Source organism: Miniopterus schreibersii (genome assembly GCF_964146895.1).
Source record: "Miniopterus schreibersii genome assembly, chromosome: 9".
In the NCBI taxonomy this organism is placed as follows: domain Eukaryota; kingdom Metazoa; phylum Chordata; class Mammalia; order Chiroptera; family Miniopteridae; genus Miniopterus; species Miniopterus schreibersii.
In genome coordinates, this window is record NC_138118.1 from 41689 (window position 1) to 102636 (window position 60948).

Below are 60948 nucleotides of genomic sequence, written 5' to 3' on the forward strand. Positions count from 1 at the left end.
ACTGGCTCCTTCTCCATCATGCTGGGGTGATTCCTTGCGGTTACTTCCCACTTTGCTACTCAATTTACTATTGTCTGCAGATTTTCATTATGTGCCTTCCTTTCCCTGGCCTGACGCACAGGGTGAGGGCTGAGCCAGTTATGGCAAGAATTTCAGATCCAAGAGTCCTCAGGGCAGGGCGTTCCCATATCTGAGCTGAGCTGGTGCCCCCCCCCCATGTCCCCACCCCACAAGGGACCCTGAGCCGGGTTGGGGGTCACGGTCAGTCACAGGGCCCTGGCTTGGATGAGCAGCTTACACTTCTGAGAATATTTACACTTAGAAAGGGAATGTATCCCAGTAAGTGGAGCTGGAGGCAGTGCAGCAACAAGCTGGGAGGGTTTTATATGGGATGTTTGTGACTTTTCATTTCAGTTACTGTACATTCCAACTTCCCAGTTTCCATTGGAGGCTTTAAACAATATATTCATAACTTGAATCCCATCTCCGATCTTCTCTATTGGTGAGATAATCCGCATGCTCCCCTTTAGGTCTTTAAGCTTAATTTTCATTCTTTTTCTTTCTTTGAATATGTTAGAACAGCTGACAGAAAATGTTGACCAGTAAATCCATCATGTGGCTCCCTGGGGAGTTTCCATTGGTTGCTTTTCCCCAGCATATGGCCCAGATATCCTTGTTTCTTTGCATTTCTTGTCATTTTTTTCTTGAAAGTGGACATTTAAAATAATATAAATAGGGATCAGATTCGTAGCCTCCCAGAGTTCTCTGGTTATTGCTTTTTTAGATTAGTAGAGGTTGTGGTTTGCATTCTTAGTGACTTTTCTAAACTGATTCTGTAAAATCTACTCTGTCATGTGTCCCCTGAAGTCTCTGCTCAGTTAGCTTAGTGGTCAGGTAATGAATGGACAGACTTCCTTAAATTGCTGGAACCAACAAGTCTCCCGGGCTTTGCTGAAGGACTCTGGGTGCTGGGGCACAGCCTCAACCATCACTGGCCATGGACAACTCTGCCCTGTCCTTCACTTCCTGCCTGCTCTGAGCCTCAAGGTCGACCATAGGTGAGAGCTTAGGGTCTCCTTCTGCCTTTCCTGGGCATATGCACAGTCCTGGGCATGCACATGGCTTTCAAGATTCCCAGGAAAGATAGAGCTTTACAGAGCCCGGTGGGCAGTGGGCACCGAGTTGCCCAGCTTTACCTTTTACTTTTGGTCAGCAGCCCACTGTTTACCCAGCTGTTACCCACTTCCTCAGGCAGCTGTGAAGTTAAAAAATTGTCTGTAATTGGTTTCGACAAGTGTTCCTGAGGAAAAAGATTTTCACACTGGCCAAGCTCCTAGCCAGGTCAAACACAGACTGTTTTATGAGTGGGGGTCCTGCAGAGACCTCCACACAGGTCACATAGTACAATTCTAGGGGAAGGAGGCCGTGGTGAGCTCCAGCTCTCTTCACTCATCCAGTGGCTTCAGGGCCAATGGTTTTCCCTGTGGACACAGGTTGTTAGTCTTTGAGACTATCCTGTAGCGGGAGACAGAAAATGGGGCTAAGATAAGTAAAAACCACAGAGCTGGTAGCTCTGCAGGAGATTCAGCCATTTCTCTTCCGTGGAAGTTCCTTGGTTGCTGCAAGATTTGGTGATTCTCGCAGCCCTGGTAACGTGGACTCTGACCCCTCGTGCCAGTGTTCACTTGCTTTTATGGACATGAGGGTTTTGAAGGTTCTTCCCCCACCATTTTTGCTGATTTCACTTCAAGATGTTTATTATAACAGCACATTTTAAATCACACATGAGACTAGTGAGCTTCAAACATTGGCTTATTTATACCAGAAGAAAAATTCATAATACTATGTGCTCTCTTGCATACTTTTAAACAGATTGCTAAAATTTATTATACGGATGTCATTTCCAGCACATTTTAAAGGTTGACACTGTGACACCATCCTTTTTAATGTTACCGATGAAATCTAAACACTCTAACAGTTTGAGTCCCGCCATGTCTATTTAAAAACACAGGAACGAGTCCTATTCTAACAGATGGAAAGTCCACATGGAGCCTCATTCCTCTGGATTCTTATTTACACTTCCACAGTTTTATCCTCATGTAGCATTTTATGCTGTACAATCTTTTATTGATCAATTATTGTATATAAATTGAAATTAATATTTCTCCAAAAATTTCCTGGTACCGTAAGGTTGTAAGTACCAGGAATGTACATAATAAGAATGCTCAGCTGTGAAGAACGGTCCTGACCCACAGCCTCTGTCTCTGTTCACCCCAGAGAGGGCTCAATAAGCCAGCCCACTGCTGGTGCATTTAAAATAAATTGCTACAAACACGTGTGTATAAAACTCCAGAGCAGAGCTGTACATTTAAATACAATGTGTGTTCCCTGTAAGAGCTGCTTATGGAATTTAAAATTTAGTAGCCACATTAGAAAAGTAAAATGAAAAGGTGACATTAAATTTAATATTTTTACAACCAAACGTATATAAATTCAACTCAGGTTACCATATAAAAGCTTAGCTAGCCATGATTTTTTTCTTAAAACAAGGTTTGTTGACAGGGTTCATTGCGCAGTCTCCTGTGATGGGTTAGGAGACAGCGAACAGTGGGTTAGGGAACTAGCCAGGACAGCAAAGGCTCAGTTCCCGCAGAAGTGGATGCTCTGACCTTCCGTCAACAGGGCAGAAAAATCACTTAGTCAGTGGACTTCTACAAGGTGAGCTGCTATTCACAGAACAGAGCAGGGTTTTCACTATGATCTATGACTGAACCATTTCTAAGACACGGGCATTTAGAATTGTACACCTGAAACCTGTATAGTGTTATTAACCAATGTCATCCCAATAAATTCAATAAAATAGATAGATAAATGCATAAATAAAAATAGAATTTCTTAAAAAGCAGGGTTGAATGAAGAGCTTATTTACAGGATGTGGGCAAGGTCAAAGACACAACACAAGCCTGTGAAACACCCACAGATGAGCAACAAAGAAAACCTTTAATCCACAACTCTGGCTGTGGATTAAACGGCCCCTTCCCAATTGGGGCCGTTTTGCCCTGAGAAGACTCTGATGGTGCCCAGAGGCTACTGTCATCTCCTAGGTAGCAGTCAGGGATGTGCAGGGTGCCCCCACATTTTGACAGAACAATCTTGTCAAATGACAATGTGGAGGCTGAGAGGCCTGGGGAGGGAGAAGTCCAAGTTCAACCTTTGTGAAAATCTAGCCAAGAGGGGGAAGCAGAGGGAACAAACGTTCCCTCCCACTGCTGACGTCCTGCCACTGCCTCCCACGGTGAGCCCGCCCGGACCACTAGGGACCTGGTGATGCTCCCCCAGGTCCACCAGCAGGACCCCGAGGGGGCTGAACACAGGGTGGGGCCGGGAATGGATTTGAGAAATAAATGGAGAATAACCCTCCACCCAGAGCTCAGCTGGAGTCTTTCTTTCTTTATCCGTGTATGAGAACAGTGAAATTAAAAATGAAAACTTTCCACAGTTTGTTGTTCTGGGCCGCTTGGCTCCACTCTCCTCTCTGTCGGTGTGACCAGAGCTGGTTTGATCATGGACCAGCTGCCTGTGCTGTGACCAGGGAGATCTTGCTCCCCAGTTTTCCTGGGGCCATGCCAACAGGAAGGGCCAAGGCAAATTCTAAATAGAAGTTCAGCCTGTTAAAGAACAAGTTCAGCCGAGTACATTCGAAGATCAAATTGGCTTTACTAAGTGATTTATGAACCGGCCATTCCCATCCAACAACTGGAAGGGCCTGGGAGAGGCTGTACCAGGTGGAAGGTGTTTCCAGGCTGCAAAAGGGCGGGACACGGAAGTCAAGCGTGGACTTCTGCTCGTGGGGTGAACACAGCGCCACACAGGCGATGTATCACAGGGTTGGACACCTGGAACCTAGACGGTCTTACTAGCCAACGTCATCCCGACACACTCAGTGAACATACATGAACAGTGGGCTGTTTCGGGCCAGGTCACCTCCCCCTGGGGGGCAGGGCGTCCATCCGGCGGGCTAGGGAACGACGGCCAGACCGACAGCTCCGCAGTCTCCTCCTGGGAGAGCCCGGCCCGGGGGCGCTCAGGGCGGCCCAGCGCCGGGGGCAGGCCCGCCCAGGCTCCACTCTCCCGGGGACTCTCCCCGGAGACTCGACTGCAGGCGGCGCTGGCTCAGGCTGCGCGCCGAGACCCTCTTACCTGCGCGCACGAGCCGCTCCGCCCCTGGACCTGGACCTGGACCTGGACCTGGACCTGGACCCGGACCCGGACCCGGACCCGGACCCGGACCCGGACCCGGACCTGGACCTGGACCTGGACCGAGCGCCCCTGGCGGCGAAGGAGGGCGCGCCCTGGGCCTGCCGCAGGCGGAGGGGAAGGGAGCGAAGGGAGCCGGACATTAGGAAGCCTGGTCCCCTGCAGGGCTGGGCGCAGGCCGCGGGAAGGGCGCCAGCACCGGGGACAGTCCTCCGGGGGCGCAGGCCCGGGAAGCAGGAGGCCCCGTGCGGAGGCGCTTCCGCTGTGGGCATGCGCAGCAGGAGCAAAGATGGCGCCCGCGGGGCGGAGCCTAGCTGGGAAAGGGCTCGGATTGGGTAAGGGCACAGAGCCCGGAAGACCCAGTGCCAGCCCGGGAAAGGGAGGGAAGCTGATTGGTCACTTTGAAGAAGCCCCTGGCTGTGCCCAAGCCTGAGACCATGGACGCCCAGGGCGGCGGACGCCCGCGCGGCCTCTGTCTCTGTCTCTGTCTCTGTCTGTCTCTCTGTCTGTGTCTCTCTGTCTCTGTCTCTGTCTCTGTCTGTCTCTCTGTCTCTCTGTCTCTCTCTCTCTCTGTCTCTCGGTCTCTCTCTCTCTGTCTCTGTCTGTCTGTCTCTGTCTGTGTCTCTCTGTCTCTGTCTCTCGGTCTCTCTCGGTCTCTGTCTGTCTGTCTGTCTGTCTGTCTGTCTAACATGCACTGGCACCATTCACTCGTGTTCTCTCCAGAGCAGCCATGTGGCCCTAGCGGCCACCTGGGGCCTGCGGGCAGACCAGGGGCTCCAAGTTCAGGCCTGGACACAGCACCGGCCAGAGCACAGTGGGAACACAGACTAAGCCAATGAGCACAGGGACAGGGCCGGACTGGACCAATGGCACAGAGTTTTGGACACTGGCTCCATTTCTGGGCCTGATGAAGACAAGGCTGGACTTCTTTCACAGCAGGAAGGAGCTGAGCTAGGGCAGTCCTTTGTGTTGTTTCAACACAAACCCCACCACTACCCCACAACCTCCCACACCCGTCCCCAAAATGCTTTCCCCCGACCCTGTGAAAGGGCCTCATTTCCACTGGCAAGATCCTTGGCTCAGCTGGGCCCTGGGCCAAGTGCCCTCTGAACGCTGAGCCCTTGGGGCCCGGGACATGGAGGGCTTCGGCCTCGGGGGAGAGCCAGTCCAAAGAGAAGCGTAACATGAGGAACATGATCAAACTAGTGGGCAGAGCCGGAAGGTCCTCCAACAATAAGAAACAGAATCTGTCCTGCTTTGGACCCTGGGAAACTCAGAATCACTGAATGGATTCCAAACAAAACCCAATGATATTCTGGGAAATAACTGCTCCTATGGTCAACCTGTTGCTGCAAGGGGAGAAGCAAATGTCGCAAAGCACAAAATAATGTATGAGAAGATGGGCACGTGCGATGGCTGAGGGTTCGAAGTGGAGAGAGTGCTATGCCAGGAACGGTCCTGACCTGCGGCCTCTGTCTCTGTTCACCCCAGAGAGGCCCAAGGAGCCAGCCCATTGTTTGGTGCATTTAAAATAAATTTCAACTATAAAATTTCTGTTGCTTCTGGCTTCTCAGACACACACCTGTCACCTCTCAAACACATGGCTAGTGCTTGTAAAAGTGTACACAGGAGCACAAGGCCCATTGCCACTCCCCAAGTCTAGGGGACTGTGAAGGCAATTCAGAGTTTTCAGATAGTCCCTGGATAAAAAGAATAGCCTAGTCCCAGTATAGGATATAGTGGTGGCTTAGCAAACATTCAAATATTGGGAGTCAATGATTTGAACATAATGTGAAGATTTTTTCCTTCGGACATGAGACATGGAAGGATATCTGGTTGTTATTGAGAGCAATTCACAGTATTATAAAGTCAGAGGGAAAAAAAAAAAAAAGTCAGAGGGACCTGAGGACCATTTGGTATCTGGCCTTCTATCCAGCTGGGAACCTGCAAGGATAGTGTTAATATTTCAGTCATAACAACGAAGCACCTTGGTCAGCAGAAGAAAAAGCAAAGTGAAACAGATCTCTGGTCATAGACGGTTTCAATTTTCCCTGATCCTGAGTGTGTGAGATCGTTAAGCTTTAGGGACGAACAGACCTGGGCCCCAGTTCAGTCACTAGTAATTAATTTTAGACAACTCACTCTTTTTTAAACTTCACGTCCCTATCTGTAAACTAGGAAACTCATAATGACACGGACTTCATGAAGAGGTTGTGCGGGTGAAATTCAATGAGTTAGTTGATGTGCAGGAAGTGCCCAGTATGTCCAGCACCTTCTTAATTCTTAAAAAGTGCTTCCTGCTGTCACCACCATCTTCACCAGCATCACCTTTGGGGCCTCCAGCACCCTCCCAGTTAAGCGAGATGTGGAGCATTCAGACACCAGCAGAGGGAACAATACTTTCTTAGAATGTTGTTTTTATGGGTGCGTAGTAGTATTATTTAAAATAAATTTCCTCAATTGTTTCCTTAGGATATATGCCTAGAAATCATAGTTCTGGGTTAAAGAGGCTCGATTTCTTTCCAAGGCTTTTGCTCTGGCCTCACAAATTGTTCTACAGAAAAGAAAGATTTGCACCGTGTGTTAGAGAGTTCACTCACTCTAACCAGTGCTGGATATTACTTTATTCCCAAATATTTTCCATTTTCATAGCCAAAAAAAAGAACCATTTTTTAAAATGACATTACTTCTAACATTTTCAATAGCTTTATTTTAAACTACAAAGGAGAAATAGCACAACCAAGTAAAAAACAAATTAAGGTAAACAGCGAGAATTCAGGCACTTGGAAATGGATTTTAAGCCAGTCTCTAGCTCATCACAAAAATTACAAGAAAGAATGATTCGTGTTAAGTCTAGGACTTCCAGTGCATTACCACTGTTTTTATTTAGATAAACATTTCAAAGACCAAGCTGGGCTCGATGCTTTTAAGTCTTAAACATGTTTTTTTGATTCAAGGAGATATCAATTTTACCCACTTTATCTGGTCCCATTTTAAAACATTGCATGTTAATGCTCTTGAACTTTATAGCAGCACAAACCGTATATTTTCTTTTTCAGTTTTTATTCTAAATGCCTTTCAGAGCCTTGTGTTTAATCACTGAATTTATCTAAGGAAAGAGGCATAGGTATTTCGTGCACATGTAAAGTGGTTCTAAGATCATTTCAGTCTTGGGAAAGGTCATGATGTCTGTGATTGAAGTATAATTTTTGGATGCCTGGGCAGAAATCAAGACAATTCCCAGAACCAATAAACCCCACATAACTGGAGGTGGATATCTGAACATATGTCTTCATAACCTTTAAATGAGAAAACTTTATAATATATTTTAATGCGCAAGCTTCCCTCTTATAATTTAATTGGTTCAAACCTGAAACAGAAGAATTACTCCTTGAGAATTCTCATTCCTGGGCTTTCAAGAAAATATCTTGCCTTGACAATTTTGAAATATAATTTCTCTTCACACAACATTTTCTCAGCCCAGACTCCATGTGACTGATACATCGTTTCTTCTTGGGCATTTAAAGTCTTTAGGAAATAGTCAGTCACGTGCCCAGCTGTGTGTTGGCTTCAGGAAGACGACAAAGAAATCTGAAACATGGCTCCTTCCTCGGGGAACGCATAGACGAGGAGAGGGTATGGAAAAGGTGGCAAGGTCAGGAGCAGGGCCTTGGGGAGGTCGTCCTGATCGGGGCTGGCATGCTGAGGCCCACGGCCCAAGCCTGGCCCAACTCCTGGTATAAATACAGAGCGACTGGAACAGTTACACCCACCCATTTGCTGCTGTCTGTGGTGCTTTGTGCTGTGACAGCACAGCTGAGAGGGGACAGAGACCTGTGCCTCCCAAGGCCTGAAATGTCACCATGGGGCCATTCACAGGAAAGCATGTGGACCCTGTTCTCAGTCATTGGACCACCTCCTGTTGAAGAACTGAAGACGAGCTGGACTGATTTACCTACTTGGTGTGTCTGTCATGCATGTATACGTTGATCTATCCAAGCTTGAAGGCCCCAGAATGCAAATGATGGTGAAGTTTCCTGAGAAGATGGGATTCAAGAGAAATGACTAGCATTGAGGCCTCTCTTCTCCTGGGGCAGCTATGGGACTAGCCAAGGCACTGGGCAGCTCCTGGGCTGGGGAGGGGGGTGTTGAGGTCTGGGGCCCAGTGGGAGGGGGCCCTTGAGAAGCCCCCACATTGAGCTGGGGCCGGAACAGGGCGACAGATGTGGACCCAGGTACCACCATGGTCACCACTGCCCCGCTGTGAATGAACCCAGCCCCTAAAACTAGACTGAGAGCTCCCAGCACTGGCAGAGGAAACAAACCAAAAATACAAGCTAGGAGAACAGAATGTCTTCCTAATGGTCCAATTATTTCTACAACTGATGTACACATATCCTCTAACCCGCAACCTAGGTATGTGCCCTGAGCAGAAATCGAACCCGCAACATTTTGGTGCACGGACGACGCTCCAACCAACTGAACCACCCCACCAGGGCCCTACTTTGCCACTTTTTAAGACATTGATCACTTTATCTGTAAACAATTGTCTTTTCCCAGAAGTCAAATTCAGAAATGGCCAGGGTCCAGTGGAAACTTCCTTTGCAGTTTCCTGTGTGGTGTTTGGTGCCTGTCAAGAATATCTGAAATTAAAAAAAAAAAGCATATCTGAAATGCTCGCACTGCTGACGGTCAGGACACTGGACAGGCAGACGTCCAGCCCGTCCATCCCCCACCCCGCCGGTCTCAGGGTGTAGAGAACATAGGCATCACCTGAACTACCCTCCTTAGAAGGCAGTACATAGAGCTTTCCCAGCCTCAGTAGAGTGGTTTTCTTACAAAACAACAGATTTCTAAGACAAATAAAACAGCCTGGGCACGAGCTGTAATTTCTTCGAGATATTTTGCACGGTTTTCCCCCCTTATTAAGCCCTTTCCTTTGTGTTACACTTGTGTGCCATAAGGGCTACATTTAATTCCAGGTTTACTGTGCACAAGACAGGGAACACTGGGAAGTCTTCAATAACGTGTCTGAGGGCACTAATTCCGTGTTTACACACAGTCGTGGTTTTCTCAGGAAGAGACCACCGGCACCTTTTCTTCAGCTCGTTTTCACATTTGGAAGCCTTTCTTTGTTGAACCAGTGACAGCACAATGTTCGCACAATTCCTGCTTGTGCTCTTCTACCCAGGGGCACGGCGTGGCTAGAAGAGGGTGCGCTTGCTCTGTCTGTGCACTAAGACAGAACACAAATGCTATTAACCTTGATCGCGGGGCAGACTGCATTACGAATGATCACATCATGATGCAGGCTTTTCTCATGCTCCGGGGAGAGGCTGAGCAGCCTTCTCAGCATCTGCTCCTGAGTCAGACAGCTCAAGGTTTGCGTAACAGTCTCTTGCCTGCAGACAAGATTATTCTCACAGTACTTCCAACAGGGAGCTAAAGCACTACTGAAAAACTTCTAAAACACTGCTCTTTGTGGACAGTAAAAGTATTTACATCAGGAATGCCAGCAAAACATGAAAAAGGAATAGAGCAGAGTCACATTATTTCCAAGGCCTCGTTTTCGCCTCCCCTGGACCGGGAGCCCATGCTCACTTTGCTCTACCTCCCTTCCATGCTGTTTTCTTCCAGTGCCCCCTCCTTACGTGTCTGATTGTCTTTTCTTTGAAAACTGAAGATTCTGGAAGAGCAGCAAGTTTGCAGGCAGCTGGGCTGCAGGGATCAGCAGAGCGGGGCTGGTGTTTGCACGCAGAGGACGTTTATAACCATAGCTGCTCCCGAGGGCCTGGCTTCCGGAAACAGCCCTGGCCATCCCCCCATCTTTTTCAATATCAGGGCTGCTGGCGGCCGACTGATTAATACACTGTCTGGGTCCCTCGGGCTCACCAAGTTCACTGGGTGCTTGGAGGAAGAAGCCATGTGCATGCCCAAAACCAAAGTCTGTGCTGATCTGTCCCCAACCACAGATCTCTGGAGGACAGGAGGTGTGTGGCCTGGGGGGTTGAAGATTTGGGGACCCTCTCTTCACCAGGAGTCCATCTTGCCTGGTCTCTAAGGCCTGCAGAACATTCCCTTCAATGATGCTGCAAACAAGTCTCCTGATGGGGCGCTGGCACCCTTGAATGGTGCAGGTGGGCGACCTCTAAACTCTGGGGCCGACAATACGAGATGTAGCGAGAATTACATTTCCTATGTCAGTCGGATTACAGGGTCCCAGAGCAGCAGAGACCGGGTGGTGACACCAAACTGCTAGGAGCAAGGTGGCCCAACTGCCACAAAGTGCAAGAAGGCGGGAAAGACGGCAAATCACTGGGTGTCAGAAACGGTCGGAAGACATGGAGCTGGTGGCAGAAGCTGTCCCCAGGCCACCACGATGCAGAGGAAGGGCTAGCTGGGTCGGGCTTATTATGTTTGGTAAGAAGGATAATTTGATCTTTGGAACGTTTCAATTCACTTTTGTTTTTACTATTTAATTTCTAAAAAGAAAGCAGAAGTTACAAAAATATGCTGGTGATAAAGATTTATATTTGTGTGGACAAAATACATGTCCATGGATCATGTATTACACACGGATCAGTTAATCACCCGAGTCTAAGCCCATTACTGTTGCGCTCCACGTAGCACTGACATAAATTACAGTGTGTGGCTGGACCACATGGAAACATGAAACACAGAGAGTCCAACAGGATTCAATTTTTTAGCCCTGAATACATGGGCAGAAAATAAATTCAACGTGGTCAATGAAATTCAAGTTGATTTTCTTGGGAAACGACTTGTAGCCCTGGCACTGTTGTGCCTTATACTATTTTCACAGGCAGGCAATGCAGTCAGTCATCCCCTGACCTCACTCGTAGCCATTGATGAGCATGTAGAGGCCAAAGGATGCCTTGGGCACCCTGGGACTTTCATCCATGCTGTTAAAGCAGAAATGGAGTTACTGTGTTAGGAGACTAAGACCTTCCCATAGCTTCTAGGTAATGGTGCTCTAGGTATCTCTACGGAAAGAAAACAACGAATTCCAACTCAGCTCAGGCATTGAACTGACCTGGGATCATTCATCTGACCTGCTCCCTCTGTGGAGCTAAGGTCCCCCAGGAGCACTATTCCTTCCCCAGAGCACATCCTGTTTCATTTTTGGTCTGACCTACGTTTGGTATCTCTGAACCGTAACTTCAAACCCAGGGAAGAGAATGCTGAGTTGGCTCGTGTGCTGGGAGGTGAACACAGGGTTGAGTTCACAGAAGAGAGTCCACACCCAGGTTTAATTGTTTCACAGCTTTGCTGCAACACTTTCCCCTCATTGTTTACCAATCAACGTACATCGAAAATTAATCTCTATAGCAGGCAGCTAAAGCTAGAAAATTAATCACGTCTGACTTTACATTTTACTGCCAAACCCAATCGTCTGTTTAACAAAAATGCTGTCTTTGGCAAATTAAAATATAATTTGAATTTCCAAAATCTGGTTCTTATACCAGAAGTGAGACTCAGCTAACATATAAGTGCTAATTCTTCTTATCTTATCAAAGAAAAAGACTATAATTAACACATTTATAAACTGACCATTAGAAAAGGTTTCCATTGTTCTTCTCTGTGGTGAACATTAGCTGGCTTTGCCTCTTTTCTTTTTTAAATGAGTAAATGTAGAGTATATACCGAGCCACCCACTCTAACTTTCCTTCAGATTTACTGTCTAGATAACCCATGAATATGCAAGACATAAATATCCTGTACTATGATCACGAGCATGATTTATTTTGCATGGTAAACACATGGCATGAATCCATACTGAATCTCCTGGGGAAAACGGGGTCTGGTCTTGAGTTCACGGGCAAAGCAGGCTGGAGCTCTGTGGGAACCTCACTCATGTCGGCCTGTGACTCTCATGTGACAGGAACAAAGCACAGCCAAGGACTTGGGGTCCAACAGACAGCATCTCAGAATCTTTGGGTTGGCTGCCCAGAAGTTTTCCATTTCTATTCTCTGAGAAGTTGACTGAATTGTAGGATTATGTGCAACTTTCCAATTTATCTCTGTCTGGCAGCCCGAAGTCCACGATTCCTGGAATTTGTTGAACAAAATGCTCTCAGGCCACCTCATGTCTACTGATCTACTTTAAGTCAAGTTCAAAATTGACCCTTCCCATGGGAAGAAAGGCAGGGTCCCCCAATTATTCTGTTATCCCGAATATACTCGATGATGCAAGCAGTAAGCAGCCTTCAGAGGCTCAGGATTATGCAGACCCCAAACAAACCTTTTGTTTGTCTGAATCTTTTGTTCATACTGAAAGGATCCGAACTGGTTCCCTAAAAGATGGTTTGTGCTTTGAATGAGGTTAGATAGAAATGGCTAGAGTCCCACCCAGGTCCGAGGAGAAATCAATAGTTTCCCATGTGTAACCTGGGGATATGAGTGTTACCTACCTCTCGTGGTTAGCGACGAGGCATGCTGCCCTAAGCCAAACCTGGAACAAGTGAATTGAATTTAAAACAGATAAAAGGCAGATACATGCATCTGAAATTACCTTTTAAACAAGTTGACCATCTTGAAAAAAACAAAACAAAAGGGTGATCAGTGGGTGTTTCCACGTGAAGGGAATTGCTTTAAGATTTAATATATTTCAGTGAAACTAAGAGCTGTGAGTAGAGTTTTCAGCGATATCAGTGGATATAGAATGTCTGGGTGTTTCTTAAGAATTATTTCCTATTTATTCTTCTTTCTAAAATATTTTGACTTATTGATTTTTTTAAAACATTGAAGTAACCATAGATTCATAACAAGTTGCAAATACAATAAAGAGAGGCCCTGTGTACTGTAGTTAAATATCAAAACCAGAAGAATGGGCCTCAGTACAACGTGTGAGTAACTCCAACTCATTTGTCACACGTGCAAATCCATGTAACCACCACCTCAGAACGGAACGTCGGGGACTCTCTCCACACGGGGAGTGATTGCCCATGGCACCCATGGCACCCATGGCACCCATGGCAGCCATGGCAGCCGCAACCTTGTCAAAGACCTCGTCTAAGACCTTGAGGACCGTACAGTTCAACATCAGCAACCGTAGTTCTAATCCAGCTCGTCTTTCACGAGCCCATGAGCGTCAGCAAGTGTCTGCCACTTTCCACTCATTTTTCTCATTTAAAATGGCTGTTTGCCCCTGGGTGGTGTGGCTCAGTTGGTTGAGCACCATCCTGTGCACTGAAGGGTCATCAGCTGGATTCCCAGTCAGAGCACACGCCCCGGTTTCAGGTTTGGTCCCCAGTGCTGTGCAGGTGGGAGGGAGCCTATCGATGCTTCTCTCTCTCTCTCCCTCTCCCTGTCTCTCTCTTTAAAATCTATAAATATATATATATTTTTTAAAGTGTTAAAATGGTTGGTTCCTTGTAATACATATTTAATGGATTGACATGAAAGCCCTTAGTAAGGTCGAACAGCATAAAAATGCCAGGCGTTGTGGTTTGCTGGTGACCAGAAGGCAGGAATAGAGCCCAGAACCCCCTGAACCTCACAGATCCCCATTCCTTTCTCCCAATGGAAGGGAGTCCAGGACAGCAGGAAGGCACAGCCTTTACAGAAGAATTTTAAAAATACTGCCAGTTCAATATTTTTAAAAATATTAATGTGTAACAGATGTGGCAGTGCTTTATAAAATATAAAGCTTGCAAAAATATAGAGAGGCATAATATGATTAATAATTATTTGGAGAAGTTAAAAGTGGGGAGAAAACATTGACGATGCTGTGTCTGCCCAAGTCAGCCACAGCTGAGCTCTGGGCCTGTCAGGACAATGGGGAGGTTCTGGAGGAGAACCCAAGTCCTTGCTCAACGAGCCCAGTGTTCCTAAAACTGAGCACACTGTCACATGAAGGCAGAGGCCAGAGAACCTGTGTGGCTACTTGTCAACATTTTGGGGACTTTGTGAAGATGCTCTTTCCATTACTAACTTGTTCAGGGACGTCACGTCCCCCAGGCTTGGGTCTCCAAGGACAGTGGAGAATGTTTAAGTTCAGACTCAGGAGTCAGAATGAACCTCTTTATACCTTGTTTATCACTAAAACAAAGCAGTTGTCCCTGTTACGGGGACATTCTGTTGAGACTGAGTGCAGCTCTGTCCCCAGCACTCATGTCTCATTACAAAAGCAACAGAGCCAAAAATTCTAATGCCTGAGCAAAACAGAGATGGGGCCAAGATAGCCTCCAGAGCCAAAGCTCTAGTTTCGGAAGACATAGATTTATTTCACTAAAATTAGCATCTTTCCAAATTAGATTATAATCTGTAAAGCATTTACTGTCCCAGCCTGAGAAACAGGGCCAGCTGAACTTAGGTTGCTTAGCGAGAGGTGGTCAGCATTTCTCAAAAAATTACCAAAGCTTTGTTGGGTCACTGGATTTGGACAGACCTTCCTCACATAATATACTCCTAAAAAAGAAAACTCAGAAAGGCCTCAAGCACATTTTTTAAAGTAAAAATTAATGTATGTATTTAATTTATTTTCTTTTTTATTGAATTTATTGGGGTGACTTTGGTTAATAAAATTATATAGGTTTCAAGCATACAATTTTATAATACATCATCTATATATTGTGTGTTCACCACCCCAAGTCAAGTCTCCTTCCATCACCATTTATCCCCCCTTTACCATCTTCTATCTCCACACTCTCCCTTTCCCTCTGGTAATCACCACACTGTTGTCTGAGTCTATGAGGTTTTTTCCCTTTGCCTAATCACTTCACCTTTTTCACCCAGTTCCCCTACCCCCTTCCCCTCTGACAGCTGTCAGTCTGATCTCTGTATCTATGAGTCTGTTTCTACTTTGTTTATATATTTTGTTCATTAGATTCCACATATAAATGAAATCATATGATATTTGTCTTTCTCTGACTGGCATATTTCACTTAGCATAACACTCTCCACGTCCCTCCATGAAGCCCCCAAAGGTGAGATTTCCTCCTTTTTTAAGGCTGCATAGTACTCCATGGTGTAAATGTCCCACAACTGTTTTATCCACTCATCTACTGATGGGCACTTGGGCTGCTTCCAAATCTTAGCTATTGTAAATAACACTGCTATGAACATAGGAGTGCACATATTCTTTCAAATTAGTGTTTTGGATTTCTTCAGATATATTCCCAAAAGTGGAATCACTGGGTGAAAAAGCAGCTCCATTTTTAATTTACTTGAGGAATCTCTGCACAGCTTTCCACAGTGGCTGCACCCCACCAGCAGTGTACTAGGGTTCCCCTTTCTCCACACCCTCACCAGCACATGTGGTTTGTTGATTTATTGATGGCGCACATTCTGACAGGTGTGAAGTGATACCTCATTGTGGTTTTAATTTGCATCTCTCTGATGATTAGCGATGTTGAGCATCTTTTCATATGTCTCTTGGCATCTGTATGTCCTTTTTGGAGAAGTGTCTATTCAGGTCCTCTGCCCATGTTTTAATTGGATTGTTTGTCTTCCTGGTGTTGACTTTTATAAGTTTTTTATAAATTTTGGAAATTAACGCCTTATCCAATGTATCATTAGTGAATATGTTCTCCCATACAGTGGGTTTTCTTTTCATTCTGTTGATAGTTTCCTTTGCTATGCAAAAACTCTTCAGTTTGATGTAGTCCCATTTGTTTATTTTTTCTTTTGTTTTCCTTGCCCAGAGGTATATCAGAAAAAATATTGCTATGAGAAATGTCCGAGATTTTACTGCCTATGTTTTCTTCTAGGATTTTTATAGTTTTGAGTCTAACATTTAAGTCTTTAATCCACTTTTAGTTTATTCTGTGTATGGTGTACAAAGGTGGTCTAGTTTCATATTTTTACACGTATCTGTCCAAGTTTCCAAACACCATTTATTCAACGGACTATCTTTACCCCATTGTATGTTCTCGCCTTTGTCAAACATTAATTTACCATAACACCTTAGGTTTATTTCTGGGCTATTTTGTCTCATTGATTCTCTGTTTTTATGCCAGTACCAGGCCGCTTTGATTACTATGGCCTTGTAATATGATTTCATATCTGGTATTGTGATCCCTCCAACTTTGTTCCAGTTCTGTGAAATCTGCCATTGGAACCTTAATAGGAATTGTGTTGAATCTATAGGCTGCCTTGGGGAGTGTGGACATTTTAATGATGTTAATTCTTCCTGTCCATGAGCATGGTATGTGCTCCACGTACTTGTCTTCCTTAAGCACATTCTTACTAGCATCCAGTGTGGCAGCCACGGGACCATCTAGCCATCTTTTAATTAATGGCCTCACCTTTGCTAAGTTTGAGAGGGTGCCAGGCGTGGGCCAGGAATACAAAAGAGAAGACAGGGCTCCTCCTCCCAAGCTCACAGCCTGATAGAAACAGAGAGAAGCTTCAGGAGGGAGTGTTGTCCCAGAGGGTGGTGCAGGGGGACTCAGGGACTCCTGCCCAGGGTGCAACACAACACTGAAGACTGAAGCCCGAGTTGGGCACAAATTCCCCAGAGCTTAAGCACCTCATTGTCATCTCCATCCAGTAGAAAATCCAGGAGTGACATCCACCGACATCCAGCGGTTGGCTTATTTGGTATTTTGTCTGAATTGACATTCATCTATTTTTGGAACCCATGGACAAATTTTGGAAACATTTTGGTTGGTCAAACAAATCACATCCAGGGGCCGAATTCAGAGGCTGGTGTGGGGCCCGAGGAGGCAACACAGTCTGGCCGAGCCCCAGCCCCAGGGACCTTTCTCCAAGGAGCCCATTAAACACCCCTGGGGGTGGTCAGACTGTCCTGCAGGGCCTTGAGCTCAGGTCTCGAGCTCAGCACCACCCTTAGGGTCAGGGGCCCACATCACTCAGAAACGACGCTAAGCAGCAGTTCTCAGGTGATTTGTGTCATTTCCATGTCACAGTTTGCATGCCCTGGGCCTGTCACAGCCTTAGCAGGAGGTTTCAAATCCTTGGCATGTCTCTCCTTGGAGGGAAGCTACCATGGGCCACACAGCATCGAGCTGACACCATCAGCTGGATGGAGGTCGCTGCAGCGCCGTCTGTGTTCCACCACCCATGCTCACTGTCCTCAAGCTGTCCCTGCCCAGCACCACAGGCTAACTCTAGAAAGCTCGGTGTCTGGTGAAGCTCAGCTCTTTATACATCTTGCAGAAAAATTTGAGCCTGATTTAGTCTTTTAAACTCATGAACTGCAGCCAAGTATGAAGGGTGAAGAAACAGGAGTCAGAGGTTCCTGTGGGGAAGGAACCAGAGTGGTGCTATTGGCAAGTGATGGGTACAGCCCAGAGGTAGCCAGAAGCCCAGGTGTTTCCACAGGGAAGCTGAGTAAAGACAGAGGTTGGCAGATGGGCTTGGGGTGTCCCAGGTGCAGGTGGCAGGAGGTCAGTCATTGAGATGAGGCAGGATGGGACCTCTGGCAGGGAAGCCAGAGGGGATCCTCACCATGAGACCCAGGACCCACGTCAAAGGCAGACACCCAGCTTCAACAGAGGTGAAGGTTCTGTCTCGGGAGCAAGGCTGCCAGCACCGGGCAGGGTCTGAGCGGGACTAGTCGTGAGGATCACTTGGTGCAGTTCTGAGTTAAGTAAGGAACCTTAAGTTCCTTCAATTCCCCAAGGCCAGGGTCAGCCTGCGTCCCCAGGCCCACTGAGGATGGAGGTCAAGAGCTGCCAGCTGCGTGCAAAGCACAGTGCTCAGCTCAGGACGTGCACTGGTCCTGGGTTCCAGGACGAAGACAAGTTCTCGGTTTCAGGCTTTGCTTCCTGTCTGGGGGGCTCACCACTTGTGTGTCAGACATCACATGGAGCCTGAGTGCGTCCTCTATGGTTTTGCTCTGAGTAAAATCTCCTGCTAGGTGGTGCAGCCAGCACAGCAGACTCTCTTAGGTAAATTATCATTATTTTTTTTCACTTTGTTACAGTTATTCACTTTGTTACAGGGGTGACAATGGTTAATATGAACATATAGGTTTCAGGTGCCTCTTAGGTAAATTAGATTTGAAAAGAATATGTTAAAGGAGTTTAAATCTTAATTAAAGAGTTAAATAGGGATAAGGGATGCTGTCTCCCATAGCTTGGGGGAGCCAGCAGGTGTGAGTCATCAGAGAGAAGAAACAGAACCGTGCCCCATGCAGAAACCCGTCCAGCCATCCGGGTGCCAGGATGGAAGCATCGGCACTAAAGCATTTCATAATGAGAGGTTTGAGACAGAAAACAGTATGAAGGTGAAAATAAGAACAAACAGGTTCTTATTTCTGACCTGCACAAAGGGGCAGAGATTAAATGTTACCAAATAACAAGAGGTGAGAGCACCCAGGCCCCTCCCCGCCTCACTTACCTGTTTGACCGACCCCTGCCGGGAGAAAAGCCGTAGCCACAACTACTTCCTGATGCCAGGAGAGGAACTCTTCATCCAAGCTCAGCGTGTGCTTCTCTGAGGCCTGCATCCCTTACAATGATTGGCAGAAACAGTAACCACTGCGCAGAGGAGCTGGGGTTCTCCGTGAACGTCGTTGGAATCACCTGCACACCTGTGCAAACACAGACTGCAGGGAAACGCTCTGAGTCTCCAATTCGGTGGGCCTGGGGCCTGAGAACATTAACTTCTAGCAACTTCTGGTGAAGCTGGTGATGCTCCTGTCCTGGGAACTACCCTGGGGAGGTTGTGCCACGAGGAGAGGGAGCTGGCAGGCTGCCGAGTGCACAGGACACAGTTCTATGTGGAGACCAATGTGGGCGCCCAGCTCATCAAGCGGCTTCCCGGAGAGACCATCACAGCTCGGCAGCCCCAGTGGAAGGTCAGGTATCAGTTATTCCAGCAGTTTACCGAGAAGACTTTCTTTACCAGTCAATAAAATTATATAGCTTTCAGGTGTACAGTTCTGTAATACATCATCCGTATATTGTATTGTCTGAGTTAATTTTTTATATTGTGTAAGGAGGAGATCCAACTTCAGCATCTTACAGGTTGATATCAAGTCTTCCCAACAGCATTGCTTGAAAACAATGTCCTTTCCCAGCTGAGTGGTCTTGGCATCCTGGGTGAACAGCTCATGTTTTTTAAATAATAATTTCACCATCCTCCTGTGTCGATCTGTCACATGAGTTTTAGATGAACTACTGCTGCTCGTTACCTTGATAATGGGCTATGACTGGGGTATTCAGGGTTGTCAGGTCCAGTGCAGGCAGTTTAGGGAATAATGTAATATCTATACATCGACGTGTAGATTTATATCTTTACTCCCTGTGCTGTTGGGCCCTTCTGAATTTCTCTCATTTTGCTGTATATTTTCATCAACTTCAAACTTCTGCCTTCAAACAATGCTCTATTTTGTCATGGTAAAAGTTTGACTGCAAAAGGTAAATGGACAATGTCAGTCCAGTTCCCACCCCAATAATGTTAGTCTTTTGTTATCAGGAAACTCCTTGCAAAGAGAAGTGAGCTTTGGCTCAGGCTTTTGTTTATAAGCAAGGCCTTTGGTGGACGACAGCTGTGGCCGGAGGCTGAGCTGCTAGCGTTGTGTAATGTCCGTGTATTCGGTCCATTCAATGTATATCTACTGAATGGGCGTCCCATGCTGGGAACTGTTCTGAGGGCTAAATAATGAAACGAAACAGGCAAAATTCTTGTTTGCAGGGAGAATGTGTTCCAGCGAGGAGCCAAGGTTTCACAAAAGAAAAAACTCCACTCGTCTGTGGGAAGATAAACTTGCTGCTTCCGTAGCACAGGCACTTGATTCTGCTCAGACCTGCCAAGGGTTTCAGCTTGTGCTCATTTATTTCGGTGGACAGACCCTGCAGCCAGCCCTTCTCACACCGGGAGTATGTTCCTGGCACAGCTGCCACTGAATTGACTAAAAAGAAAACAGCCAATTTTGTAATTGCTGCCCATGCACTTCTCACCCTGCAGGTTTTCTACATAAGATGTGATTGAGCAACACGTAGAGGCAAGATGTTTTTGTGATTTTGCTTCCAATTTGTTTCACAAAACTTTCTGAGAGCTAGAAAATTCAAAACCTTTCCACCAAATCCTTAAGAACTGCCGTTTCAGGAAGGCGCCCCTGTCTTAGGGCACAGCCCCTGTGGGTCATCGCTTGCTCCCGGCCACCTGCACATTCTGAGCAGCACAAACGCAGAGAAAAAACATGAACTTTGGAGCCAGGCAGGCTGGGTCTGAATTCCAGAAATGCCATTTATTTTTTCTCTCTGTAAAGTGGGGATGATAACCTCTTGTTATTGAACGAGACAGGTGATGCAGGAAAAGTGTCTGCCACAGTATCTAGCACATAGTAAGTGCTCAGTAAATACCACCCATCAGTTTTGTATTATTTAACAATGCTCACTACTCATCCTTCCTATAAACACTGGATACATCCTGGGAAGGCGACATTCTGTGGAGGGGGTTTCTAAGAAGATCTCTTTGGGAGACTATAAAGTTTGCTCTCCTCTGACACTCTTCCAAGTGGGTGTGGGGAAATTTTGTTTCTCTAACACCACATGCTTTCCAGTCACCAACATGCCCCCCCCTCATCTTTTCACCTACAGTGTCCTTCTCCGGCCCCTCACCCAACACATTTTATGTCTGAAAGGCAGCTGCAGCATGGGAACCTGTCCCTCGGCCTCCCCACTCTGGGAAGCGCTGGAGGGCCGGACGAGACGTGTCGACAGGAGGCAGGCTTGCCCTGCAATCTTCCACCTGCAGCATGCCAGGCCAGGGACGAGAGAGGTCCCGATGGCACTGACATTTCAGCATGGAGACACACAAACAAGGCAACTACAAAGCATGTTTTATTAGCGTCGTGAAGACAATACCCTGGGCGATGGGGCTGAGAGTCCCAGCATGGCCAGTGGGTTACATTGCTATAAACTTTGTTGTTTCCTCTGTAAAATGGAAATTACGTTTTCAGGCCCGCGTGCACAGCCTGGCCGACACCCAGAGCTGACTGTGATCCCAGCAGGGCTGCTTGGCCGTCTCTCCCTGCCTCTCTCTGTTGGACTCTGGCCGCTCCGCCCACTGCTTATACCACGGCGCTACCAGTCCTCATCTCGCTTTCTCTCTGCCATGATCACTGCCGTTCCTGATGACGACCGAAGCATGGAACCCTCCCCTCTCCTGTTTCATGTAAAGTCAAGCTCCTCAGAGAGCTGCAGAGTCCCCCTCGTTAAGCCCCACCTTTCCTCCTTGGAAGAACACCTGCATTTGCACCGTGGCTGGAGTGACACCCACCCCACAAGTGTGTGCTGGGACCGGGAGGCAACAGCCCTGATCTCGCTTGGCTGGCTCTCCTCATGGAGTCTCCGGGGGCAGAGAGCAGCACCAGCATGGGAGCTGGCTGTGCTCTCCCCTGCAAATGGAGACTAGGCCACAGGGATCTGGTCCTCTCGGCTGCGACAGGCTGGACGGAGGGTGAGAAGTGCAACTGCTTGCCCTTTCTGGGGCGAGACCCCAGCCACAGACGGAGCAGGGAGAGGGAGCTCCCATATTTCCGTCTGCATGTGCTCAGGATGGAGCTTCTGCCACAGGGAGCTTGGGAGCCACTGAGCCGCCGTGGCTCGAATGCCTCAGACTCGCTGCTCTTACCAAGATGTAGACTTTCTTGAATGCATGATTCTCCATTTCCTTTAGGGACTCAGGACAATTTCCAGAGGTTTTAAATGGTTTATTTTTTATAATTTTCACCAGTGAAATGGCTATTTTGCTGGGGAGATGGTCCTCTGAGCTCCATAGTCTCTTGTTCCAGAATCCCACCTGTTTTTCTGGAAGTTCACACTCCTAATCCAATAAATGTGGCACATGGCACTTGTCTCATACTGGGTTGGTCTGTTAGCTGCCGTGATAGCTGTGACAGTTACTCAACAAGCAATAAATTACTTAGAACCTCGCCTACGAATTGATGTATCAATTATGAGCCAAGATTTTTAAAAGATAATAAAGCATATTTGGTCACATTGCTTTCACCAAAATTATTATTGAGAGCAAAATATGTTTACCCAGTTTATAAAGTAAAATTAAATTATTTTTTAAAGTGTTTATTTCTATTTTATCACTATTTTAAAATGTATTTTGTGTCTTAAAATGCACATATGTATTGGTGCAACAGTACATAAAAGTTAAATAAACTAACAAGTGTAGGAAGTCCTTCTGTACGTGGCTCGAACATGCACACACCTCAGCGGCTGTAGTTGGTTACCCGCCTCCACAGCATGGAGCAGGGGCAGGTTCCTCAGTACGTCAACCATGAGTAACTCAGCACAAAGTTCGCTACCAGGTCCTCAGTCCACAGATCAGCGCATGTCACAGACATGTGACATGGATGGTATCCTGGATGGTCAACAGAGCTCACTATCCAGAGATACCAGGAACAGCTCTATAGGAACTTTTCCAAAATTTTAGGACATTTGCATTATGATTTACTTCAGAAGCTGATGTGTCCTGGGCTCTAGGAACTAAGGACTCCATAAGAACTGACAGGCTTCCTTCAGGAAATGTAAAACTTTAACAAATGGCTGAGTTCAAGGGTGACTTGGGCTCATGCTGCAGTTACCTTCTGCTGAGTAACAAAGTAGCCCAAATGTTGTCATGGAAACACAAGCACTTGGCTCCAGACTGTGGGCTCAGCTGGGAAACTCAAACAACAGGGCACACTTGGGGTCCTAGGGAGCGGGACCATCTGGTGCCTTCTTCGTTCCCAGGCTAAGGCGACTCGTCTGGAGAGGACCACTGCCACGTGGACTGGGCTTTTCACAGCCAGGCAGCTGGGTCTCCAGAGCGAGAGCCAGGCAGGAGGCGTGGCATTTTATGACCCACCCTGAGAAGTCACAGCTGTGACTCCCACTAATTCCTACTGGCCAGGAAAATCATGAGCCTGCTCAGATTAAAGGGGATGGGACACAGACCCCCAATTCCTAATGGGAGTAAAGAATTGTAGTCATACTTTAAAAATAGCCACGGCTTGTTTAATACTAATTTCCCCTGGAAATTTATTTTTGTGACTATTTCCTTCTATTAACATAGTGAAAAACAGAAGTTTTAAAATCATTTTGTCCAATGCTAATTGAGGCTCAATCAGAAATTATAATATTAAGAATTTTCCAATGACTGCAGATGTTTAGCAAGCTGGTCACAGTTTCCTTAGGAAGTAGTCACAGGACAGGTAAGCTCTGCAGGCCACCCGGAGAAGGGAGCGGAAAGTGCTGCCCTGGGGCTACATTGGAGGAGGCCCTGGGCATCAAGGTGTGCATGGGTCCTACAAGGGCAGGACAGAAGCCACGATGCCCTACTTCTAACTCTGCCCACAGCTGACTCTGGAATAAATCAAGATTCCCCTGCATTCTTGGACCAAAGTCCTGCAAATGTTAAAAACTCGAAATTCTTTTGTCTGGAAAATAAAACCATAAATCCTGCTGTGCATGTCAGCTCACCCACAGGACACTCAGAGGCATGGTGCTGGCTTGGTGAGTAGGAGCTTCTGGCTAGGATGAGGGTTTCAGGAGGATACTGCTTTTCAGGGACACCTGACAAGAGGTAGAAGAGCAAGGCCCAGGCCCCTGGTTTTATTTTTGTTTTATGTTTTGTTAACCCTAGCACAAGGATACTTTTCCTTTTTTTAAAAGATATCTTTATTGATTTGAGAGAGAGGAAGGGAGAGGGAGAGAGAGAAACATCCATGATGAGAGAGTCATGGATCGGCGGCCTCCTGCACGCCCCCTGCTGGGGATGGAGCCCGCAACCCGGGTGTGTGCCCTGACCGGGAATCGAACCTCCATCTCAGGGATCCTAGGTCGACACTCAACTGCTGAGTCACACTGACTGGGCTCAAGGATATTTTTCCATTGATTTTTAGACAGAGTGGAAGGAAGAGAGAGAGAGAAACATCCATATGAGAGAGACATATCAACTGGTTGCCTCCCGCATGCACCCTGACCAGGCCAGGGATCAAACCTCCAACCCAGGTACATGCCCTTGGCCAGGAACTGAACCTGTGACCCTTTGGTGCCTGGGCCAATGCTCTAACCACTTAGACACACCAGCCAGGGCCTGGCCCCTGGTTTTGTTAACAGGCCCAGAGAGGAAAAGTGATTTGCTGAGGATGCTCCAGATGCGGGAGGACAGCTCCAGGCCCATCCAGTCCCCTCACCTGTGAAACAGGGAATATGGAGAAGATTGGGCCCAAGTGAGGACAGTATGTGGTCACTGGGCTTAAAAGGTCATTTTCTATTGAGCAGAAGCTGTCTGAACACAGGTGGGCTGGTCAGTGAGAGAGGTTTACCAAGACCAGGTGAGCACTGTGAAGCATAACAGGTTAGCAAGGTTAGCGTCTTCTGTCCCCAAGTACTTTCCTATAATAACTTTTTTTCTTTTTTATTTACTCCTTTGGATTGAATCCTTGGAAACTGATATAAAAAAACAAAAGAAGCCCAGCCAGTGTTGCTCAGTGGTTGAGTGCCGACCCAGGAACCAAGAGGTCACAGTTGGATTCCAGGTCAGGGCACATGCCTGGGTTGTGGGCTTCACCGCCCATCGGGGGCGTGCAGGAGGCAGCCGATGGATGACTCATCACTGATGTTTCTGTTTCTCTCCCTAAAAAAATCAGTAAAACATTATATATATATATATATATATATATATATATATAATTTTTTTTTTTTTAAAGCCAAGAAGGTGACCTGAGTGGCTCTGCACATTAAACGGTGACCGCACGTGAACAGCCTGCTTGACCCTTGTGCTGGATGAAGCTTTGCCTTCAGAGGAAGGTTGGCAAGAGGACAGGGAGAGGTCAAGTTCTCAGGCAGGGGATAAGCTAGGGAGATGCCCCAAGAAGAGAGACCACATAGAGGGCCTTGAGAAGGCGGTGAGAAAGAGGGGGGACAAGAGACTTTAGGGGAGACAACCACTAGCAGGAGGAGCAGCTGACCCACTGCACGATCGCTCAGTGCTGGTCCAGCTTACCTGTTTGTCTCGTTTAGTCTGCACAATGGCCTGTGTCCATGATGTTACTGCCCTCACTGTGTGGTAGGAGCTTTCCTGCCTCCTACGGGTTAAAAAGCTTGTGCACAGTGACCCACGGGGACCAGACAGTGTTGGGATGCACCCGGGGTTACGATCTGGGTCACTGTGCTCCGCAGCCAAAGCAGTGCAGACGCAATGCTTTTCCCTACGGCCAGCTCCATAAATTACTTTCTCCCAGAGAAAAATCTCTATAAGTGACTCAATGACATCTCAAGTTACAGCCAGTGCCATCAGAAGGGCAAGGCAAAGGGTGCAAACCCATCTGCACCACTAGAAAGATATACTTAAGGGCCAGCCTTGGCATCGGATCTGTGGGTTCATTCAGTAGAGAGAATAAACCTTTGTATGTTCCCTCCAAGTTTATCCCGGGGTGTGACAATGCCAGTTTGGGAACCAGGAGCAATAAATCTCTCAGCACCAAACCCACAGGTCCCGCCACCCAAACATCTGGATATCGGCCTGAAAGACGTAAGACTTAGAGCAAGGGCTTGTACTTCTTGGACTTGGGCCACAGGAAGGCCTGTCCTGCATGTGTTTGGAGGCTGAACTGAGTTTTGGCTGCAAGAACAAATAGTAAAAATTTTTAATTTTCAAAAGGTCTTACTGTACTGTGCCCTTCGGCAAGCGTGTCGCCCCTCTGCTAAGAGGCCCAGATCCGCACAGTGGGTGTGCTGGTCCCTGGTGTCCCCAGGGCTACAAATATCCCAGTGGTGCTGAAAAAACACTGGCTGCTGCTCATGTCCCCCTGGAGCTCCTGGGGGAACCTGGAACAGGTGACACATGAGGCGGGCCAATCTCATTTCACCCCATTACAGCCCCCCCCCCCCCCGGCACACAGTGCCACCGGGCAACAACAAATTACCTTTCTGAAAATCTGCCTCCTGTGGGCGACACAGCGGAGGGGTAATTAATTATTCTATCTGCATTTTGTCTTTTCAGTTTCCTCTTCCCATTTCCCACATTCTATTTTTAATCTTCACTCAAAAACATATTTTACAAGCTGGAAGGGGAGAACACTGCATAAAGAAAATTAAAACAGGATGTGACCTGTTTGAGGAATGAAACATTTTAAAGCAATCAGCTAAAGTGCTCTCAATTATAAAATGAACATTCTCCAGGAGGAAGGCGGGCCTAGCCGATCGTCATTTTCTAAGGTTACAATGTGTCCAAGATGATGCCTTTAGCATCTGAGTTAAAGTTCAATATTTACTTCACTTATGATCGATCTAAATCCTGTCAATTGGCTGGTTGAGTTTACTAGAAGACAGCACTGACGACATTGTGGGGTCTCCTGTAATTAGGGACGTCTGTCCTTCCCTGAGGACTGCACGTTCTGTGCCGCCTGAAGCAACACTTGGTTCTCGGTGATGTCTTTTCTCAGATGTCAACCCAAGTGCTTCCCACATACTGGGTGCTGACAAATCCTTGCTGTTTGGTGAATAATCAGTTTGGCGTTAGGTTTTCTATCTCCCGTGATCATCTGAAGACAGGCTAGTGAGTGGTGGGATGATGCAAATTAACACACAGCAAACACTGCCATGTTGAAGGGGGCTCCCCGGCACCCCAGGAGATGCGGGTCCCAGACACGTTTGCCACTCCGCAGAGAGGAGACACATAAAACAGTCAGACAGCTACACACATCAGCACGTGATTGGATGTTGACACGAGTGAGACAGGCTCCAGCCATCGTCTCTGCACCGGATGGTCACTCAGAGGAGGTCCTAGCAGTGTGCCCTTTGTTGCTCCTTGTAGCTTTGATGTAGCTACACTGGGTGGAGGGATGGGAATCCAACGAGGAGGGGTACACAGAGCCCCAAATTCATCTGCTGGACACATACACACTGTGCCATGAGCACCATTTAGTTGAATCTGGAAAAGGTTATTTGTCGCACACCACAGCCTTGTCTGGCACCTGGCCGGGTCACGGTGAGCAGAAGACAAGTAGACAGAGGTGATCCTTGAAAGTGCCCCTTCTAACCTGCAGTGCTTGTATTGTTTTCTCCTGGCATCTACTTGTGGAGGAAATTTTTTAGCTGGTATTTTATTTTATTTATTTATTTTTAAAAATTTATTGATTTTAGAGAGAGGAACCTAGAGGGAGAGAGAGAGAGAAACATCAGTGATGAGAGACATCAATCAGCTGCCTCCTGCACGCCCCCTACTGGGGATCAAGCCCACAACCGGGGCATGTGCCCTGACCACGAACCGAACTGTGACCTCTTGGAGCATGGGATGACCCTCAACCACTGAGCCACACAGGGCTCTATCTGGTATTTTAAATTCAAAACTTGCCACTAATAGAGTAATTAAATATTTAGAAGATGAGTTTTGCCTCTGATGTTTCTTCTTTGACCTTCTTGAAGGGAAAACGTTGAAGTCCCTGTTGTTTTCAGAGTGAGGCTGGAGGACACGTGTCTGCTGGAACGAGATGTCCCATTTATTAGACATACTAACAAGTGTATAAATATTTGTTCCATTAAACATAACTAAAAACTACAAGACAAAGTTAAACCAAAGACTATGCATTTCTATAACTATGTATTGTTCCATTAAAAACTTAAAAAATAACTCATTTTTTATAAAATAATTGTTTAGAAACTTCAAAAATATATAGAAAAATAAAAGAAAAATGTAAAAGCCCAGATTAGAGCTCTCTGCTTCTAAGCGCACAACACTGGCCATCACAACATCAAGCTCAACTGAGAGTAAAATCCGGCGTTGACAAAGTGTCCTCAGACCTCTGTCCCCTGGCCTCCTCCCCTTTGCAGCTTGAGAACCTGGCGACCTTGGCCTTGGCTTTCTGCTCCTGCTCCACTCACTCCACGTGGCTTGGAGTCCACGGGACCTGTGCAGACTGAGCATTATTTCCAGCCAAGAGCAAACCTTTCTGCACTCCTAACTCTGGCTTTGGAACCTACGCTCTGCAATCTCGTCCTGCGTTCTGCTTGTCTCTGGATATAAATTATCCTAAATGGCTCAGCTACCGCTCCACAGCAGCTGCCTGCTCCTCGGTGACACAAGCTGCTCTAACCTCCATCAGTGAGCACGGGGATCGAGCTTGTCTCCACCCAGTCTCACCCTGCCTGCTCCTGCCTCTCCCGGTGACTTTCCAACACAGGTTCCTCCGCACTGAGCCGGAATCTCCCAGTGCTCCAGCTCTTCCCTGGCTCTTCACAGACAGTCACACGTATTTCTCTACAACAGCCAGCAAGCATTTAGAGCTATTTCTACCCAGAATGTTGAGTCCAGGGACAGGACAAGCGTCTCAGATGTGTGATGTCCTTACAGGTTAAGCCTGCCCTGGATACCTCCCTCCCCTCCCCCGACATGTACCTCCTGACCCCCACCATCTGGCGGGACAGTTCTTGGTGCTGAAGAGCTATTTCCTCAGGGTAGGAAACCTAAACTGTAATCCATCAATTGATGGAGGTTTGTGATGGACAAATTTGAGAGTTAAAAACTCCACAGGGGACCCAGTGCTGGGGGAGGAGGCACCCACTTTTGTGAGTTTTATCTCTAGGAGTGGACCAGGTTCTCACAGTGAATATCGTGGCCAGATAAACACAAAAACTAATAATAAAAGCTTATTTACCTCAGTTCCTTTCATCCACTACATCATGTCCAACTTTCAACAAACAATTACAAGGCGGGTGAGAAAACAAAACCACAGTCTGAAGAGGCGAAGCAAGTACCAGAAGCAGACGCAGATGTGGCAGAGATGTGGGGATCCTCAGAGGCAGAAATAGAACAACCAGGATTAACGTTCTCAGGGCTCTAAGGAGAAAAGCGGACAAAGTGCAGGAACACGTGGGCAATGCAGGCGGAGGCTGAGCTTCTGAGAGGGAATCAAAAGGAAGTGCTCGGGAACCAAACGCTGTCGCCAGGAGCGAGTGCCTCGGAGGGGCTCATCCCTAAACATGCTCAGGAAAGAACCCGGAGCTGAAGGAAATCTCCATGGAAACTCCCAAATGTGAAATGCAGCAAGAAAAAAAAGAACAAAAAATATAAAATATTCCAGAATTGTGGCACAATTACATACTTACACTACGTGGTTAATGGTGAGAAACCACATGCTTTCCTGCTGAGACCAGCAATAAGGCAAGATGCCCATCTCATGACTTCTGCATTGTGCTGGACGTCTTGACCAAGGCCATGTCCTCACCAAGGCCATGTCAGAGCGGGGCCAGCAGGGGAGGCCCTGGGGTGGGGTCCTCACTGTGCTGATGTCTCCTTTCAAGCCAAGGGCAACACCTCCAAGTCAGTTTGGGGAGACTTGGCCTGTGAACTCCTGGGGAGGCAGGACTGGCTCCAGCCCCTGCCTGGGAGCCTGGGGTGACCCCGCAGCTGGCTGGCTGCCCTGACTGCAGCTCCTGGAGAGGAGCTGAGCTCCCAGCAGCCGGCTGTCCTGCTTGGCAAAGCAAAGGGTGGGTTTTACTCTCCTTACACAGATGTTGGCTGCGGCTTAAAAGTCTTTCTCACAAGGGGCCCATCTGGACAGGGAAGGTGATCCCAACAGGAGGGAACCTGTGGGAGCTGCAGCACTCTGAGCGGCAACCCCTCTGCACAGATGGGGCTACAGTTGAGGATCCCCAGCAATTTTGGGTGGGGGATGGGGCCTGAGGAACTCACAAAACAGCCCCACTGTGCCAGTAAGTGGGGCTTTCTGCACTCTCTTCTGACCATGGAGGTAAAGAAGCAGAGACCCCACACCTGCTGCTATGCAGGGCTCCCCGCCAGGTTCAGGGCCCCATGCAGGACTGGGCTGGGGAAAGGAAGCCGAGAGCTTTGCTGTCCTGTGGTAAGGGCCTAGGGCTGTGGGGTCATGCTGGTTGCAGTTTAGGTCATTTAGGAGGGGCTTCGAGCCATTGGGCAGCTGTGCAGCCTGGACGTCGCTGACCCGCTGAGGCTGGGTGCTAGCGGTGTCTGTGTCCATCCAGGAAGGCAGCACAGGGCTGGGGGGTACATCCCCGGGCTGCACCTCTCATGTGTATACGTTAGAAAATGTCTGTGAAGGCTTCCACGCTGGCATTCGGCTTTATCTTCAGGATCATCTTGAGCAGACCAAGCATGTGCTAGGAATTCCACAGCCTGGGGGACCAATGTGGTCGAGGTGACAAGTGCACACGGGCCTTTGGCTCTGTGCACAGTGCGTTCGGAGAGTGTGGGGGGTGCCACAGGGCCAGGGTGCTGTGTGCCTGCAGGACCTGGGAACACAGAAGATGCTCTGGGTTTGCTTCCAGGAACCCACAGGGCACAAGGTGGGGGGCCAGGCTCCAAAGGGCACTCCCTTGGCCACCTGCTGACCCCACCCCGTCACAGTTGTGAGTGGGTAATGGACTTGAAGCTGACCATACTCGCCACCACCCCAGGCTTTCCATGGGGAGGAGGAAGTAAAGTTTGTTGAAGTCCAGCATCCAGCCTTTTAAAAAACACAAAAAGAACACAGGCAGGCGGTGAGTTTCTACAAGTTATAAATGGCCTCGTGGGGTGTGGGCACGTCCCCCCCACCCAAGCAGATTTGGTCCCCAGTATTATTCATCTAGACGGGGCAGAGGGACCAGAAGGACCTGCGTGAAACTTCCTTTTGGCAAGTACAAGGTGCCCCACCTTTTTCTGAAGCCACCTCAGTCTTCGAGCCATGAGCCCCAAGGCTCCTCTCGCTGGATCCAGAGGCTCCCGAGCTTCTGGTTTGTGGGGCAGCACAGGACTGGGGTCACTTCCACCCTTAGGGACTTGATTCTCTCCACTCAGGGCTCAGCGGCAGAAGTGGCACCTGTGCGGGCACCCCCTCCCGGGGCCCCAGAGCGCGCAGGCACAGGTGTTGAGCGTAGACGTGTGGTCAGAAGAGGTGAGGGGACCTGGAGGTCCAGGTGGGGCCCTTAAGACTAGAGCCCAGGAGAGGCCCCAGCACAGCACCGTAAGGGCCCCCCACACCTCAGCAGGGCCAGAGCAACACCAGCCCCCTCGGAGGAGCCCCTCTCCCCCCAGCCCTGAGTGCACAGGCTCCCCCTGCCCGGGAAAGTGGGGAAACTCCCGGGAGAATGGGCAGAGTCACCTTTGATTGACAAATATAAGTACCACCCATCCCGACATCAGTCAGACTTCGGAGCCCCGTAGGGAACTTTTGTCCTCCTCCTGACCTGACCTGCGCTGTGACGAGTGGACTCTCCTGCCGTCTGAGTTTGCTCTCCCCTAGGTCAAGGTTATCCTTCTGTTCTCAGGCCTCCGGCACCAGCCACATTTCCCAACTTCTCTGGTGCTCTGGGCACTTTCCTTGTTCTTGGAGCTCCTGTCCAGTTCCCTCCGATGGATGCTTCCAGCCAGCCTTGGTTCTCTCCTGACCGTCTTCCTGGCACCCCACGAGCTCCTCCTTCCCCTTCCCTGTGCCTCATTACTTCACACCTGTTTCTCCCTCTCCTGTGTCCACCTGCTGGACCACGGGCTCCCACAGTGCAGGGGCCTTGTGTCTCCTGATGTTCAGGGCAGGCGGTGACAACGCACTCCTGTCAGTCACCCAGAGCCTCACAGCCCCCACCCGAGGTGGGAGGGCAGCCGTCCTTGCATTTACAAATGGACAAATAGCTCAGGGACATCGGTTGGTTGCCGTGTCCGGGGTGGAACCGTGTGAAAGATGTTTGTCCATTGAACCCAGAGTCAGTAAGCTCCCAGGTCCCAGGCTGCCTACCCAGAGTCCAGGTCCTGGCCCTGAATCCTGTTCCCCAGACAGGTACATGGGTGATGCATGGAGACAGACAGACAGGCAGACAGGGGAGCGGGTGCTAGAAGAGATGACAGAAAGGCATTGACCTAACCCGGGTGCGGGGGGTCCCAGGGAGCAGGACTGGTGAGCAGGAGGCCATCTCCAGCCGCTGGGTTGTTCTTACTCTAACTTCTGTGTAACCTTGAGATTATTTTCAAAACATGACAACCACAGCAGTCACCTGTTCTGCTTTTCATTTCTGGCGCTTCCCACTTGCTGGACAACTAGGACTGAAGCGGCACTAATCCCTCCGGTGTCAGAAGGTGCCTCTGGAGGCAGATGGGGGGGCGACCCCGCCACCGCCCCACCCCCGCCACCCCCTCCCACCCCCCCGCACCCCACCCCACCGCACCCCCCAACCCGCCACCCCCTCCCACCCCCCCACCCCCCCGCACCCCCACCCCCCACCCCGCGGCAGGTCGGGGAGAGAACGACCTTCCGGGCTGCACGCGGCGCAGGGAGACCTGCTCCACCCAAACGAAGCCAGTTTCCTTAGTTTCCAGTCGCCCCAACAGGACCCCACCGGCCTGGGAGGCAGCCCGTGCACCCCAACCTGCCGCTCTGGGGCGTCTTCAGGTCGGCGTCTAACAGGTGAGCGCGAGCGGGCGCGCCCACCGCTTCCGCCCCGAGCGGGCTCCCTGCCCCGGAGGGGGGGGACTCCCGGTGGGGGGGGACTCCCGGTGGGGGGGGGACTCCCGGTGGGGGGGGACTCCCGGTGGGGGGGGGACCCCCGGTGGGGGGGGGACTCCCGGTGGGGGGGGGACTCCCGGTGGGGGGGGACTCCCGGTGGGGGGGGGACCCCCGGTCGCGGCCCGGCCGCCTGTCCCCTCGAGCTGGGCGGGCCCTGCGCGACCTCGGCCCGCGGGCGCCGCCCTCACCTGCTCCCCAGGCTGCTGAAGGGGCGGGGGGACCGGGGCAGCGGGGGGGGGGGGGGACCGGGGGAGCGGGGAGCGGGGGGGGGGGACCCGGGGCAGCGGGGGGGGGACCGGGGCAGCGGGGGGGGACCGGGGCAGCGGGGGGGGACCCGGGGCAGCGGGGGGGGGACCGGGGCAGCGGGGGGGGGACCGGGGGAGCGGAGAGGGGGACCCGGGGCAGCGGGGGGGGGACCGGGGCAGCGGGGGGGGGACCCGGGGCAGCGGGGGGGGGACCGGGGGAGCGGAGAGGGGGACCCGGGGCAGCGGGGGGGGGACCGGGGCAGCGGGGGGGGACCCGGGGCAGCGGGGGGGGACCCGGGGCAGCGGGGGGGGGACCGGGGGAGCGGAGAGGGGGACCCGGGGCAGCGGGGGGGGACCCGGGGCAGCGGGGGGGGACCCGGGGCAGCGGGGAGCGGAGGGGGGACCCGGGGCAGCGGAGAGGGGGACCCGGGGCAGCGGGGGGGGGGGACCGGGGGAGCGGAGAGGGGGACCCGGGGCAGCGGGGGGGGGACCGGGGGAGCGGGGGGGGGACCCGGGGCAGCGGGGGGGGGACCGGGGGAGCGGGGGGGGGGACCCGGGGCAGCGGGGGGGGGACCGGGGGAGCGGAGAGGGGGACCCGGGGCAGCGGGGGGGGGACCGGGGGAGCGGGGGGGGGACCCGGGGCAGCGGGGGGGGGACCGGGGGAGCGGGGGGGGACCGGGGCAGCGGGGGGGGGACCCGGGGCAGCGGGGGGGGGGACCGGGGGAGCGGAGAGGGGGACCCGGGGCAGCGGGGGGGGACCGGGGCAGCGGGGGGGGGACCGGGGGAGCGGGGGGGGGACCGGGGCAGCGGGGGGGGACCGGGGCAGCGGGGAGCGGGGGGGGGGACCCGGGGCAGCGGGGGGGGGACCGGGGCAGCGGGGGGGGACCGGGGCAGCGGGGGGGCCGGGGCGGGGGGCGGGGCGCGGGCGGGCGGGGACGGGGGCGGCGGCGGGGCCCCGAGCCCGAGCGCGCCCCTGCGGCGGCCGCGGAGCCGGGATGAAGGCGCCGGCGCTGCTCCCGCGCGCGCTGCTGACCTGCTGCGGCTGGCTGCTGGCCCCGGTGAGTGCGCCCCGCCCCGGGCCCCGAGGGACCGAGCCCGACCCCGCGGGAGGCGCGTTCGCCCGGGACCCGCCGGGACCGCGGCCCCGCGCGCTCTGCGGGGGGAGCGGGGTCCCGGGCGCGCCCCCCGGCCCTGCGCGGAGATGCGGTCGGTCTGGCGCCGCCCGGCGAGAGGCGATGGGGCCCCCGAAACTTTCCCGGGGCGGCCGCGCTGCGCTCTTCCCGCCGGACCCCGCAGCCCGTGGGCCCCGGACCCACGTCCCTCCCGAGGCTGCGAAGCCGAGGGCGGGGCGGGGGAGCCGCGGCCGCCAGGACGCCGGGGGGGCTGTGGCCCGCCCGGGGAGCGCCCCCTTCGCGCCCAGGGAAAGCGAGCCCGCGGGCCTGCCCGGCCCTGGCGGCCGTCGGCGCCCGGTCCGCGGAGGGGAGCAGCCGGGGGCGGGGCCCGGGGGCGGCGGCGGCGAGGTCCCAGGGCCGGGGCCGCGCGGCCCGAGGCCGGAGTCCCGCCAGCTGGGGCCGTCCAGCGACCGGCGCGGGGGCACAACAGCTCCAGGGCTTGTTTGAAAAATGAAGATGCGTGTGGCCCGAGGACCCTTCTCTGCGCTCCCGAGGGAACCGTACCGACCCTTTCGCGGTCTGTCGGCAGCGGGGAAATTAAACGGCGAGAGCGCCCGGAGCGCGATCTTCTTTGGAAAAGTAGAACTTTGTTCAGACGTGCGGGGCCCGGCTCCGGCCAGCGCCGCAGTGTCTCTGAGAACGTGGGGCCTTTGGGAAAACGCAGCAGAATGTGCCCTTAGGACGAGCCCGCGGGCTGGTCGTTTGCTCCGGCGAGTGGACAGTAGGGTCACCGCCTTGTCTCCGCTCCGCTGACCCTGCTCAGGGGAGGCCAGCGCCTGTCTCCACCCCCTCGTCCCACCTCCCCTCTGCCTTAGTGAAAAGCTCCTTCAGGCCAAGTCCTGAGCGTGACCTGCAGCCTCGGAGATAACCTCAGCGCTTCAGGCTCGTCCACCCCACGGGAGGCCACCCCGAGCTGGACCCTGCTGGCCTCTGGGGAGCGCTCCTCAGGGGGTCTTCCCTGTGGACCTGTCTTCACTGCCCTGAAACCAAGGGCTGTGGAACGGAGGAAGGACTCAATATTGGAAGGTTCTTGGGTTAAAGAGCTCCATGGCCCCCAAATTGTACACTAACGGCCTGCAGTGTGTTCTGTTTGCAAGCTTGTTTCAGCTGCTCAGAAAAAAATCTACTGGGTTTTAAACTATTTTTTAAAATATATCTTTACTGATTTCAGAGAGGGAAAGGGAGAGGGAGAGAGGGAGATAGAAACATCAATGATGAGAGAGTCATTGATCGACTGCCTCCTGCACGCCCGGGACTGGGGATGGAGCCGGCAACCTGGGCCTGTGCCCTGACGGGGAATTGAACTGCGATCTCCTGGATCCTAGGTCGATGCTCAACCTCTGAGTCACTCCAGGCTGGGCTGTATTGGGTTTTATATTTTATAATTCCTTCACAAATTAAATAGTGAAGCTTTATTTATTTATTTTAAAGATTTTTTCCCCCTCACTGGTTTTTAGAGAGAGAGGAAGAGAGAGAGAAAGAAGAAACATCCTGCCTCCTGCACGCCCCCTACTGGGAATCGAGCCCACACCCCGGGCATGTGCCCTGACTGGGAATGGAACCGGTGACCCCTTGGTGCACAGGCCAACGCCTAACCAACTGAACCCCCCCAGCCAGGGCAGTGAAGCTTTTTTTAAATAACCATGCCATAAATACGAAGGCGATTGCTTTCAAATGAGAGTTAGTTTGGAAGCAGTTTAAAACTCTGCAATGTGGGGTTTTTTTTGTAGAACATTTGCTTGAGTGTCCTCTTAGGATGGAATTCTTAGTTTTTGTTTTCTTTTTAACCTTGACCAGGTGAACAGCATTCACCCAGAATGCCAAATTCATCTGCAAATACAGGAGGAAGAAACAAAATGTGCAGAGCTTCTACGGGCTCAGACAGAGACATACAAAGGTAAGGCGAGGGCCTGCAGGGTGAGGCTGCCCCAGAGATGGGCAACCTGACCAGCAGATAGCTCACACCTCAAACGGATGTTTTAAGGTCACCTGTATCTTTAATAAACTTCTGGTAAAACTCATATGGAGGGGAAACCTTTAAAAAGAAAGCTTTAATCCTTAACAGAAACAGTTTCCATGGTTTGAGACAATAGCAACTGTTACTAAAATAATTTCATGGGTGTTGTTATGCTTTGCAAGAGCAACTCCACTTTCCATGAGTATTTATCTGATTTCTTGCATTTTAACTTCTTAGTAACATCACAGAATTTTGGTCCAGTTAAGAACAACAGGAACGCAACAGAAATCAGACAGGAAAATGAGACTTTTGTTCTCCTGAGGACAGACCTATCGTGAAGACAGCAAACTTGCTGGTTTTCTTTTCTTCAGGTCAAAGACAGATACTGGGACTAGGTGCCCTCGACCTGGGCACATCCACATTTTATAAGCTCAGAAGGTCCTGGGGTAACAGCCAGGTTATAAACAGTGGCACAACGGTTTGTCCTTCAGCCGTCCTCTCTGTTCTGTGTCCTTATTTTACCTTCTTCCACAAAAAATTTCAAGTCAAAGTAAGGTTCTGTGTTAAGGCAGTCGGCTGTGCGTGGAGGACCTCAGACCGGGGTGGCAGATGCGGGCTTCATGCACGGCCAGCGCTGCCCAGTAGAAACAGACTGGGAGCCACTTGGGTAACTTTGAATTTTCTAGGAGCCACATGAAAGCAAGTAAGAAACACGTGAGATTAGCTTTAACAGTACATTCTATGTATCCAAATATATCCAAATCACTATCATTTCATCTTGTAATGAACATAAAATATTAATGAGAAATTTTACATTTTCTTGTGTGTGCTAAGTCGCAGAAACCCAGTGCGTCCCAGCTTGGACCCGCGGCACGGCTCCCGCGCTGGGCAGTGCTGCTCTAGACCGAGTGTCCCTCCTGTCCACTTCCTCAGCTGACGAGGCCTCTGGCTCCAGGGTTCCTCCCAGCTGTAAAGAGCTGTGATTCGGTGGCACGTGCGGTCCTGGTGGACAGATCTTCCTCATGCTCTGGTTAAACTGTCCAGAGAAACACTAACCAAGTAGCTCAGCTCCACAGCAGACAGGGACCGAGTGTCGGTCCTGTCAAAGCCATGTGCTGACTGCTGACCAGCTACAAGGATAGATGAGACACGGGCCCTGTCAACCAGGGCCTCCCGACAAAACAGTCGTCATGGCCACTGGGGTCCATTCCCTTCAGTGAACACCAAGAGATTTAGGAAGAGAGGAGACGGAACACAGCTGTTAGAATCGTCTAGTTAGTGGCCAGCGATCCCACCTCCTCTCCACACACCGCAGTAGCGGGTGGGCGGCAGTGGCTTCTCCAGAATCCCCAGTAGGTGACCCCGGCCCTGTGTGAAGACCCTGGGGATGGGACTCCCCGCTCACACCGTTACTGCACAGTCGAGCTGCTGATGGGCCTGAGGCTGCCCACAATGGCATTAATTTGCCCCCCTTGCTCAGCCATGGAAGAAAGAACTTCACACGAGCATCTTCCAACCTTTAAAGAGCATGTGTAGACTCTGCTCTCTCTTCCTGGGCACTTACTTCTGATTCCTGCAGCTTCTACAGGACACACCTCCCAGGTCCCAGCCACAGCTCTGGACACAGATACTCCCGAAACGGGGGAGGGAGGAGAATTTCACTGGTGGCATTGCTGGCCCAAGGTAGTCAGTTTTATTGTTGGTAAATTCCCAGCACATAGTGCCCCTCTCGTAACTGGTGTCTCAGAGAGAAACTCCTGAGATACTCCGTGTGTTTCTTTCCTGTTACTCTTGATTTCCTACCTCCAGCAGGAACATTTTGTTAGCAATAGAAAGTGGTGTGGTCCTCTTGGGTGACAGGGAGCCTGCCCATGACTATCCCTGAGGACAGCCCTTCGCAGTGGGTCAGGGTGGACTGGACCACGGATGGAGGATGGTGGAAGGACCATCTATAAGTCTGTGCCGGTGACGCCCCCGGATAGAGGCTGTCAGGGGAGACTCAGGGGCTCAGGTCCTCTGCCATCGTGAAGTGGAATGTTCTGACCCACAATCAGGACTTTTTGTAAAAGATCCAGGATTTCTGGTTGGCTTCTGTAGATGGAGTGTGGTGTTCATACGTTGAAAACACTGTTCTTTTAGTGTTACTCTGTCAGGAGGGCACAGGTGTGAGCCCGGGTCCCTGGCTAGCATTTATGACTGTGAGCTGTGGCCACAGGGCAAGGAGAGGACTGATGGACTTTACCTAACATATTCCCATTTCTTAAAAGTTTGCAAGTGGTACTTAAACAGCTCTGCAGGAGGCAGGCAGACCTCTGTGTGGCCGACGCTGCCTGGGAGTGGTGGGCCCCAGCCTGCCCGGCCGGTGCCATAGATGGCTCGGCACATCCTCAGCCCTCGCTGGGCTCCTCCTGCCTCTGTCCTGACGCCCTCAGAGGTGACCTGTGTGTGACCCATGTCAGATGTACTGGATGACAGTATTGGGGCAGAGATGTGAAAACCACCAAGTTCGTCCTGCCTTCAGCCTGAGCAGAAAGAACTTGGCAGTTTCAGATAAAGGCCGTGAAACGTCCCCTGTGTCTGGAGTGGAGGGGGAATGTCAATCAGTTTTCTCGCAGCGACAAGTACCAGTCCTTGGGCATTTCCTTGCAGCACAGGCTCTGATCGCTAACGTTGGCTCTGTAGCAGACACACGTGCAGCTTACACCCACCTTCCCCCCTGGCAGGAAGAGCCTGCGGACGGGCCAGCTGCCCGTCAGCCGGAGAGCAGCTCTGGAGGACAGAGCGTGTCCTGAGCTCCTTTTCTTTCTCCTGCTTGCAGTGTGCATGGCTCAGATGCCAGGGATATAAATAGCACCGAGCTACCAGAACGTAGGGGCTGCAGACGAGGTCGGGCAGGCTCGGCGAGCTGCGCGAGCGTCCTCGCTGGGCGGATGAGTGAGTCCATCCGTAAATATTGTACCTTCGCTTCCTGGAATTAAAAGTGAGATGACGCATTAAGGGTCTGTAGCAGCTAATTTTAAATTCTGTGGGATTAAGAAATTGGGGTGAAAGAGGGCCAGGAGGAAGAAAACACTGGTTTTCAATTCCAGTGGGGTGATTTGTAAGAAAGAAGAGCTCAGGAGGTATTTAGAACTTAGTGAGTTAATATCGATTCATCGCCGAGACTCACTTAATTCTGCCAAGATGTCCATGAGGCACTCGAGGCCACCAGTGCCCAAGAACACAGCTCAGTGCGGCCGTGTCCCCGGCGTGGCCTTGCAGCCCCAGAGCCACCCCACCAGGTGGGCGGGGCGGACGCAGGATGGAGGAGATGAGGACAGAGCGCGTCCGGTCCCCGTGGTGGGCAGTGGGCGACCTGCTCTTCCAGAATGCAGAGAGAGAAGAAAGCCAAAGGGTCTGAGGTGGGGAGCGTGCACCAGGCAGGAGGAAGGGGCTGTGAGGGAGGTCGGGGCACTGGCAGCACTTTTGGCAGAAGGTCCTGGGGCAGGAGGAGGAGCTGCTGAGGGCAGACTGGAAGGTGTGGCCCCGAAAGGAGGCGGGAAGGGCGAGAGGCTGGGTCAGGACACTGAGGGTTGTGCGCCAGGTGCCGGGCAGGAGGGCCCAGGGGAGGCTCCGCACTGGGGTGGGGGGACCGTGAGGTCACTAGAACGGGACTAGGACGCTGACTTGCAGACATTCTGGGGCCTCGGCAGCTGGACACACCAGTCCTGTGGCCCTGCAGAGGGTGGCACTGTTGGTCTCAAAGCTGCGACTGCAGAGTCAGGAGGCGCACAGCCGGGCGTCTACGGACTGGGCTGTCCTGACACTCGGGGTACCAGCACTGTGCTCTGCTGAGCTGTGTCTCGCCCGTCATAATACTGTAGATAGATGTCTGGACTGGTCCCGGGAAGTCGCCCAAGTCCCGAGCATAAATCTGCAGAAGATTATCCTGGGAACAGCATGGAGGACCCGCCCTCTGAGTCCCGGCCTCTTTGCCCCCCTCAAGCCTCAGACAAAGTGTCCCCAGTGCTGTCAGCCAGAGTTCACGTGACACCAACGAAGTCCCAAGTCGGCACAGACGTTGGAGGGGAGCTTTGGGGAATTTTTAATCTATTAGTGGGAAACAGCAACTGTTTATAAAACAACAACAGCAAACACCTGATGGGTGGAAGGCACAAGCGTTAGCCACAGCTCCGCATGTGCTCATGGGGGTTGTGGCCACACAGGGTCCCAAGGGCACCTCTCCCATGCCTGTTTGAGGCCTGAAAATGCTCCCTGCCTTTTCTGTGTCTGCCCCACCCTTGGGTGCAGTCCCGGGCTGGGATCCCACCACAGGCTCCGCATCCACTCAGCTCGGGATGTTTTTAAGTTTGGGGATCGTCGCATTCAGCGTATTTTTCAAATACACAGGTACAAACTGGGTTTCTCTCCGTTTCCATGAAAATTTCTTACGTTCAGGGAGCAACTTTGGTTAGTTCCGGGTTTTGAGTCTTGGTTTAATGTTAATTCAAGTCCCAGCATATGTTCCCCACTGATGAAATCCACTTGGACCGTCCCCCCCAAAATAAAACCTTGCTACCTCCAGATGTAAGGCCTGAACTGGTCTGATTCCAAAGCGCTGTCCGGGGGCAACTTCCCAGCAAGTGGAATCCCGACTGGAGTTTCTAGCTCATGTCTGGGCTTTGGCCATAGGACACGGGATGAGTTTTATGGGACCTGAGGCCCTGAGGTGGGATGGCTGCTGATCTCCTGGGCAGGGAGAGGTCAGAGGGCGGGGCTGCCATGTCGGTGGTCTTTGAACACCTGGGCACCCACTAGCCTGGGGCATCCACCATGAGGAAAGCACACTGGTCACGGGCTTCCAGGCCCAGGGCCCCTGAGGACTGGCCTGTGTGTTTTGCCTGCTGTGAGCACCTCGGAGAAAAGGGTCCCGCAGCACCGACAGCAGGAGCTGCGTGCAGCCGCGGCCCTGGGACCCGCCCCGGGAGGCCAGCGACGTCTGCTTGGCTGGGTTTCAGGTTCCAGCAAATGGCCGGGTTCACAGGAAAGGACAGGGCAGTTTTTAAAAAGGATTTTTCCAATTCCATTGGTGAGTCATTCTAGTCGGCTCCTAGGCTTTTAAATTGATGAGAGACCCTAGGGGGCTGGAAAGCAAACAGGTCAAAGGCTTTGACAGCAACTTGAAGATAATTCACCCTTTAAAGACTTAGATCAGGATTTTCGAGCTCAGAGGACTGGTAGGCGTCTCCTCGCTAGTCACGGCCCCCGACAGGCAGAGAGGCAGCTGCAAAGCTGAGCCTGGAGGTGGCTCCTCTGATCTCATTGTGAGGAGGGACTCGATTGCAGCCAGCCGTCCAGACCTGCCCGGGGGTGGAGTGTGGCTTTGCTGCCATGCCAGTCTTTATCTGGTTCCATGTTTTCCTGCCAGAACGCAGAGCAAGAAGCAGAGCCCTCATCTTCAAGGAACGAGAGTGAGCTCAGGAAGCGGAAGAGGGGAGCTACTGGAGGCCTCCGCAGGCCTCTGAGCTGGTCCCAGCAGGGCCCCCACAGCCTCATCTCGCCCCCACGAACCAGCCCGGTCTTTTCTAGGCCCTTGCTCATGACCTCCCTCCTGGGACGTGCCAGGCAGACGTCCCTCCTGGGGGCCACCTCCCAGCAATGTGGACGTAACTCTAGGGAGGGAGGGTATGGCCTCGCTGCCACTTCCCACCACATGCAAGGCTGGTGGCCCTTTACGTCCCACAATGTCCCTTTAGGATGTTTGATCCCTCAGTTAAAAGTGGTCCCCAGGATATTGACTATAAAGTTCTTTTTTTACCTTTGCAGTTCTCAGGGAGTCTGGGGGGCTGCTGGCACCGTGTAAATTCTAGTTCAACATTTTACTGTCTAATGATGAATGATTCCTGAATTTCATCACATCAGCAGGAAATAATTTAATAATTCTATTAAAACTCAGAAGGCACCGTGCATGTAGAGTTGCTCAGACACTGTCTGCCGTAGGTCCGGTTATTTTTCAAAGCTGATTAAAAGGAACACGCCGCTAAGTGTATGCTTGGTGATATTGTTGGTGCACATTTAGTTCACAGAATAATTATTTGCCAGATAACTATCTCACGAATGGGCTTTCTGTTTGCAAAGCATTTAAACACCCAATTCTGTCAGCCTGGTCCTCCTGTCACTGACGGGCCTCTGTCCCCTCTGCCGTCATTCTGTCCTCTCCCAGCCTGCAGTGGTGTCTGGGACAACCTCACATGCTGGCGCCCGGCGGACGTTGGCGAAACCGTCACGGTGCCCTGCCCCACCATGTTCAAGGTGTTCAGCAGCCTCTACAGCAAACCAGGTACTTGGTTGTGGGTTTCTGAGCTCCTGGGGGGTTGGTTTCTGCAGAGAGACAGCAAGAGCGGGAGTCCCTTCCTTTGCTGTGTGAATCAGGGAACCGCTGAGCCTCGCGTGCCCGGCTGGCTTTAGGAGCAAAAGGACAAAAAGCTTCCTGCTGTGTCGTCCACCTCGGAGCAGCCTTAGGGAGAGGCTGACAAGTGAGAGCACCGTGTGAGCCAGACACGCAGACCCAGGGCCTGAGCACCAACGTGGGTGTGGGGGCGTGCAGACAAGGAGCCGAGGGCTTCGGGCACGGAGGCGAATGTAGATACAGCCCTTGAACCCTCAGAGGGAAGTGAGGCTCCCTGGCACCCTGAGTCTGGGGACAGGGACAGTGAGGGGCGGGGACAGCAGCCAGCCTCCCTTCATCTGTCTTCACTGGACTGACTCCTCAGCTCCCCTTCTGAACGGGCTCCTGTGACTTGAACACCTGCTGTCTCTCTGAGTTTCCGGAAAGTCGAAAGGCGCTGATACAGGCTGGGGCCACCTCTTCCTGGGCTCACTCACTACAGAGTCTCTGGGCTGGTTCCCCAGAGGGTGCTTTTGTTTTTTGCCTTGTTTTAAACAGTCCAGATTTTCATAACATGAAGGAATCTGTCTGGAATCATGAAAAAGAGAAGACAGCCCGGCCAATTTGGCTCAGAGGATGAGAGTCATTCAATGCACCAATAGGTCCCCAGTTCGGTTCCCGGTCAGCACATGTGCCCGGGTTGCGGGCTCAGTCCCCAGTCGGGGGCGTGCAGGAGGCAGCTGATCAGTGACTCTCATCATTGATGTTTCTCTCTCCCTCCCCCTTCTTCTTTCTGAAATCAATGAAAACATATCTTAAAAAAGAGAAGACGCACCTGGAAGTCAGGAGGGCTCTGGAGAACTTACCTTCACCCTGGGCAGGTGTTAAGGGTAAAAACTTGGAGAACTGGACTGTTGACGTCCTGTAAATAGTCTTGTGGCCGAGACCGGGGTGGAGAGAAAGGAGACCCAGGAAGGAAAGACTTTCTTTCATCCCCGCAATCTGCACATTCAGACACCTGAACTTTATCTTCCAGGAAACATCAGCAAGAATTGCACAAGTGAGGGGTGGTCGGAGACGTTTCCAGATTTCATGGACGCCTGCGGCTACAGTGACCCTGAGGCCGGGAGCAAGGTAAGCCCCGAGGCTGTCAAGTCTCCAGTCGATTCTCCGGAGGCTCACGTGAACCGGTCCTCTGCCCACGAGAGTCATTCGATCCCCTCTCCTTGGAGTAGCAGCCCTGCGTCTTCCTGGCCACCTCGAGCAAGTTCGCGATGTCACCTGCTGCAGGGCGGGGAGTTAGCTGTGGTTTTGGAGGCAGAAGAGGCTGATTCTCTTCACCTGCAGCCAGAGAGTCTGGGAGGCTCCACCTGCCTGATGAGCCCTAATGAGCGTCCCTTCTGCCTCTGGGGTTTCTCCATCCCGGTTTACGTTCTCCGTGACGTGGGCTAGCGAGAAGCCTCACAGTTCTCTTAGACCTGAGTCAGGGGTGGGAGATGGGCCCAACTCTAGAGTTTCTCTGCAAACCAAGAGGCGGAGTCTGTCCCACCCAGTACAGGCTGGCTGGGTGACTTGTCCCTGGGCCGTGTCGGGGGCTACGTCTTGGCAGGCGTCCCCTCCTCGGGGCACCGTGAGGCAGCATAATTCAGGAGGTGACAGGTGTGAGCACATGAGCCCTTTTTGCAGGGAGCTTTAGGTCACCTGTGGCCTCGGCTCTGCCTGGGCCTCTCTGCCTCCTCGGCCTCAGCACAAGGCCATCGTTCTCTCCTGAGCTCACCCTGCAGCCGTGTGTGACTGTGGCTTTATTCTGCAGTATTGGCACCTACAGATGTGGGCGGACCATGCCCATGTCCTCAGTCTGCCCTGGGTCACCCCTGGGGGCATTCCCAGCAATACCATTTATGAAACTTCTGGGTTCACTGGGTCCTGCCTGCGAGAAGCAGGGAGCATCTGTAAATTCTGATACTTTCCCATCCATTTGGAAGAGCAATTTTTCTTCTTAATTGGACATTTCATAGATTCTGCAGATTTCATGAATGCAGAGTCCCTGCTAACGGATTAGAAAGTCAAAATATTTTAATGTATGAAAGCAAAGAAAATGAGCACAAAACCACAAAAATTAGCTTCCCTTCCTCACTGCGGTTTCCATGAACACTTTGCATACGTGGATGTTCAGGGAATTATTTCAGAGACGAAATCCACGAGGCGCATGTGCGCCCAAGGGCCAGGACTGGTCCCAGGGTGGGAGAGGTGCCGTCACGGTGCCAGCCCGGTCCCCAGCGGTGGAGCGAGGGGCCTGTGATGAGACCCGGCTCCTGCCCCCGGGTGAACTCAAGCTCCAGATGTCAGACCTCATCTCGTCACCTGCTCACCTTCTCCCAGTTCCGTGGTTTTAATTGGATTTCCTGCTCTCCCACAGCCACACTCTGGCCTGGGTGTTTCTCGTGCAGTCTTTGTTGGTTTCAAAATTAATTCAAGGGAAAACAAAGTAGCCTCCACGAAAGCCACAGGGTTGCCTACACGTGGTGAGGGACTTGAACGATGAAATGAAGTCAGGAGGAGGAAGCCCCTAAAGAGGGAAAGGGGTCGAAGCCCACAGGACGCTCAGACGACCACTGCTTCTGACCCTGGGAGGCCCCAGAAATCACGGGGGTTTGTTGTGGTCTGGGCCATATCTTCTGGTGCAGAGAAAACCTGACGCGGCAGGCATGGCTCAGGAGCCACGTGTTCCCGTGTCCCACCTCCCACATGCCTGGTTTTCCACCAAACCAACCTTCAGACACGTGCCTTGTGTAGAGAGCATTTCCATCTGCTAATCACGGGATGAAGGGTTTAATCCTATGAAGAGAACTTAAGCCCCATCCCTGGTCCCCTGGGTGCCACACCAGCAGCTCCTCTCCCCTGTCCCATGTCACCTGCTGAACGCTGCAGGGAAAGCAGGTCAGACTGGACCACGAGACCCTCTCAGGGGCCCCACCAATCATGGGAGCTGAGCGTCTCCTGCACCCGGGAGGTTGTCCTGGCGTTGTGTTCTCAGCCCAGGGCCTTCCACCTGGGGTCGTCAGCCTGGCCACCTGCCCTCAGGCCCTCCTGACCCTTCCTGCCCCGGACCCTGGAGCTCCCCTGACCCTGGCCTCCTGACTTCCTTCATGCACCGAAGGCTCTTGAGCTCCCTTAGGCCAGGACCCTGCCTTGGTTCCCACCTACAGCCCAACATCCCCACGTCTGTGATCTCCCAGGGGTGCTGAGAGCTGGAGAAAATGGAAACAAGTAGAAATTTAGCAGTAGGTTAGTCTCTGTGGCCTCAGAGTATAATCCTTTCTCCTGAGTGTCAGGAATCTTCTGGATGAATCTGGAAGGACCAGAGCTGTGCCCGCCCTCCGGGCTTCATCTCGGACCCCATGTGTGACTCTGCCCACGCTGCCACCCATGGCCTGCTGCCTGGCTACCTCGCTGAAGGACAGTTGCCCCACAACACACAGGCACCTACACGGGCGCCAGGCCAGGCGGTGTGCTCCCGTGAGGCTGTTATATATGAGCTGACACAGCTCTTACGTAAAGAACACTTCTGCTAAATTTAGCCAAGAGAGCTGCTTGGCCTTTCAGCCATCCATGCATCAAGCAGACACATTTCTTCCATATTATGCCATATTCCTAAAAATACGTCTGCTCTCGCCTCAGCCTCAGACCACTGCCGTGACTCGCTCCCCAGAGCCGCCAATGTCAGCTCTGCGAGGTCTCATCCTTGACAGCAGAGACCACGCCACCCTGGGCACCCACGGGCCCTGCCCGACCGAGCAGCCCGCCCGTGGGAGGCAGGGACAGGGCCCTGAGGATGGCGAAGGGCTTCTCCAGGGAGCAAACTTGAGCGTCCTCGGACCCACGTTGCTTCTGTTACGGCTGCCGACCTAAGTCAGCTTTGTAACAAGTCCAGGGCAGCTTCTCCGTCGAACGGCAGGAGGAGCTGCCCCTCGTGGTTCTTAGGGCCTCGTGAGTGCCGTCCACGCTGCGCGGCTTATCAGCAATGGGGTGACCCCAGGAGCAGGGACAGTGAGGCAGACGGGACAAGACCCGGCATAACCAGAATGGAGAATTAAGTATAAAAGTGAATGTTTGCTCAGGGTAACAAATGAAATCACTGGTTCCTGGAGCGTCGAACACTGAGGCCGACTTGTCACAGGCGTCCCCGCAGTTGCAGGGTCCATGAGCCAGGGACCCTGAGTCATCGCTTCCATCAGCTCCTGTCCCTGGTGGGGAAACTCAGCCTGGCCAAGTCAGGTTCCAGCTCCCGGTTTTCGTTCTGCATCGGGCGGCTATTTTGTCCCAGGATTACTTTTGCCTCCAGAATTCGTGCTGCAGGTCAGGTCTCAGAGTTTAAGAAGAGGAAACGTATGACATCTGTTCACCAGAGACAAAAACTAAGTAGGTCAAGCCGTGCGATGGGCCCGCTGGGGCTGCATCACCTGCCTGGCTGGATTTTAGGTTTCGCCCGTGTTTCGGGCTGACGGTGTCAATAATTCGGAGGCTGTTTCCTTGAAACAAGTTGAAATGCCAGCCTGCCTTCCTCGCTCCCACTGCGACCATGCACATCTCAGAGAAAACAGCAGCCGTGCTGTTCGGACCCCACGTTCGACTTATGAAGATCTGGACAGCATGTAAGAACTGGGACGTGAGACAGGGACCGACACTATCCCCCAGGCGAGGAGACAGCAGCCTCGTCAGGGAAGGAGCCGGCCGGGCCCCCGTGTGCTGAGGCTCGGCTCGGCTCGGCTCGGCTCACCCCATCCTGTTTTTCATGAGTTTTCTCTCTTCGCCCAACATGACCTGAGATATCTTAGGGCTTCTGTGCTGAAAGTTCTTGGTCAAATATCAAGAAGGGCATCCTATTGCTGTTGTCTCTGTTTTTCAGCTAAAGGTCCGAGAGCGGGGCCCAGACCTCAGTCTCTCTGAGGCCGCAAAGCTCGGTCCCCTGCCTGGGGGTCGGGGCTCTCACACCGGCCTCCCTGCTTCACCTGAGTCTGAAGACCTGGGACGACGGGTTTGAAAACAGATACTCTGAGGGAGGGTGACGTGGGTTCCACAAGGACCGTGTGCAGACAAAGCGCTCATGGGCACAGCGGTGCGCGGGGCAGGAAGTGTGCCAGATAGGCGGCGCCTGCAGAAGTGGAGACCTGGCGCCTCCCCGTGACTCCGTTCAGCGCGGTTTTGGTTCTGCCATCTGTTAGCGGATGTGTTGCCCATATTTAGTTTTCTGTGCTTTTAAAAAGGTTGAAATATTTCGTTTCCAACGGAACTCTTATTACAAGATGAAATGATGGAAAGTCATAACCCCTTAATCAGAAAAGAAAATAGCAAATGTTTCAAAAACCTAAAATTAGAATTTTTGAGGACATTTTCCAAACCCTGGCCTATCATCTACTTTCTTCTGAAACAAAGCTGTCAGGCGCTGCAGCCTTGAAGCCAAAAGGAATGACGTCATTTCCACATCCCGGACCTGTCACCTCAGAAGGAGGTCACCTCGGGGCAGGGTTTCCACAGCCCGTTCTTCACTGATATGGGACCCGAATCACTGCGAGAATTAAGGGAAAGAAGCAGAGAGCACGCACACACACACACACGCACGCACACGCACGCATACATACACACGCACACGTACATTCTCGCACATATACACACGCACACACATACACATGTGCACACATACACACATGCTCACACACACGCACACACACATGCACACATGCACATGTACACACATTCTCGCACATATACACATGCACACACATGTACACACATACACACACGCTCACACACACACACATGCTCACACACACGCTCACGCTCACACAGAAGCAGCAGCGCTGTCCTCCTGTAGGAAACCTCCTTTGTTTCTCACTGGAGATTGGAACCAGGTCGGTGCCATCGGGTTGGTGCCATCAGCTGGGGCTTGGGGAAGAACATGGGGTTCAGCTGTGTTCCTTGTCCCCCCCTTTTTACTGCTGGATTTTCCACTTTCTTTGGCATGAATCATGGTGTTTTCAGAATCCTTGGACCTGAGACTGTCCCCTGGCCCCACGCTGGCCACCAGCTGCTCACAGATGCGTTTCTTTCTTTGTAGATCACATTTTATATTGTGGTGAAGGCCATTTACACCCTGGGCTACAGCGTCTCTCTGATTTCTCTTACAACCGGAAGCATAATTCTCTGCCTCTTCAGGTAAGCAGCGCAAATGAGCAATTCTGCAAGGAATCCGGGATGGGGACTGTCCATTTACGACACCTAAGCCCTCAGAGGAGGAGAGGAGATCGGGCCTCGAGCCCTCTCTGCGCTAAGCCGACAGGGCGCCCTCGGGAATGCCAGTGTGAAATGTGATGCCAGTAGTTACATTTTCATTTTAATATTCTGTACTCCTTCTGTAAAGAGATAATACTGACTGTGGACAAGAATTCAGATCTACCATTATTTACCAAATACAGCTGTTATGCAAATGCTGTGAAACTATAGAAACAACAGGTGCCGTTTGGGCCACCGGTGCTCCACCGAGAGACACTCTAATGTGTTTAATATGAAGGTGGGAGTCAGACTGCCTGGGTTCAAACCCCAGGTCAGTCTCTTAGCCGCTGTGTGACCTTGGACAGATTACTCAACCGCTCTGTGCATCTGTAAAATGTGGATGCTAGTGGCACACGCATGGCATGTGGTAAGCACTCTACATTTTGCCTGTTTTTTCCCGTGGCAGTGAGGTTAGAGTCCCTGCCTCCCACCTGAACTTGGCAGCCTCTTTGGTAACTAGAGACATATGTTGTGTGTCAGGGTTGGAGGATAGAGGCTTCGGTCCGCAAACAGATGCTTCTGTCTAGGAAATGCTAATAAGCGTATTTAGGATTAAACCCGTGTCTTAAGCATCACTGGCACTAAATAAAATGAATGATATTCAGCTTATTTTAATGGGGTTTTGATCACCACATATCTCATTTCTCTTTGCTAAGATATAGTTCACATGTTGACAGTACTGAGGTAAAACCACTGACGTGTCTTTAACCCATTAGCAGATCCATGCTTGAAAGTGAAATAAATGAGTAGAGACTGGAGAGGAATATAGCTGAGAAATGCAGCAAGCGTAACTAAGTTACACTCATCATTTTCCAGGCATCTCGCCTGTATCAGGGGCTGGTGATTCTCAGAAAAAATAAGTGTACATTGAAAACTGGGCAACATCTATCCTATTCTAGTTCTTTAAAAAAAAAAAAGCTGGTACCACATTAATATTTGTTGCACTATCTTCTGTGTTTTACTATATATTTTTAAATCTTCAAGTTTTTCAAGATAACAAAGAAAGAAAAATTCAGGAGGGGAGGCTGGCCCAGGATAACAAACTAGGAGAAACATTTCTGGTTATTTTCAAAGAACTAAACAACCCGTGTTCTTGTCATTGGCGGTTTCCTCGGATTTGTTCTATGTGACGTACTTAATAGCCAGCCTAGTAGCGTTTTTGGAATTATCAGAAATACGGATGTGATCTCTTAAGAGAACCTTAAGTGGTTTTATGAGTATTAAGCACAATCCTCTATACGTGGACATCATCAGTCACCTGCTGCTGAGACATCTTCGTTACAGAGAACGTATCTGCCTCAGGTGTCGTTCTGCTGCTGACTCGATGTGTCCTGGTTGCTAGAAACAGCTCCTGGAGCCGGGGACCCTTCTCAGCTCTGCCTCCGTCTCGGCCACGGAATTGCGGCTCCCTTCCTGCCTCCATCTGTCAGGCGTGCTTGTGTAGCTGAAGCCACTTCCCTGGACAGCTGAGAGTGCTGGATTCAGAAGCCCTGTTTATAAAAATAACAGGCTCCATTGTCCCCATAATTACACCCAGGAAGAGAATTCTTTGTAGTCTCCCAACATTGACTCTCCGTCCTGGCCCCATAAGCTATGAAAGCATTAAGCAACCTTGTCATTTTAAGCACAGAGAAAGGGGCCAGTTATCCAGGTCCCGAAGTGCAGTGTGGGCTGGGATGGCAAGCACACCGCCCAGGCGTGGCTGGGTGGTCATGGCACCTCCTATCCTGAGCGTGTCCTGTGGGCACAGCAGCTCTGATCCCTGCAGGCCCGGGAGTAACGGCAATAGCTGCCAACACAGATCATGCCACGCATTTTACAGGCATCCATAAGTTAGTCCTCACGGCCTCTCCACCAGATACGTGCTGCTAGTGCTCGGTTTCACCAGTTGGAGAAGGAGCCCAGGTTCCCTGTGCTGAGCCTGTGAGAGCAGAGCCGCCAGCTTTGGGGACGGGCATGGCCTCTGTTCCCAGCATCACCAGTTGCAGCCTGGCTTTGAGTTGCGTCTGGCATCCACTCAGATCTGTACTTGGAGGTGAAACTTGTAGATGAGCCACGAGTGATGGAGAGCAAAGCTTGGCAAGCGTGGCGTTTGCGTGGCTCGGTGCACTCCTCTCTGACAGCGACAAACCCGGACCCACTCCACGGGAAGACGCGGTGAGAGAGCAGGAGAAGAGATAGAGGGCGGAGAGAAAGAAGGGGCGGCTGGAGAGATGAGCACAGCCCACCAGAGAAGCCACGGGGAGCAAAGCAGCATCGGCTGCAGGGACGTGGTTTCTGAAGGAGCCCGGAGCCCCCAGCGGTTTACACCACAGCGTAGGAGTCACAGCAGCTTTAGAATTATTCCTGAGACACCCAGAAAAACTTACATCGCAGTTAGTGTCTTCACTGACTAAGGCTCCGTGGCAGCTTTAAACATATTCCGTGGCGTGGCGGGGGCTTCCACTGGAAGCTTGATGTGTGTTCGGATGCACACATGCCCGGGTCAGGACTTAGGACGCTGTTCGCGCCAGAGCCTCCCTCATGACCCCGTGTTCGTAACCGCCGACCCCAGGAGGTAGCCATCATTCGGGTTTCTGTAGATGACCTTTGCCTCTTTATGAACATCTTAGAATCACACAAAGGGAACTCCTCTGTCTGGGTCCTTTCATTCAGCATCTTGCAGGGAAATCCCCCGGTGTTTTCGCACGTGGTCATCCTCTTTTCTCACTGCTGCGTGGATGTAACACAGTTCGTCTGTCCTTCATCGGCTCATGGAGATACGGTGACTCTCGGTGTGGAGCTGTAACAGTGAAGCTATGAATATTCTTATGCATCATCATGTACACACTTCTTTAGATATGTGTTGTGCTTATATGTGTGCACATGTATAGCAGTGCTTATTTCATATTTATGTTTCATTTACGGGCCAGCCATAGGCTGTGCATAGGTTCAGTCTTTCTAGGTACCGCCCACTGATTTCCCAGTGGTGGCCTCAGCCATCCCCACTGAGACTTGTATGAGACTTTTATTTGCTCTGCATCCTTGTCACCACTTATTATTGTCAATTTTTAAAATTTAACCATCCAGTTGGGTCTATAACAACAATATGAAATTGTGTTTTTTAGTTTGCATTCCCTTGGTAGATAATGAAATCATATATTTGGAAATCTTTTTTTTTTTTTTTAAAGTATTGTTTCAAGTGTTTGCTCATTTTTTTATTCTGTTGTGCCTCTCTTTATAAATTGATTTTTAGGAATCCTATAGTGGAGTCTCGTCAGATATAGGTATTAGAAATTTGATCTCCAGTCTTTTGGTTTGACTTTACAGTCTCTTAATGGGTTTTTCGATCAAGAAAAGTTCTTGATTATAATGAAGTCATTTATCACTTGTTTTTTGTGGTCAGTGCTTCCTGAGTCCTGTTTGAGAAATTTGTGGCATATTCTGTTATCATTGAGATATTTTATAAATTTTAACTTTAGGTTTATGATCCATCTGTCATTTAGTTTTGTGTATAGCATGAGGTGGGGGTTCAGTTCCATTTGTCTTTTTCAGAACGTGTGTCCAGTTTATCCAGGACCATTTCGTGAAAAGGCCGTCCTTGACCACTGTGTTGCGACGTGACTGTATCGCAGGACTAGACGCTCTGTTGTTCCATTTGCCTCGACTGTCACTGTGTCATTTTTACATTGTTGTAATTTCTATACCTTTACCCTGAGTCTTGATTTCTACCAGCGTGACTCTGCCGACTTTCTTTCTCATCAGGAAGAGTTTGGCCATTTGCCCTCAGCATGTGGATTTCTAAAAATCAACTTGTCAGTTGCCATTTTAAAGAACTTCTGCAGGATTTCGTTTTGGAGGCATTTAATCTATAGGTCTGCGTGGATAGACAAGTGTCATTCAATTTCGAATCATTCAACTGTGACGATCATAGATCCTCCTATTTCGGTTTTCTTTCATTTCTTTCAATGATGTTTTGTGGTTTGGGCTAAAGTCTTGCACCTCTTCAGATAGTCATTTCTAGGGAATTGTTTATGCCATTTTATATATTCTGTTAAATTCTATTCTAATTGTTTCAAGGAAGGAGCTGATTTCTGTATATTAATCTTGGTTCAGCAACCTTGCAAAAATTCACCCAGGAGTTCTAGAATTATTCTGCAAATTCACAGAATCAGTGTTTGATGATCTGTCCCTCCCCTCCCCACACAGGCGGCTGCACTGCACCCGGAACCACATCCACCTGAACCTGTTCCTGTCCTTCATCCTGAGAGCCATCTCGGTGCTGGTGAAGGACGATGTTCTCTACTCCAGCTCGAGCACACTGCACTGCCCGGACCAGCCGTCCTCCTGGGTAAGGCTGTCCCGGGGTACGGGGTCCTCCAGAGGGAAGGGTCGCCTCAGAACTCCTGGGAAATAATTCATCCGCTGGTTTCCCTGGGTTTTCTCTTTACCTTTTTGTCTCTTGTTAGGAGAGGATAGTGAAGATGAACAGAGAAAAGGGGGTGCCTGCGGGTGGGGACAAGCCGGAGAGGAGGGCAGAGGGCAGGCGAGGAGCTAGGGGCCCGCAGTTCAGTGCCGTAGTTACGTGTCTGCTGCTCGGGGACTGCGGTGCACACCCGCTGTGCCCGTGTTCACCTTCCAGTGAGCTCTGCGTGCCACCGCCGTGGGTGCTGAGGCCTCTCTAGCACACTCACACCTGCCGTCAGCGTCTCCGTGTTGGGGGTCCTGCTTCCTTACACAAATGGGCGGGGGTGTCGTGCCCCTGAGCAGCTGTGCCTGCCCTGAGTTGTTTCATCCAAACAGAAGACGCTCTCTTGCCCTTTGGCGTCCAGGTGGGCTGCAAGCTGAGCCTGGTCTTCTTCCAGTACTGCATCATGGCCAACTTCTACTGGCTGCTGGTGGAGGGGCTGTACCTACACACCCTCCTGGTGGCCATCTTCTCCCCCAGTCGCCGCTTCCAGGCCTACCTCCTGATCGGGTGGGGTAAGGACGCCCTCCCTGCCCACCCACTGTGTGCCTGTGTGTGCCCGACGCCCCATCCGCTGCCCACGAACCCCCCAGGTCCCTGCTCCTGTCCCCTCAGAGGACACTGTGCTGTCCCGTGGGGAGCATTTCCAGTCATTTGAGGAAGAGCTTTTCCAGGGCAACTAACACTCGATCTCCTGGGAATCAGGAGCCTGGGTTAAACTGCTCCACGTCCCGCTGCTGGAGGGAACCCACGTGGGGAGTCAGACAGAAGGCCCGGGAGGAGGGGCAGGAGGTCCCAGTGACACACCTGTTAGTGAGCCCCCCCGAGCCAGACTCAGAAAGGGGGCAACACTGTGGGACACCCCACTCAGTGAGGGGCACCGTCCATGAGCTGGTGGGCACAGCCCCTTCCACGCTTCATAAACACTCACCAGGCAGCCCCGAGGGTCAGGCCGTGAAGAGTCGGCTTTCAGATGCACGTGAGTTACCGCGGCTGTTAGTAAGGAGGAGCGCAAACAGGTGGTTAATGAGGAGTTTCCACCTCACATTTCCTCGTTGAGCCCTGGCTTGGGAAGCTGCTCCGGGCTAAGAGCGAGGGGCTGTGGGTAACCGGGTGTGTCCCTGGGTGACGGGTGTGTCGTCTCCACAGGCATCCCCACCGTGTGCACAGGCGCGTGGACCGTGGCCAGGCTCTCCTTGGAAGACACGGGGTGAGTGCTGTGCTTCAGAAGAGAAGGAACGATACCAATGGTTCCTGGCATCCGGCCTTCCTTCGGTGTTGCTGGAACAGCATGTTCTGCACCAACCGCCATGTTAGACCCACAAGTTATTTGATTTCTATGGGACTTGACCTTCCCCCTCTTCTGGCTTCTGGGTTCCACTGCGGTGTCACCTCCCCATTAGCAGACTATTGTGTTGAGAATAATAAAATGAAATGGAATCACTGGAGAGGGACCGATCACGTCAAGGTCTCTAAACATACAGTCACTGTGCCCTTCTCGTGGGCATGTGGGGACAAGGCGGGACCGCAGAACAGACTGGGGAGGTGGCATCCTTGGGGGGGGCTGTCCACGGGCTCAGGGAGGGCGAGTCCACAGGCCGCACACTTGTCCTCCTTGCTTCGCGGACAGAATCGCTGGTGACATCACTTCCCTTCTCTCCTTCCTGCAGTTGCTGGGACACCAACGAGCACAGTGGTCCCTGGTGGGTCATCCGAACCCCGATTTTAGTCTCTATTATAGTGAGTAATCTGCACGGAAGTGGAGTTGCCAGCTGGGCTGCACATTCGGGCAGAGAGGGAGCCGTTGTCCTGTGTTACATGTAACATCCGGGTCCCACAGTCTGCAAGAGCAGAAGCTGACGGGAGGGTGCCCCTCGCATAGCGGACTCTGCGCCCTCGGGAGGAGGTCCCGGTGACAGGACAGAGCAGAGAGGGAGCCCCCGTGTGTCCCCCAGTGGGGGGTCCTCCGAGGAGCCACAGTCAGGCTGACCCCTAGGACACGCCCGGTTGTCCTCTTTACTTCTCAACATTAATTTACATAGCTGGGGTCACAATACGTGATGCAGCCGACAGACAATGTCCGGCTCCACGCTGGGCAGGGCCGGCTCTTAGTAAACGCAAGGCCCGGGCCCCATGCCTTCGAGAAGGGGTGGACTCAGGGCAGAGCCTCCCCCACCCCGGCCACACCCAGCGTCCCATGCAGGGAAATCAGGAGCAGACGTTCGCCCCTTTCCTGCAGGTCAACTTTACCCTTTTCGTGAGTATCTTACGCATCTTACTGCAGAAGTTGACGTCCCCCGATGTCGGAGGCAGTGAGCAGTCCCAGTACAAGTGAGTGTCGCTTCTGTCGGCCAAGACGCCCTCACGGGCCTCCCAGCCTGGAAACCGCAAGTGCTGGGATGAAGCAAGTGTGTGGGGAGCAGAGAAGGCTCCCGGGCTCTGGAGTCCGGGTCTCGCCCCCGGCAGATGGCCTGAGTTTTCTTTCTGAGGCTCGTTACAGGGACCTGTGTGCACAGTGTTGCCCAGGGCGGGGGGGGGGCCCAGGTGGGGCCCCTTCTCCACCTCGTGTGGGGCCCTCCAGGGGGCCTGTGCACTGGGCCCGTTTGCCCACTTTCCTGCCTGGTCATCTGATTTTTCTCTGGTCACCGTCCATCTGTGTTTTACCTTGTCTTCCTTCCCCCCAGACCACAGGCTAGGCCGGCACTGCTGTTGGGCCTTATACTTAATAATGAGGATGGTTTTATTAATTTCCACCGAGATCGTGTAGGGGAAATAAAGCCCACACCTCGAGCGTGAAGTAATGGCTAGTGTCGTGTGGGGTGGTGGGCCCAGCCCTCGGAGCCGCGGGTCCAGGCGGACCAGGGGAGGAATCACAGCGGCGAGAGCTGTGTGACCGGGGCAGGTACCCGTGTGCCCCGGGGGTGGGCTCCACTCGCCAATCTCCTCCCAGCCTGGGAGACCACAGGCAGCATCCCTGGGGTCAGGAGCCCGATGCTGGGGTGCCTGCCAGCTGGAGGCCTGGGGGCCTGTGAGTCCATGTCCTCATCTGTGGAATAATCATGAGCATGTCACTGAGGTTATGGAGGCTCATTGAGTTAACATTAGAGAGACATCAGGGCTGGGCACTAAGTATCGTGGAAGAGCAGTGGACAGATACGTGGGATTGTGCCTGGGATGGACAAGGAGCCCCTTTCTCTGCCAGCCCACCTGGCACCGGGCTTCCCCATCGGACAGCGAGGGGCCCAGCAGCATCACTGTGCTCACCCCGCTGCACCGCTCGGGCCCTTCTCTCTGCCAGGAGGCTGACCAAGTCCACCCTGCTGCTCATCCCGCTGTTTGGCATCCACTACATGGTGTTCGCTGTATTTCCCATGGGCATCTACTCCAACTACCAGCTCCTGTTCGAGCTGTGCGTGGGGTCCTTCCAGGTGCGTGTGGCAGGGGCTGGCCCCATCCCTGTCCCCCCCCGCCCCAGGGTGCAGCGCCCCTGACGACCCCTTCTCGCTGCAGGGCCTGGTGGTGGCCATCCTCTACTGCTTCCTCAACAGCGAGGTAAGAGGTCCTCACACCTTGGGGCCAAGTATGGACACGCGGGCTGTGAGGGATTTCCTAAGTGCCCCCCAATCTGGACCAAGAGCCCCGTCTTCTGTCTTCTGTCTGCCCTTCCCACAGCCAGGTGTCTGTGGTCTCTCGGCCCAAACAGCCACGGCCCGCTCACCCTTCCCTCCAGCTGTGACCACACAGCCTCTCTCCCCACTCCAAGCATCGCCATGGCCCAGCCTCCGGCAGGATGGGGTGTCGGGAGGGACCCCACCTCTCTGCACAGTCACCCTCCTGCTCTTTGACCCCGGATGTGAGCCCAGAGAGGCAGGGGGCAGATACACCAATAGGAACCACCATGCCCCTAAGATCCGGCCTAGGGTGTGTCAGGAAGTGTATGCACGTGTCCCCCTGGTGGCCCCGTCCTCTGCTCTGTCCCCTGAATGTCACTCGTTTCCTATGCACCATCGGGACATCTGAGCTGCGGTCACCTTCCCGGCTCCCATGCCGTCCCCACTCTGACCGCTCCTTTTTGCACCTGCTGGCTGGGTTCCTCCCCTCCCATGTACCAATGCTTCCCAAGTCCCGAGTCCCCACCGACCTCGGCAGCAGGAGTGACAGGGAGCGTCAGGCCAGGCCATCGCCAGCTCCTGCTCTTGAGTCTCTGCCGCCCCAGCTGCTGCTGCTGTGGCCCCTTCAGGGCTCACGTGTTCCAAAGTGTCTGCAGAGAGCAGAGCCCCCAGCGCCCAGACGGAGGCAGAGGGCGTGGCCACGGGGCGAGAGGGGCACACAGGCAGGGCGGGGACCCACCGGCAGCCTCACAGCAGCCCCCGATGCACCTGCCACGACGAGGCTGTCTCCCCTCACCCAGCCGCCCCTGCCTCCAGCTTTCTCCTGCCGGGTGTGGCCGGTCCCGGCGCAGCACCTTCCACAGCCCAGCCACCTGTCCCCTCCGCTCATCCTCACCCTGCTCTCGGCCACTCCACCTGCCTGTCCTTGTTCTTTGCAAACTCCCCGGAATCGCCCTCGCTGGGGCTGTCAGTACACAGTGCTGCCTCCCGGGCTCCCCGGGACCTTTTCTGAGAACCTAGATCATTTGTCTCGGGCTCTGGGTGTGTCTGCTGCTGTCCTATGGACCGAAGGTGCCTGGAACCAGCTCCCAGCCTCCGGTTCTTTGGACTCTTCCTCGCCCCGACCCCCGTCTGTGTCCCCTCCCCATCCCCCCTCTTCCCAAGCCCATTCCTGTCGTCTGATGGGACTTGGGAGGGACGACACCAGGAGGGGCAGAAGGGAGGGGTGTTTTCTGCCGAGGTCCCGAGTTCCCAGCCGAGCCCCCCTCCTGACCCCACTCCGCCTGCTTTGCCTGACCCCCAGGTGCAGAATGAGCTGAGGAGGAAGTGGCGGAGCCTGTGCCCGAGCCAGCCCTCCGGCCGGGGAGACAGGATCCATAGTCTGTCCATCTCCAGGAACGGCTCGGAGAGCACCCTGCACTTCCACCGCGGCTCCCGCACCCCGTCCTTCCTGCAGACAGAGACCTCGGTCATCTAGGGTGCCTGCCCAGCCCCCCCCGAGGGCCAGAGACAACACGGACCCTGGGGTGCCCGGGTAGATCAGTTCCAGCTCAGCACACCTGATCTTCGCTCGTCCATCGTGGAACTGGGTGACCTCTAATTTGACAGGGACTTAAATCTAATTATTGTTAAACTTCAGCATTTAGGTGATTTTGTTCATAACGTCTGGCTGTGTAGATTGACCCATTTTCTAAGAGAATAGGGGATACCAGGTGACCCCTGAAATGAGATGCGCTGGCCCAGACTTGAGTCCAGCTGCTGTGGAAGGAAGACAAGAGGTTTCTAACCTGGATGTCTGTCCCCAGCAAGGAGCTGGGCCCCCTCTGCATGACTCCCATCCCTGCCCCCACCCGGGTCCCACAGGGGCTGCCCACTTGTCTGCAGGACACAGAAGCAGGCTTAGGACTTCCCTGAAATTGCTCCTGCAAACCAAGGCGGATCCCCCTCCTGGGCGTCCCCTCTCCCTGATTCGAGGGCCACAGCAGCAGGGAGCAGCATGTCACCCCTCGAGGGACCTGTGCTTTATGAGGGCCCCTCCGCCACTGAACAGCACCCCATGGAGTCACCAGCAGGAAGCGAAAAGGCCAGCAGGCTGCTGGTCATCAGGACGACGCTGGAAATGGGGAGCACACGTATCCTCTTTGTCATGAAAATAGTCCTAAAGTCATTTCTGTTTAAGTGGAGAATTATTTTAACACAATATAAAAATGTCTGAGCGCTTCTGTCCGATGTTGGCAGCCAGTCCTGGCTTCCAGTCCTCTGACTTTGCAGACTTAGAGGCAGGTCTGGGGTGGCTGGGACTGCAGCGGGACAGAGGATAGAGGTCAGTGCACCCACATGCATCCAGGCACTGGCTGGACAGGCGCTTGGCCCACACCCAGCCCCAGGGCCTTGCCTGCTGCCCCCAATTCTTCACCCCGTGCACCACACCGGTCCTCTCAAAGTTGAGGCCGTAAGTCTCCTTCCTGTGGCATCACAGACCCTGGCACCGTGTCGGCAACTAGAAGGTGCAGGGAGCAGGTCCTGGAGGGCAAACAGGGATGTGGGTCAGCACCTTGGCTGCATCCAGACCCCCGAGCCGGGCCCCACTCAGACAGCCTGGCCGTTCAGGCAGACTGCGTTTACCTGGGCTGTGGTTGTGCTCAGGTGTTAGGTGCAGGGACACCAATGTTTTCCTCCGCAGGCGGCCGCCGAGGCCCAGAGAGCTGACTGGGCACCTTGCCCAGGAAATGGAGAGGGAGCTGGGAGGTGAATATTTACTGACAGCAGGAGCGGGTGACCAGCCTCAACGTATCTTCTTAAAATGTCATAAATGTGTATGTGGCCATGTGTAAACAGTTCAATAAATCTGATTTCATACCTGTCTGCTGTGTCAGTGGCCCCAGGGTCTCAGGCTGAGGAGGGACTCACGCTTTCAGCCGAGTGTGTCACACTCAGAGGGAAGCTCCCACATCTGAAGCAGCGCGTGGATGGGGGGGGGCGGTGGGCACGCGGCACCCCAACGGCCGCTGGAAGCAGCCACCCCTCCCCCAGGCACTCGTGTACCCGACAGGACCCCCTTGTTAGAGCAGCTGGCCAGCAGTGACCCACGGGCTCCCGCAGTCCTAGGGTAGAGTCTGCATGCGGCCACCCCAGCTCCACAGGACCTGAGAACCTGCAAACTGGAGGCAGGCAGATACCTGGAGTGTGTGCACGCCTGTGTGCATGTGAGTGCACATCCATGTGTGCCTGTGTGCACATCCCTGTGCATGTGTGTGCATGCATTTGTGCTTGAGTAACCCCTAACCTGATTTATGCCACAAGCAGAAAAATATTTCTAATAAACTCCATGCTCAACGAAGCTGCTTCATTTCAAGAGGTATAGAACCTGCTGCTAAAATTTAAATTGCCAAGAGGATGAAGTTAGAGATGAGCGGACTGACCAGCCTCTGGTGATTTTCCTCAGAGCAAAGCAGGCGGGAAGGAGCAGGGAAGGCAGGTCCCTGGTCCCTGCTCCTGGTGACCGGCACTGTGTTGCCCGGGAATGAAGAGGAACATGCTCCAGACACGTGGATGGAAACACGCACTTGGGGGGCAGGGAGTGGGCGAGTCAGGCGCCCCTCCTGCTGTGGAAATCGCCACATGCTCTCTTCTCATCAAGAATGGCAGGTTTTTAAGAGCTTTGTTTTCAGGTTGCAGAGATTACACAGAGGGGTCCTGTAACCTCAACTATCACCTAGAACCTGGAAGACTGATTCCACCCTCTGCTCGCCTCCCCTCTGGAGGTAAACACTGAGTGACCGGTGCTGTTCCTGATCTTCTCCGCGATGTCTGCAGGCCTCTCCCTGTCCCTCTTTGCCCTTTTTCTTCATGGAGATTAGGTCAAGTTATAAAAACGTTTCTGCAACTTTGGTATCTTAGTTAAGGCAAGGGTGTGGGTCTGGCCTGTACACTGATCACTCTACTTGTAACAGCTACGTAATATTCCACAGCTGGACTGTGTCATCCATTCCCCCCTCTCCCTGTTGATGGAGTTGTTTCATGAGTGCTTTGCGTTGGCCCAGGTGTTCCCACAGGGCAAACCCCCAAAGGGAACATGCCAGTTGGGCACGGACGCTGAGCCCTGGGCCAGT

At 52.2% G+C, this 60948-nt stretch overlaps 1 protein-coding gene and 1 long non-coding RNA gene across 3 annotated transcripts; one reads left to right on the plus strand and one right to left on the minus strand.

Annotated features, from left to right (window-relative positions):
* Nucleotides 1-25820: 25820 nt before the first annotated feature.
* On the minus strand, nt 25821-29956 carry LOC308561711. Its single transcript, XR_013999546.1, has 4 exons — nt 29298-29956; nt 28847-29028; nt 27587-27672; nt 25821-27345 (listed from the first exon to the last, which is right to left on the minus strand). It is a non-coding gene; the product is annotated as an uncharacterized lncRNA (long non-coding RNA).
* Nucleotides 29957-33893: 3937 nt separating this feature from the next.
* On the plus strand, nt 33894-59700 carry VIPR2 (vasoactive intestinal peptide receptor 2). 2 transcript variants are annotated; one of them, XM_081147312.1, is made up of 13 exons: nt 33894-34007; nt 35919-36018; nt 42281-42397; nt 43482-43579; nt 48564-48661; nt 52967-53108; nt 53590-53740; nt 54375-54435; nt 54896-54965; nt 55465-55556; nt 56524-56653; nt 56736-56777; nt 58140-59700. In XM_081147312.1, exons 1-13 carry the CDS (start codon nt 33945-33947, stop codon nt 58311-58313), a joined length of 1338 nt encoding a protein of 445 aa, XP_081003438.1. In that variant the 5' UTR covers nt 33894-33944; the 3' UTR covers nt 58314-59700. The 2 variants fall into 2 exon arrangements, with proteins under 2 accessions (XP_081003438.1, XP_081003439.1); XM_081147313.1 differs by having other exon boundaries at nt 33928-34007; nt 55510-55556; nt 58140-59694.
* Nucleotides 59701-60948: the final 1248 nt, after the last annotated feature.

Bases quoted from the DNA above. Each gene is read 5' to 3' on its own strand.
- VIPR2 (XM_081147312.1), top strand. From the start codon at position 33,945: ATGAAGGCGCCGGCGCTGCTCCCGCGCGCGCTGCTGACCTGCTGCGGC. The intron at 36,019-42,280 runs GTAAGGCGAGGG...GTCCTCTCCCAG, and splicing joins TCAGACAGAGACATACAAAG to CCTGCAGTGGTGTCTGGGAC. The intron at 53,109-53,589 runs GTAAGGCTGTCC...TTTGGCGTCCAG, and splicing joins CGGACCAGCCGTCCTCCTGG to GTGGGCTGCAAGCTGAGCCT.